This window comes from Panthera uncia (assembly GCF_023721935.1).
Source record: "Panthera uncia isolate 11264 chromosome B3 unlocalized genomic scaffold, Puncia_PCG_1.0 HiC_scaffold_1, whole genome shotgun sequence".
In the NCBI taxonomy this organism is placed as follows: Eukaryota; Metazoa; Chordata; class Mammalia; order Carnivora; family Felidae; genus Panthera; species Panthera uncia.
In genome coordinates, this window is record NW_026057582.1 from 82,827,385 (window position 1) to 82,888,332 (window position 60,948).

General features: G+C 49.4%; 3 protein-coding genes and 1 pseudogene across 4 annotated transcripts in view; 3 read left to right on the forward strand and 1 right to left on the reverse strand.

Moving 5' to 3' along the window:
- Positions 1 to 3,824, forward strand: part of DISP2 (dispatched RND transporter family member 2) — a 12,196-nt gene extending 8,372 nt beyond the window's left edge. The window contains exon 8 of the mRNA XM_049613318.1: positions 564 to 3,824. Within this exon, the coding sequence (XP_049469275.1) occupies positions 564 to 3,824 (3,261 nt within the window). The remainder of the gene's footprint in view (positions 1 to 563) is intronic.
- A 9,735-nt stretch (positions 3,825 to 13,559) lies between these two features.
- KNSTRN (kinetochore localized astrin (SPAG5) binding protein) lies at positions 13,560 to 25,525 on the forward strand. The gene is made up of 9 exons (XM_049613336.1): positions 13,560 to 13,939; positions 14,151 to 14,245; positions 17,373 to 17,502; positions 18,211 to 18,258; positions 19,649 to 19,754; positions 19,972 to 20,065; positions 23,093 to 23,154; positions 23,934 to 24,008; positions 24,731 to 25,525. Exons 1-9 carry the CDS (start codon positions 13,575 to 13,577, stop codon positions 24,860 to 24,862), a joined length of 1,107 nt encoding a protein of 368 aa, XP_049469293.1. The 5' UTR covers positions 13,560 to 13,574; the 3' UTR covers positions 24,863 to 25,525.
- On the reverse strand, positions 21,389 to 22,675 carry LOC125909848 (heterogeneous nuclear ribonucleoprotein A1-like; annotated as a pseudogene).
- A 7,185-nt stretch (positions 25,526 to 32,710) lies between the features above and the next one.
- IVD (isovaleryl-CoA dehydrogenase) lies at positions 32,711 to 45,167 on the forward strand. Of its 2 annotated transcripts, none has more exons than XM_049613345.1 (12): positions 32,711 to 32,978; positions 34,367 to 34,456; positions 34,702 to 34,753; positions 36,815 to 36,984; positions 37,435 to 37,528; positions 37,723 to 37,859; positions 39,103 to 39,199; positions 41,116 to 41,209; positions 41,707 to 41,788; positions 42,335 to 42,439; positions 42,515 to 42,587; positions 43,449 to 45,167. In XM_049613345.1, exons 1-12 carry the CDS (start codon positions 32,826 to 32,828, stop codon positions 43,592 to 43,594), a joined length of 1,293 nt encoding a protein of 430 aa, XP_049469302.1. In that variant the 5' UTR covers positions 32,711 to 32,825; the 3' UTR covers positions 43,595 to 45,167. The 2 variants fall into 2 exon arrangements, with proteins under 2 accessions (XP_049469302.1, XP_049469303.1); XM_049613346.1 differs by having other exon boundaries at positions 32,713 to 32,978; positions 43,289 to 43,542.
- The last annotated feature ends 15,781 nt before the right edge of the window (positions 45,168 to 60,948 follow it).

Sequence of the window (60,948 nt, forward strand, 5' to 3'; positions counted from 1 at the left end):
GGCCTCTGATTCCCCAGGCCAGTGCCCTCCCAAACTACACCAGCTGTTGTGATGTGTTGTGTCAACAGCAGGGGGGAGAGAAAAGGAGACATGGGGTCTGTAAAAGAAACAGCCCTGGCCCTAAGAGGGTTTAAGCAGACCTGTGGACAAAGGTGGGGGGCTAAGGCTTGGTGCTGACCCTGATCCTGGAATGTTTTGGCCTCACTTTTCCCATCATTTGCTTCCAGTTCCCTGGACCCTTGACCCCTCTGTGGCTGGCACTCCACTGGCACTCCTGGCTCAGGCAGTGAAGAGCTGGGGTGTGTGACCTGCAGGGGTCCTCAGGGCAGGACCTCTCAGGCTGAGGCCTCGGGCAGCATCCCTGAGGCTCCTCTTTGATGGAGTCAAGATGTAGTCCGGAGCCAAGTGCAGCTCTGAGACAAGCCACTTCTACTGGGCTGGGGAGATACCTCTCTGCCTCTGCCCTATAGCCTGAAAGGAGGTGAGGGGGCCTTGGATAGGGCTGGGGAAACCTGGGCCCCTGCGTTGCTCCTGAGCTCTCTCCCGCTGTGTGTGCTGTACAGATCCGCTCCCATACCCGCTTTGGGGCTCTGTGCCAGCGAACGGAAGCCAACAAGTGCTGTCCCAGCTGGTCCCTGGGCAACTATGTGGCCGTGCTCTCCAACCGCTCCTCCTGCCTGGACACGACCCAAGCGGATGCAGCCCGAACACTGGCCCTTCTGCGGGCCTGTGCCATCTACTACCACCGCGGTGCCCTGGTGCCCTCTTGTCTGGGCCCCGGGCAGGACAAGCCCCCGCACTGCGCCCAGGTTCCCACCAAGTGCTCTCGGAGCAGTGCCGTCTACCAACTCCTCCACTTTCTGCTGGACAGGGACTTCCTGAGCCCCCAGACTGCTGACTACCAGGTGCCCTCCCTCAAGTACAGCCTGCTCTTCCTGCCCACTCCAAAGGGTGCCTCTATGATGGGCATCTACCTGGACCGCCTAGCCACCCCCTGGGGGCTCTCTGACAACTACACATCCATCACTGGCATGGACCTGGGCCTCAAGCAGGAGCTGCTGAGGCACTACCTGGTCCAGGACACAGTGTATCCCTTGCTGGCCCTGGCTGCCATCTTCCTCAGCATCGCCCTCTACTTGCGCTCCCTCTTCCTCACACTCATGGTGCTGCTGGGGGTGCTGGGCTCCCTACTGGTTGCCTTCTTTCTTTACCGTGTGGCCTTCCGCATGGCCTACTTTCCCTTCGTCAATCTGGCAGCCTTCGTCCTGCTCAGCAGCGTCTGCGCCAACCACACCCTCATCTTCTTCGACCTGTGGCGCCTCAGCAAGAGCCAGCTGCCCTCTGGGGGGCTGGCACAGCGCGTGGGCCGCACCATGCACCATTTCGGCTACCTGCTGCTGGTCTCGGGCCTCACCACGGCCGCGGCCTTTTATGCCAGCTACCTGAGCCGTCTGCCGGCCGTACGCTGCTTCGCCCTCTACATGGGCACGTCCGTGCTGGCGCACCTGGCGCTCACGCTGGCCTGGCTGCCCTCCGCCGCCGTGCTCCACGAGCGCTACCTGGCCCGCGGCTGTGCGTCCCGGGCGCAGGGCCCGTGGGGCGGCAGTGCGCCCCGGCGGCTGGCGCTGGCGCTGCACCGGCGGCTCCGCGGCCTTCGGAGGGCGGCGGCCAGCACCTCGCGCCTGCTCTTCCAGCGCCTGCTGCCCTGTGGGGTCATCAAGTTCCGCTACATCTGGATCTGCTGGTTCGCCGCGCTGGCGGCAGGGGGCGCCTACATCGCCGGCGTTAGCCCCCGTCTGCGGCTGCCCACTCTGCCGCCGCCCCGCGGCCAGGTCTTCCGGCCTAGCCACCCCTTCGAGCGCTTCGACGCGGAGTACCGCCAGCAGTTCCTGTTTGAGCGGCTGCCTCAGGGCGAGGGCGGCCACATGCCTGTGGTTTTGGTGTGGGGCATCCTGCCCGTGGACACTGGCGACCCGCTGGACCCTCGCAGCAACAGCTCACTGGTGAGTGACCCTGCCTTCTCTGCCAGCGGTCCCGAGGCCCAGCGCTGGCTGCTGGCACTCTGCCACGAAGCTCGGAATCAGAGCTTCTTTGGTGTCCAGCCCGAGGGCTGGCCCACGCTGTGCTTCATGGAGGCCCTCCAGCGCTGGGTGGAGAGTCCTGCTTGTGCCCGCCTGGGGCCTGGCCTCTGCTGTGGCCACTCAGGCTTCCCTTGGGCACCCCAGCTTTTCCTGCACTGCCTCAAGATGATGGCTCTGGAGCAAGGCCCCAACAGCACCCGTGACCTAGGACCCCGCTTCAATAGCCAGGGCGGCTTGGCTGCCCTGGTTCTGCAGTTCCAGACTAACTTCCAGTACAGTACAGATTACAGCCAAGCACACCACTTCTATGCTGAAGTCAGCCACTGGCTGGCAGGGGAGCTGGGCAGAGCACCTCCCGGCCTCCACCGGGGTTGGTTTACCAGCCATCTGGAGCTGTACAGCCTGCAACACAGCCTGAGCACAGAACCTGCTGTGGTGCTGGGCCTGGCTCTGGCGCTGGCGTTTGCCACACTGCTGCTGGGCACCTGGAACGTTCCGCTTAGCCTGTTCTCCGTGGCAGCGGTGGCAGGCACCGTACTGCTCACCGTGGGGCTCCTGGTTCTACTCGAGTGGCAGCTCAACACTGCCGAAGCCCTCTTTCTCTCTGCTTCCGTGGGCCTCTCAGTAGACTTCACTGTCAACTACTGCATCTCCTATCACCTGTGCCCACACCCCGACCGCCTGAGCCGCGTGGCCTTCTCGCTGCGCCAGACCAGCTGTGCCACAGCTGTGGGGGCCGCGGCCCTGTTTGCGGCCGGTGTGCTCATGCTGCCTGCCACGGTGCTGCTCTATCGCAAGCTGGGCATTGTCCTCATGATGGTCAAGTGCGTCAGCTGTGGCTTTGCCAGCTTCTTCTTCCAATCTCTGTGCTGTTTCTTTGGACCAGAGAAGAACTGTGGGCAGATCCTCTGGCCTTGTGCCCACCTGCCATGGGATGCTGGGAATGGGGAGCCTAGTGGGGAAAAGGCAGGCCGCCCAAGATCAGGGCCAGTGGGAAAGGCACCCGGATCCTGCTCGGAACAATACGAGCTACAGCCCCTGGCACGGCGCCGGAGTCCCAGCTTTGACACCAGCACAGCCACTAGCAAACTGTCCCACCGGCCCTCGGTGCTCTCTGAGGATCTACAGCTGCATGATGGCCCCTGCTGCCCCCGGCCCCCACCGGCCCCTGCCTCCCCAAGAGAGCTGTTCTTGGACCACCAGGCAGTCTTCAGCCAGTGCCCGGCCCTGCAGACCTCCTCCCCCTATAAGCAGGCTGGCCCCAGCCCCAAAACCCAAGCCAGGCAGGACTCCCAAGGGCAGAAGGCTGAGCCCGTGCAGGCCTCACCAGAAGCCTCGGCCCACCCTCCCAAGCCCAAGGCCATGGAGCCTCCTGATTGCCTCTGCTCCTCAGCTAGCACCCTGGAGGGGCTCAGCGTCTCTGACGAGACCTGCCTAAGCACCTCCGAGCCCAGTGCCCGAGTGCCAGATTCTGTGGGTGCCTCCCCAGAGGACCTGGACGAAACAGAGCAAACGGTACCTGAGCGGGGCCAGCTGAATGAGAAGCGAGACACCCTATGGCTGGCACTGAGGGAGACCGTGTATGATCCGTCGCTGCCTGCCTCCCACCAGAGCAGCTCCTCCTGGAAGGGCCGTGGGGCACCAGGGGATGGCAGCCCTGTGGTGCTGCCCAACAGCCAGCCAGATCTGCCAGATGTTTGGCTACGCAGGCCCAGCACCCACACTTCAGGCTACAGTAGCTGAGGGAGGCCCAGGAAGGCAGGACTGGGGCACAGAGCCTGTCAGAGGTGACAGGAAGGGGGCAGCCCCAGACTGGAGCCTGATAGTGTCTGCCCGCATCAGCATGGAGAGGTCTCACCCTCCAGCTGTGGATTTTAAACCCTGCCAGATGTTTCAGCCTTGGTCCAGACTGCTACTTACTCCCCACATCTGGAGGATTCAGTGGAGAGGGTCTTTGGAGAGAAATGTCAAGCTCTCCTTGTAACTTGCTGAGGTCTCATTTGTCCCCATATGCCAACCAGGACCTCTGGAAGGGGGAGGGCCAGATGTGTAGCTCCAGGTATCAGGGCAAGGCTGACCCAGCCCCCAAGCCAAGTGGGACGAAGGGACTCAGTCCGTGGAATCCTGCCAGGGCACCTCACCAACCAGAAGAGCCCTAGGGAGCCTCAGCAGCCTCCAGGGCCTCACACCTTTCAGGGGCTCTTCAGCAGGACACTTCCTTCTCTTTGGAGAGCTTCTCTGGGCCGGAATTAAGCGACTCTTTCCTGAACAACCCTACCCCCTCACACTCCCCGGGCTGACCAGATATTTGCCAGGGCCTGGCAGAGACGGCTGCTGGGAATGAAGCAGGAGGAGGAGGGCTGGTCAGCCTCAGAGTGTCTCTCAGTTACAGGACGGTCCCTCGTGAGGAGCTGCTCTGGTACACGAAGCGTGCTCTCCCCTGTGAACAAACAATAAGAATCCTTTACATCCTGCATCTCTTAGTTTACAGAACACTTGCACACCCACTTTCTCCTTAGTCTCACCATGTCACTATGGGGAAGCCTGTGGTTAGCCAGGTCCTTCTGCCCCCGATTTATAGGTAAAGTCATTGAGAGTAAGTAAGCTTAAGCGATTGACCCACAGTCACAGAACTAGTACAGGGGGAAGCAACTTCCCTGGCTCACTCCCCCCTGAAAACTTCCACTCTCCTGGCTCCCTGCCCCAGGGACATTGGCTTGTGGCTAACTTGACCCTTCACCTCTAGCACCCTCTTACAACCTGCCTTCACAGGTGTCTCTAAGTGCAACACTCCCTTCCTTCCTCTCTTTAGACCTCTGTCTCCAGAGAGAGCTATACTCTGAGCTGGCTGCAAGTTGCTCCGCATCTGCCCAGTGCTTCCCTTCAGATCCACTGAGAACCTATCGGCTATGGGGCATCCTGGCTGATCTGCTTCCCAGGTTCAGGGGCATGCTTCTTCCATGGCCACAGTGTATGGAGAGCCCCTGTCAGGAGAGGCACTGAGAGTAGTAGAGGTTGAACGGAATTCAGTTAAGGCAGGACCCCAGGCCTGCCCCCTTTTGGGAGTGCGTGAGTCTAAAGCTATTCCCCACGTCAGGGTCCCCAGCTTCCTAAGGACATGTCGTTCTGGGGGTTCTCAGCAGACCAAAAGCTGACTCCTCCTCCCCAAAGCAGAGTCTCTCCGCAAGGTTTTTGAGCCCACGTGAGAGCGATGGCACTTGGAGCACATTTACTTGAACACCTACTCTCCTACGGTACTTCGGGGAGACGGAGGCATGGAAGGAAAATCGAACATCTGCCCTCAAGGAGCCCGCCCTCTAGCTGGGGAAACAGCTCACATAGACACACAGGAGCGATGGGTCACTGACAGCACCATGCAGGGCATGCTGAGGGCCAAATGCCTGTCACCATTAGTATCACTGGAGGTCAAGTACCCAGGACTGGGTAACCAGGAAGGCTTCCAGGAGGGAAACAACTCAAGCTGGGCTTCAGAAGTGCAAGTATCTCAGACTGGAAGGGACCTTAATGATCATTTATTCCAGCAGTTTTCTTTTCTTTTGTTTTTTTTTTTTTAAGTTTATTTATTTTTGAAAGAGAGAGAACACAAGGGGGGAGGGACAGAGAGAGAGGGAGACACAGAATCTGAAGCAGGCTCCAGGCTCTGAGCTGTCCGCACAGAGCCCCACGCAGGGCTCGAATCCACAGACTGCAAGACTGTGACCTGAGCTGAAGTCGGTCGCTTAACCGACTGAGCCTCCCAGGCGCCCTAATTCCAACAGTTTTCAAGCTCTGTAGCCTCAGGACCCTTTCTTCAAAGAATCCTTGTGTGAAAACACAGCATATAAAACATAACAAGCAGTGACTCTAGTGGGTTCTGGGTGGGGTATACAGAGCCAGCTGAGCTCCCCTTTTTACTGTGCCTCTCAGACAGGCCCTGGGGAACCCCTCAAGTTCCTGGCAGCTCCACAGAATGTAGCATGAAAACCACTGATCCAGGCCATCTTACAGATGAGTATCACAGACAGGAAGGGACTTTTCTAGGGCCAAACAGTCTGTGACCACGCTGGAGGCAAATCAAAGGGCATTTTTGGTTTTGTGTTTTCTTTATATCGTTGAGAACTACCTCCCACCCCAAGTAGCCCAGAAGGGGAGCAGGAACCCGAATGACAACAGGAGTTGTGGAAGAGAGAGAAGACCGTGGGCAGGAATTACGGGATATGTCGGCTCCTTTGCAAAATAAGAAAATCAAATCCACTTGACCCCTGACATCAGGAGGAGGAGGAGGCAGTGACTAGGACCTAACTTGGACCCGTCCCCCCGGGAGGTCTGCTGGGACCACTCTGTCTTCATGTCCAAGTGAAATTCCACCTGTCTGGCCTGTGGCTGTTCATCAGGGTCTTGGCTTCTCTACACCATGGACGTGTCCTCCTGTTGCCACACATCCAGGCCGAGAGAGCCCTGGTCTCATCTGGCACAATCAGCCAGGGGGAGGACAAGGTGAGCCCTTCCTCCTGAGCATAAGCAGAAGTCTGGCCTTGATTCAAAAGAGAGACCAGCATTTTAGTTGCTTCTGAGCAGCTCACCAAGGCTCTTCTGCCCTGTATTGTGGGAGGGCAGCAGGGATCCAGACCAAAAGAACCTGTTCCCCCACACCCTCTCTTGTGTCTTGCAAGAAGAGACATGGTGTCTAGGACTGGAGCTTCAAAGCTTTTTCTGACTCCGTTAGAATACGGAGGGGTGGGTGGGGCAGGCATCGAGGATTTGGGCACACCTGAGGACCCTACTCGGGGATTTCTGGGTCCCATTCTTGCAGGCCACAGCCACAAAACCCTACAGGAAGGCAGACAAGCCAGAGTAGTTAAGGTACCAACTGGATCTGTTCTTTCTACCGCCGGGCCCAAAAGACTGGAAGAACCCAGTGGTGACCTAAAACATCACCTTACACCTAGAGGGACCCATACCAACAGCAGGCAATCCACATTAGTGAGTAACCCAGCTTGCCTCTCCAGCCCCAACTGTGGAAAGCAAGATGTAAAGCATTTCCAATTTCCTTTGAGTTTCAGCAGACCTATTCACTTTATTAATATTATCAGTGGTTATAATGAGTATATGGCTTAGAAGCATGCTGTGAAGCAGAGGAAAACCAGTTAAAGCATTTATGTTTGCTCTGAAAAATTCAAGAAACGGTTTCTTAACACGGAGACACTCTAAAATAGAACTACGTTGATACCCATTTGGGATTTAAGGTCATTTCTCCTATTTGTGCTACAGATCCTTGAACTCACACTCAGAGTATGAGTATGCGTGCTGTATGTTTTTAAAATGTAACTTGGTATACTTTGTTACTATGGAAAAACCCATCCTTCCATGGCTCTGGTGCTTTGTTGACAATGTTAGAGATTGATCTGACCGGCAGAATCTTAGATTTTACTGGCACATGGCATAACTGATACCATGATATTTAGGCAATATCCCAACTTGAGCCCGATTCTGAAAGAGACATCTCACAAGAGATTTATAAGCCAAACTTCCTCAGCCCCCTCTAACTCGTTCCTTTCTTCTCCCAGTGCATGAAAGGGCTGGGAGGGGTCTCGGGAAAGAAGATTCATTTGGTTTACAACCTTCACCCGTTTGTCCAGAGAGTTTCTGATCTTTCCTTCCATGGTGGCCTTATCTCAGCCCTTGATAATACACGCAGGCAACAACAAGCTCTCTGACACCCATGCCATCCATCAAGATTTCATTTACTTGGGGAGAAAAAAGCAGGCATTCCTCACCCTTTCTACCCACACCCTTGTTCCCAGGGAAGACTATACCTCAAGGTCTGTAGGTGTTTATGCTTAGGAGAAGAAATTGTAACTCAGTTCAGTGGAAAGATGAGAAACAAAAGAAAGCCACCATGTGCTATGTGAATGGTTGGTTGTCCTAAAGCCACTCTGTGCTGAAAAGCCCTGGAAGGACCTTAAAGTTATACTCATTATCAGGTCTCTGTGTGATTATTCACATTATACCTCAACATAGGAAAAAGATCAGGATTTTACCAGATTCACAAATATCTAATAAGAGCTTCAGTACTGCTAAAGAAAATCATGCAGCTGGGCAGATTGGTGTAGATTTGAACTCGTGACCACCAGACTTCACTGGACCCTCAGCTCTGCCTACCTTGTTTCCATTCTAGTTACTGGTTTCCATTCTTTGTAATGACCATTTAACACTTTCTCTTGCTTCCTCCAACATCTGAGACAGAGAATTCTGGAGATCTGCAAAGGACCCCCTCGAGTATTCAGCATAGCACTACTCATTGTGTAAATGTGAGGAAACTACTTGAGACTAAGGAAAGAACCATTCAAAATGATTAGAGGGAACAGCAGCCAATAGTCATAGAGGACTGGAATAGTGCCTGTTCCCATCAGCCAGACTTGAAAACATCGTAATTTATGGAGCATTGGTTGGAGTTCTCAGAAGGGTCTTGCCTCAATAGTGGGGATTCAATTAGCCCTAGTTTATTTATTTTTTTATTAGCCCTAGTTTAAACACTGCTCACCCCATCTAATAATTGTTTCCCATCTAATAAATTTTAAAGCAAGACCTGAAGGGATGAAACTGTTTCTAAGTAATGTAACTGTATCCCAAAACAAACATCAAGAATATTCACATGAATACAAAAATAACCAGCCACCAAAACCAAAATTTACAGTGTGTGAGGCCTAATAAAAAAAAATTACTTATCACGCGAAGAAGCAGAAAAATATGACCCATAGTGAGGAGGAAAATCAATTGACACTGACCTAGAACTAACATCTATGTGAAAATCAGCAAAGACATTGTTATAGTTGTATTCCCTTTATTCATATAACTACGTAGAGACTTGGAATATGTTTTTAAAAATATACAAATTGAACTTCCACAGCTGTCTGAGATGAAAAAAATCACTGGATGGAATTAACAATAGTTTAGACACTGCAGAAAGAAGACTGGTGAACTTGAAGACATGGCAATAGTAATTGTCCAAAATGAAACACCAAAAGGAAAGATTTGTAGAAATGAACAAAGAGCAGGGGCACCTGGGTGGCTCAGTCAGTGAAGCATCCAACTCTTGATCTCACCTCAGGTCTTGATCCCAGGGTCATGAGTTCAAGCCCTGCACTGGGCTCTGTGCTGGGCGTGAAGCCTACTATTAAAAAAAAGAAAAAAAGAAATTAATAAAGAGCTACAAGGCATGTAATAGGAAGAAAGTTGGTCCTTTACAAATATCTAAAATTATGAAAAAATGTAGGCGTCAACTAAAAATGGGTGAGAGGGCACATTGGTTTTTGTTTTTGTTTTTGTTTTAATTATTTGTGGAGGTGGGTGAACAACAACAAAAAAGATTTTGAAAGTGCTGCTCCAGATTCCATCTTCCTTCCCCTTTTCTGTATGACTTTTCTCCTTTGATCATCCCCTCTCCCTCTGAAGCATCCTTCTCTTCCTGCCAGCCTGCTTGTTCCCATGGGCACATGTATCCACTAGTAGCTGCATCTTTGAAAAAACCCTTCCTTGACCCCCACAACCCACCTCCAGTTATTGCCCAATTGCTCTACTCCATTCACAGATTCTTTAATGTCTACACCTGCCATCCCTGCTTCCTCATCTCTCATGTACCCCTTAACCCACCTTGATGTGGCTTCGCTCAGATCTACCTCTCCACCAGAGTTCCTTTTGCTATACTTGCCAATGACTTCTTTACCAGTTATTCTCCATAGTTTGCCACTCCCTCCTTCGGCAGTTTAAGACTTCCTCCTCCTGGCTTCTAAAACACCACCCTCTTTTTGTTGTCTTGTCACCTCTGTGGCACCTCTTTATCAGGTTTCTTGGTTGGCACCTTATCATTGCCACTTCTAAATGCTGCTATCCCTATCCTTGGCCCTAAGGCTGTCTGTATACTCCTTCCCTTGGAGATCCCATTCAGCTTTTATTTTATTTTTTTAAATGTTTATTTATTTTTAAGAGACAGAGCGTGAGCGAGGGAGGGGCAGGGAGAGAGGGAGACACAGAATCTGAAGCAGGTTCCAGGCTCCAAGCTGTCAGCACAGAACCTGACTCGGGGTCAAACTCATGATCCTCCAGATAGTGACCTGACTGAAGTCAGACACTCAACCAACTGAGCCACCCAGGCACCCCCCTGGCTTCCCCCCTCCCCAAATATATCCATAAACCCATGACTCCTAAGAGTCTATCTCCAAGCCAGACTCTCCTCTGGGCTGAAAGCCTATTTCAAACTGCCTACTTGACAACTCCACTTGAGTGTCTGAGAGGCATTTCAAGTTTACCTTGTTCAAAAAAGCTCTCAATCTCCCAGGAACACAAAATAGTGACTCTATCCACAGTTATTCAAGCCTGGGAGTTATCCTTAAGATCTCCCTCTCCCCTGCCCCTCCTTCTCCCGTATCCAGTCCAACACGGAGTCCTGAAATCCTACCCTCCAAAAGCTGTCTTAAATGTGTCTGCTTCTTTTCCATCACTGTGGTGTCTGAATGGGGTCTCTGATTGGATGGGGGCCCCCAAATGTGGGGCCAGTGGCATGGGCAGTGAAAGTGATGAAGTTTAGGGTGATGGGGGGTTCGTGGGGTCCAGAGCCGTTGGCCAAGAAAGAGTTCTGGAAGATGTCTTTGGTGCAAAAAGGTGATTTTATTAAGGCACAGGACAGGACCCGTGGGCAGGAAGAGCTGCACTGGGGTCCTGACGGGTCACTCACTATATACCCTCAGGTCAGGATTAGAGTAAGTATCTAAGGAATTTTGGAAGCAAGGTTTCCAGCACCTTGAAGGACTAGCTGTTGCTAGGGAAATGCCATTTATTACCATTTAATAAAACCTCAGTCATGAGACCCTTCTGATGTATATCAGGGGGCCATGAGCTTGGAGTATGATTGCCAGCGTATATCTTGGGGCGTTGAGATAAAGGAAGTCGACTTACAGGGTCCTCTAGGTTGGGATAATGTTAAGCTAAGGTTCTCTTTGTTCCCAGCAAAGTGTCATCCTTGAGGCAGCTGAGCTCCTAGAGGGAGGTCACTCTGCCGATTTCAAGGACTTGACAGTGGGCTGTAGGCAGTAAGGGAATTTAATTTTTCATTTGCCTCAGTTTCCCACCTTACCATGGCAAGCACTTAAGCCCCTTTCCTTTGTTCTTGGGTAGCTGGGACTGTCCAAGGAACATCACACATATTCCACCTGGGGGGCAGGTGTGCTGGCCTGTATTTTACCCTCAACCTACCTCATGCTCCCTCATCAAAAGGATTCACCTGAGGCAGAACGAAGGCGATAGAAGGTGATGGAATACACCGCAAAGGAGCAGTGGGCAGGACAGCAGAGGGGCTGTCTGAAACAAGGCAGTGGGTGGGGGCTGTTTTTAAAGGCAGAAGGTGAGGAGGTGTATGGACTATGGAATTTTCCCTGCTTTGGTAACCGTGCCTAGTTGTAAGCAGCCCGTTGGGTAGTTAGGGCCTATGGATATTTTGAGGTGGGTGGCCTGACGGGCTGGTCAGGTGGTTGCTCTGGGCCCTTTCCACATTCTGTCTCTCAAGGCTGTTTGCCTAGAAGCGGTCTCTACAATCCTCACCGCTACCACCAGCCTTGCGGCCAGGCCACCATCATCTCTCATTTGAATGATTACAGTAGCCTCCCAGCCATCTCCCTAGTTTTGCCCTTGCCCCCCTTCAATCCATTCTCCATGAACTAGCCAGAGTGAGCTTTTTTTTTTTTAATTTTTTTTTTAACGTTTATTTATTTTTGAGACAGAGAGAGACAGAGCATGAACGGGGGAGGGGCAGAGAGAGAGGGAGACACAGAATCGGAAGCAGGCTCCAGGCTCTGAGCCATCAGCCCAGAGCCTGACGCAGGGCTCGAACTCACGGACCGCGAGATCGTGACCTGAGCTGAAGTCGGACGCTTAACCGACTGAGCCACCCAGGTGCCCCCAGAGTGAGCTTTTTAAAATATAAATTGAATAACACTCTACTGCTCTAATATTTCAATGACTTCCCATTACTCTTAAGGATCAAATCTAATCTCTTTACCTTTGGCCTGTAAAGCTTGCTATTTGGCTACTTATCTCTCCGGCTTTATCTGTACCACTTTCCTCCTCTGTGTCAGCCTTGCTTGCTCAATCCTGCTTTGGGACTTTGCATTTGTCCTCCCTTCTACCGACCCCACATTGTTCATCAGATTAACTCCCACTCATCTTTCATTAATCAAACATAAGTGTTTTCCCTCACTATTCGATTTCAATTGGGTTTCCCAGGCTTTTGCTGCCATAGCAGTGTAGAAAATGTTGAGGTTCGGAGCCAATGGCCAAGAAAGAATTCTTGAGACATCTTCAGTGCAAAAAGGTGGTTTTATTACAGCACAGGGACAGGACTTGTGGGCAGAAAGAGCTGCACTGAGATTGTGAGGCGTGGCCGATGATACACTTTCAAGTTGGGAGGGGTTAGGAATAGCACAAGCCTCCAAGGTATTTTGAAAACCTTGAAGGTTTCCAGGATCCTGAGGCTAGGAAAAGTTAATTTATTACTGTTTAGTAAAATCTCAGCCATAAGACCCTTCAGATGTATATCAGTGGGTCATATTCTTGGAGGATGATTGCTAACATACATTTGGGGGGGGGTAGAGATAAAAGAAGTTTCCAAAGGAATTTTTATATGTTAGAGTAGACGTACAGGATCCTGGAGGTTGGGTAATGTTAAGCTAAGATTGTCTTTTGCCCTTAGCAAAGTGTCATCAAAGCAGCTGAGTTCCTAGAGAAATGTCACTCTGCCTATTTCAAGAACTTGTCAATGGGCTATCGGCAGTGAGGAAATTTAACTTTTCATTTGCCTTTGTTTCCCACATCAATTGTACATTGTGCTTTTCCTTCATAGTTTTACTACAGTTGGTAAATATGTATTTATTTGGTTTTCTTCCCCCCACTTAATTGAGGTGTAACTAGTATTTGTGTGATTATTTGTTTATCATTTTCTATATTGTAAACTCCAGGAGGGCAGAGCCAGTCAGTCTGGGTATTTGTTGCCCCAACCCCATCTATCCTGTTAGAAGAACGGTCTGGCACACAGCAAATGTTCAATAAATATTTATTGAGCGAAATGAATGAGTGCTTTAAGAGCTTGAGTACCCTCCCCTATTCTCTAGGAGTAGCTCTGAATCTCTTCTTAAAATCTGGGTAAGTGTTGGGGTACCTGCCTGGTCCAGTTGGTAGAGAATATGGCTCTTGATCTCAGGGTCATGAGTTCAAGCCCCAGGTTGGGTGTAGAGCTTACTTTTTTTAAAAACGGGCGGGGAATCTCCATGTGTTATTAAAGTTAGGACTGAGGGCAAGTGCCTGAGGTATTTCTGTCCACAGATCCTCTTTAAACGTCAGCTACCACTCACCACTCTCTGCCTATCCAAATGCTCTGCGCTGTCCCAATCAGCATGCAATCTCCCTAACAATCATGGACCAAATAAAGAGAAGGATTGTGACATGGACTCTAAACGTGACCGCATTTGCGTCTCAAGCCAGGAATATGACGCCCACAGCTCATTGCTCCTTCCAGGCCCGCAGAGTGCACCACTTCCCTCCCCTGCCCAGACCTGGGGGCTCCAACACCCAAAGCCTAGGAGCCCAGGCTCCGGCCATTCTTTTGACCTGCCGTACAGCATGGCAGCCCCCAAAGGCGTGGCCCAGGGCACTGAGAGACGTACAACATGGCCGCCTACAGGGAGCACACCGCACGCCCTCCCGCCCGGCCACCGGAAGTTTCCATTTGAAAGCCAGGCGGCAGACCGGGTTGCTGGTGCGGCAGTTACTGCGGAGCAGCTTTTGAACCAGAGCGACGAGGGCTGCGAGTAGGAGCTACAGGCGCCTGGGTTCGGTTGTCCCGGGGCGAGAGACGGGGCTGGATGTCGGAGGCGGGCGGGATGGACTGGGAATGGAGAATTTTCTTTCTCCCGACTTCTTACCCGGGCCCGGACAGGCCAGGTCGCCCTCTCCCGGGGCCTTCCACCTGCTTGGGCCCCCTGGCCCACCGCAGGCTAACATTCGATTCGCACCTTCCAGGGCCCAGCCTTGCCGCCTCGTTACGATGACCAGCGTGGTTAAGACAGTGTACACCCTGCAGCCCCCCGCTGTGCAGAGCAGCGGCCTGCTGGCAGGTGGGTATCAACGCCGCCCTGCGGACTCGCGGAGGTGGTCTAGCCTAGGAGTATGAGGGCTTAGATCGGTGGCCGGGAAAGGGGGAGGGCATTCCATTGGCTCTGACAACCTGCTAACTCCCCCGAAACCTGGCTAAATTGCTGATTGTTCCACAATTTATTTCCTCAAGCTAGGAATCCCTTGTTAAGCAATTGCTCGTTTTGTTTCCAGAGTTGGGCTATCTGGCTGGACCCGATTTGTTACCTGGGAGAAGAGAGGAGAGTCTGATTCTTAGAGGCCCCAGGGTTCACCCACGTCTAGTTCACATTTGTAACTGCACAGTGTCTCTTATGTAGTATGTTCTCATCGTTTGTTGGGTGAAATGAGGGAGAGGGGCCAGGCCTAGCTGGAGTTTTCCACAACCTTGGGAGAAGAGAGGATTAAAAACAATTTTTGATTCCTTTGACATCCTGCTTTGTGTTACTGGGCTTGTGGTTGGAAGTCATCTCCTACAATCTGCAGTTGTCCAGTTGAGTAATCTGGAGAGCGTAGCATATAATAGACTTCAAACATCAGAACCTGTTGTGGGAGATTTTGAAACAGCTTTATTAAGACTCGTTTCCAGGAGACTGCCACTGGTGGGTGAGCAGTAACAGGATTGATCTGTGAGGTAAACAGGCTTGTCTCCAAAGGCTTAAAGGTTTTTGTTAGTCTCATGTGGCCTCAGAACACCTAAATGGTAACCTGGCTTCAGCAGGACTAGGAGTCTCTGGGGGAGCTGGAGCCTGGCCCCTTTACCCTGCCTTTCCCTTGTAGAACAGTGACCATCCTTGGGTGGAAAATGACGGGCTCTCCCCAGACAAGTTGGGAGTTTTCATCTCAGTTTTCTGTCCCTGTCCCAGCTTTATGATCATATATGACCAAAACAGTTTAACGTTTTAAGGCGATCTCCTAGGTTTTTTGTTTTGATTTTGGGCATCGACTCGTTTCTAAGTTTTAGTTTTCCAACTAGGTAACATACACATGTTAAAAATCCAAAGTTAGAAAACAATCTGCGGTGAAGAACGAGTCTCACTTCCTTGACACCAGCCACCCAGTTCCCCTCCTTAGCGCCTCTCATTTCAAGAAGACAGTCTTTGTTAAATCCTGCTAAATTTTTCCTACAATGCAGCCCTTAGGTTCTAGCAAGTACGGATTATTGGATCTGCTTCCAGTCAACGAAGAGTTGTTAATTTTGATCAATTTACTATTAAGACCCTTTCTCATGGGATATATTTGTTACCGTGTAGAACTTCATACCTGAAATAGGATGTTCCCCCAGGATTACCTTTTACTTCAGACAAAGACCTGGGGCACCTGGCTGGCTTACTTGGTAAAGCAAGTGACTCTTGAGCTCAGTTCTGAGTTCAAGCCCCACATTGGGCATGGAGCCTACTTTAAAAAATAAATAAAAACAAATAAATAAAAACATGCGTACTTCAGAGACTTCAAAAAGGACCTTTTTTTTTTCAACATATGAAGTTTATCGTCAAATTGGTTTCCATACAACACCCAGTGCTCATCCCAAAAGGTGCCCTCCTCAATACCCATCCTCCACCCTCCCCTCCCTCCCACCCCCCATCAGCCCTCAGTTTGTTCTCAGTTTTTAAGAGTCTCAAAAAGAACCATTTTAATCTTTGCTTTGTGGGCACGAGAATGGAATATAGGGTATAAGTGCCCAGTGAGTGTACCTATAAATGAAATCATTTGTCAGCCTGAGAAATCATATTTATTCCAAACTATTGTGCAGCTAAAGTCATCACAACAAAATCTGTGTCAAATACAGATACCAGTTTCCTAATGCCTGTGATCCAGTGCTTTGTACCTCGTTTCTTCAACTTGATTTGTTACAGCCCTTAATTTAGGTCAAGCTGAAGGAGCCATTTTACACTGAGCAAAGTGAAAGTTGGTTTAAATTAGAAAATCCGTGGGGGGAGAGGTGGAGAGGCAGCGTGTAACTCCAGAACATGTTACTTGAACTTGCTGTGGTCTATAAATGGTGACAAGACTGTGTGGTGGAGGGCTGGCATAGGGACTAGGGGGAAATGCTCCTCTCTGGGGCAGAAGCGTGTCATGGCAGGGCCACTTCTCAGGTTATCTGGCAGTACCCTAGCAAGATTGGAACAGAATGTCAACTAGGGAACCTCTACACTTAATGAATAAACAAAAGGGCTGAAGTAAAGGCAATCATCATGAAAAGGGGAAAGAAGGGGCACCTGGGTGGCTCAGTGCGTTAAGCGCCCGACTTTCAGCTCAAGACATGATCTCACGATTCATGAGTTCGAGCCCCATGTCAGGCTCTGTGCTGTGTGCTGACAGCTCGGAGCCTGGAGTCTGCTTAGGATGCTGTGTCCCCCTCTCTCTCTGCCCCCTGCCCCCCTCTTGCACATGCTTGCTCACTCCCTCCCTCCCTCTCTCTCTCAACAATAAATAAACATTAAGAAGTTAAAAAAAAAAAAAAGTGGCGGGCGGGGGAGAAGACTAGAGGAAATCATTCAGAAATGGTGTATGAAATATCATCAAGTGTGAAGTTCTGAAGTGTTCTATATGTTCCGCAAGCGGGTACCAAACCCCTGTTAATATGCTGGATACTCTCTAGGCGCTAGGGACACAAAGACATCTCAGAGTATTTAGGGAGACTGGTCAAAACAAGTGTGTGGCAGTTCAAAGAGAACCTCATAGCAGCTTGAGTGTAGTCTTGGGAGAGCAAACTGAATGCTTAGGAGCTTAACAAGGTGGTTCGATTCCACTGGAGATGGATGAAGGATTCAGCTGTGTTTTGCCCTGCTGACGGCCACACTGGCTCGCATTTGGCTCTTTGCTTGTATCAGCCTCCACTTTCACATCTGTGCCCTCTGGCCGTTCACTTTGCTGCACCATCAAGCTTTTGGCTGTCCTCAAACACATTGCACTGTCACATTCGAAGAGTTTTAGTTTCCATCCCCGATTATTCTCGAACTCTTATTCTTCTGAATTGATCTCCACGAGTTGTGGTTGGCCAGAATGAAAATCCAAGTGTCCGACGACCTGGAACAGAACTGTTTGTTATAGAGTCGCAGCTATTGGGTCATGGTGCTTGAGTCTTCACCCGCTTGCTTTCCTTTGCAGACACACAAACTCGAGCCCCTTCGAAGAGCCTCTTACCAGTGAAGTCCAAAGAAGTGGATGTTTCCAGGCTTCATTCAGGAGGTGCAGAGAACGATGTTACAAAAATCATCAAACCAAGACGAGAGAACGGGTGAGAGTCAGAGCATTGGTATCCAGTGAGAACCTCTTGCTAGAAATTACTCAGCATGAAGATTTAGAAAGTAGGGTTTTTGAAAGCAGTCAATCAGTTCTGAAGAGGCCCAGCAAGGGTTAAGATAAGAGGTACTCTTTCCTCTCTCACCACTTGCTCTGAGTGTGCAGACAGCAGTACTGTGGCCAAACACCAGCCCTAAGTGGTGGTCGGAGTGGGTGGGGCTGCTTGCTAGCCTAGGTTGCTGGTCTGAGCACAGTCCAGCCCAGGGAAGTGTGTGCCCCTCCCTCTTCTCAGTTCCCATAAAAGCAAGGTTGACATGAGATAATTACACCGTTTTGAGCAGCAGCAGGTCTGTCGGGTGGTCCAGGTGGTCAGGAGAGGAGCCCATTCCCTATTAATAGTCTGGGCTGAGACAAAAGTGCAAGGACCCTCAGAGCTTCTCAAGCGTCTGCTGTTTGCATTCTATGGAATCTCTGGTTCTTTCCTCAGAAAACCAAGCTCTTTGTTCTGCCTTGTTTACCACACATGTAACAATGCCACAAGTCTCTGATTTCTCTGTTGTTTCCTTTTTTAATTGAGGTATGTTAACACACATTATATTAGTTTCAGGTGTACAATATAATGATTAGGTATTTGTGTATGTTGCAAAATGATCACCACAATGAGACTAGTTAACATCCGGTTTCTTTGTTTTTGCTCCTCTAGGCAGGTGAAAGCTGCAGACACTGCCTTTAGGAGGAACATCAGAAAAAGGTGAGCATCGGGGTAAATGAAAGCTGGCCACTATTTTGGGGTGGTGGATCTCAGTCGCGTACCTCAGAATCGCTCATGGGTTCTTGTAATGTGTTATAGTCTGGGTGCCATCCCAGAAAGTTGAGTGGAACTTTCAGGGATGAAGCACAGCCAAGTTTGAGAACCACTGTCAGGGCAAGGATCAGTGATGCTACCACCTTGAGAACCAGACGAGCTTTCTGGGCTCCATGCCAGGACCACTGCTAATTGGAAATCAAACCCAGCTAGATAGCCCATCAATAGGAGCGTGAGCCTTCAGGATAGGAGGCACTGCATGTGGTTAGTGACTTTGAGATGGAGGTGATGGTGGTGGTGTTAGAATCCTGGGATCCATCTCTCTGTTTGAGGCTAGCTTGGATGTTTTGCAGTCCTGAAGACAGAAATAGTGCAAGCTGGAAAGTTTGTAGAAATAGGTTCTGATTCCAAATCTAATTCCAGATAGGTTCTAATTCCAAATCTATAATAGATTTGGGTATGTCTTAAAAGTTCTGAAGATAGGAGCACATGGCCAGCTTAGTTAGTAGAACAATGCGACTCTTGATCTCAGGGTTTTGAGTTCGAGCCCCATGTTGGGTGTGGAGATTACTTAAAAATAAAATCTTTAGGGCACCTGGGCGGCTCAGTCGGCTGAGCATCCGACTCTTGATTTTGGCTGAAGTCATGATCCCAGGGTCATGGGATCAAGCCCCACGTTGGGCTCTGTGCTGACTGTAGAGCCTGCTCAGGATTCTGTCTGTCTCACCCTCTGCCCTTCTCCCCCGCTTGTGCTCTCTCTCTCTAAAAAGTACAGGGAAGCCTGGGTGGCTCAGTCGGTTGGGCGTGACTCTTGATTTTGGCTTAGGTAATGATCTCATGGTTCTGAGATCAAGCCCAATGTTGGGCTCCGTGCTGATGGCATGGAGCCTGCTTGGGATTCTCTGTCTCCTTCTCTCTGCCCCTCCCCCATGCTCTCTCTGTCTCTCTCAAAATAAATAACCAAAAAAAAAGTAAATAATAAAACCTTAAAAAATTTATGAAGATAAAGTACTATTCAAGAAGGACTCTGAGGGCATCAAAAAGAGAGGTTGATATTGATCATAATGGCTAATATTTATTAGGTATTTACTGTGTATCTGTAGCTGTGCTAAGAATTATTACATGTATTCTCTCTCCTTTTTCACAATAATGTTATGAGATGTGGGTATTACCCTAATTCTAGAAATGAGGAAACCAAGCCTCAGAGAGGTTATGTAGCTTACTGAAGGTCATAAACTATTAGATAATGAAGCCAAGATTTGAACTCCTGTTTGTGTGCCCCTATAACCCATTTTAACCCCTCCACTGCTTCATACAAGCACAATTATCATTACAGCTACAAGCCACTGAGCAAGCAGAAATCAGAGGAAGAGCTCAAGGATAAGAACCAGCTCTTAGAGGCCGTCAACAAGCAGCTGCACCAGAAGTTGACTGAAACTCAGGTGAGAGACCCACCAGACCTCTGTCATCACTGCACTGGGGAATGCATGGAATCCCGAGGGACGGCCCCTTGGGTGGGAGCAAGCTTGCAATGCCCAGGTGCCCAAGGGCAGAAGGGGAAGACACCGTTTGTGGGCTGTGGCTGTCCAAGAGTAAGGGCAGCAAAACCACCCCCACAGAGTGGAACAGGCCTCATCTGTCTGCATGGCACCCCGATAGGGAGAACTGAAGGACCTGACCCAAAAGGTGGAGCTGCTGGAGAAGTTTCAGGATAACTGTTTGGCAATTTTGGAGAGCAAGGGCCTCAACCCAGGTAAGAGACGGTACACAGTTGCCTTCAGAGGAGTCAGTGCACCTGCCGCCTCCTGGGCTGATTGTGGACTGGCTGTCAGGAGTCCGGCATGGCATCAGCTGGTCCATTTAGTGCAGGGGTTGCTTAGCAAAACCCTGAAGATTTGGAGGAGTTTTTCTTTCTTTTTTTAAAGATTTTTTTCTTTTTGTTTTTAAGTCATCTCTACACCCAATGTGTGGCTTGAGCTTATAACCCAGACATCAAGAGTCATATCCTCTACCGACTGAGCCAGCCAGGCACCCCTGGAGAAGCTTTCCTTTGTTCCCTTGTGATGTTGACTTAAACCAACAGAATTTCAGATAGTTGTAGAGAGAGGATTATCTCTTATCTGAACACTTTGTGCCATTCATTTGATGCTAACAAGTATGACCTTGCAAATAGATCAGAAATATTTCATTTCTTTCTTTTTTTTAATTTAAAAACTTTTTTTTTACGTTTATTTATTTTTGAGAGAGAAACACACACACAGCGCAAGCAGGTGAGGGGCAGAGAGAGGGGGAGACCCAGAATCCAAATTAGGCTCTAGGCTCTGAGCTGTCAGCACAGAGCCCGACGTGGGCTTGAACTCACGAACATGAGAGGTCATGACCTGAGCTGAAGTCGGATGCTAACCAGCTGAGCCACCCAGGTGCCCCACATTTCTTTCAAGGCAGATAGCAAACAGGGTAAATTTCCCAGGTGGGAAAAGATAGAGGTGACACTATTTCAAGAGTTCCTAAACCTGGCTGATCAGCAGAATCACAATAGTTAAATGTGACTTTTTTTTTTAATATTTGTTTATTTTTGAAAGAGAGAGAGAAAGACAGGCAGACAGCACATGAGTGGGGGAGGGGCAGAGAGAGAGGGAGACAGAGAATCCCAAGCAAGAGCCAGGCTCCGAGCAGTCAGCACAGAGCCTGATGTGGGGCTCGAACTCAAGAACTGTGGAGATCATGACCCGAGCTGAAGTTGGACACTTAACCCACTGAACCACCCGGATGCCCCTTAAATGTGATTTCTATTCTGACCCTGTCCCTAGAAAGCAGAGTCTGTAGCAAAGAGGGGCATAGAAAAAGGAATTGCTGAAAGACTGTACTCAGACTGAGTTGAGGAGCCTGAGAATACCAGGTAAAGGGGCCCAGGCTTCTTTGAATTCAGGGACACTGGCTTTGAATGCTGCTGATTAACCTGTGCATTTTAGTATATATTCTTTATAATCACCATATATGTTTTTGTATAATTTTAATTTGCGATATATGTGCACTACTTTTACCAAAAATAATAATTTATTAAGGATGAAAAGATTTTTTTTTTTTTAAAAGACACATTTATTCAGCGTCGTGATCAGACTATTACATTTAGCAATCAACAGCATGGGTGCAAAAAAAAAATCTACATTAAAACCCTTTGTTGGAATGCTTTACACTTTCCACAGAACAAAAACTAAAATCACCTATGTTAAACAATTAGTCACAAATACAATCCTCGAGTTTTTGTCCATACACACGAGTATTGTCTAATAAATGTCTTCTTTGTAGCAGCTAGGCCCTGCCACCACTGTGCTTGGCTGAGTTCACAAATCTGTTGTAACCTGTAGCTTCCCTGTCACTTCTGTGGCTCTCCCCTCCTGTTAAGCTTTGTTTCCTGGCAGTAATTAAAACCTTCTGCCACTGCCATAGCTACTGCTGTTGCTGGAACCATCATAGCCACTTTGGTTTTGTGGTTTGGCAAAGTATTGGCCTCCACCACCGTAGGGGCCAGAGCTTCTGCCTCCAGAATTTGAAGACTGACTGTTGTAATTGCCAAAATCATTATAGCTTCCGCCACCTCCAAAGTTGCTTCCATCGATACCAAATCCGTTATAGCCATCCCCACTGCCACCATCCACCATCACCTCGACTGCCACCAAAGCCACCTCACCCACTGAAGTTTCCTCCACAGCCAAAGTTGTCATTCCCACCAAGAACACCTCCACGACCACCACCAAAGTTTCCAGAACCACTTCGACCTCTTTGGCTGGAGGAAGCACTAGCCATCTCTTACTTAGATGAAACTTTCCTTACTTTACGGTTGTGGCCATTCACAGTATGGTATTTTTTGAATGACGATCTTGTCTAGAGTCATGGTCATCAAATGTTACAAAAGCAAAGCCTCTCTCTTTTTGCCACTGCCTCGGTGAGTCATGATTTCAATCACTTCAGTTTTCCCGTACTGTTCAAAATAATCTCTTAGATGATGTTCTTCAGTGTCTTCTTTAATGCCACCGACAAAAATCTTTTCCACAGTTAAGTGGGGACCAGGTGTTTGAGAAGCTTCTCTCGAGACAGCCTCTTTGGTTCTACAGCTCTTCCATCCAACCTTGTGTGGCCTTGCAGTCATGGCTGCATCTGTCTCTTCCACAGTGGCCTACGTGACAAACCCAAAGCCTCTGGAGCGCTTGGTGTTTGGGTCTGTCATTGCCACACAGTCCGTGAGCATTCCCCATTGCTCAGAATGGCTCCTCAGACTCTCATCCATTGTCTCAAAGCTCAAACCTCTGATGAAAAGCTTCCATGGCTTTTTAGGCTCTTTGGGATACTCTGACTTAGACATGACAGCGGTGTGGAGCTGGGAGCTGTGGACAGCGGAGCAGAGGGGAGACTTTAAGGATGCTTAAAGGCAGCATCCACAGGCAGAAAGCCGGAAAAGCTTTTAAAAATAGTTTTTTGTATTGTCAATGAAACAGAAAAATCCAACCTTTGCATTTTCTCTAGACAGATTTTCTGCTGAGCTGAAGAGAAAGCAGATTGAACTTTTGACCATATCCAAAACTAGAACAGAGGGAGGTAAAATAAAGCTCGGAGGGTGGGTGTAGGTGACCCTGCCAAGGTGAAAACTCAGGAGACAGTCAGGGACCAGACACTCAGAGAAGTTTCCCTCATGAGTATTCCTATACTTGTCCATGGAGGGGTTTTTATTTCTGTTTAAGGTGCAGTTCCCTAAGCAAGCTGACTCTGTTGTTTGTATCAGTTTTAGGCAGTGAGACCCTGGCGTCACGGCAAGAAGCCACCACAGATCACACGGACTCTATGGTGAGGGCATGGGTGTGAGTATGTGGGGGCCAAGGGACCACGGGTCTCTGCACAGCTAAGAAAGTCTCTGCCATGTGCCCAGCAAACCCCAGGAAGCAGCCTTTGTTTTCCATGATAGTGGAAGAGAGCCGTGGATATGTACTCGAAAAGCATATTTTACTTGGAAGGCAATTTTGTGCTTACAGATATGAGTGAGCCTGAGTTGAAAATATGCTACTTTGAGACACATAATAGGATGAACCTGTAGAGAGAACTTTCTGGTTTTTCTGTTCTCCACTTTACCAAATTTCTCCCCTTACCCATTTACTGAGAACTGTATGATGGAAAGGTGCAGCCTGAATTAAAATCGGCTTCTCTTTGGTTCTCTCCCAAAGTAGGAAGGTAGTTGTTCCGGGTTAAGTCTTTTGAGCTTCTCTGACTTCTTCACCAGGAAGATCAGTGGTCATATTAGAATAATAGAATACTCGAGATGGAAGCCTTCCTCCAGTCCCACAGGCTAGTAGTCACCTCTCCGGTGGCTACTGTGTTTGGACCACATTGGCTGTGTAACATAGAGCACCCGGAAGTGGGGTGATCTGTCCATCCTGTGGATTGAGTTCCTCCGGGGTGCCCACTAGAGAGCCTGCCACAAGTGGGGCACTCAATAGATGACTGAGCTAAGGGAAGGCTTGTTAGCAATCATCTAACCAACTTTCATTTTATATAAAGAGATTAGTTTATATAAAGCAAGTTTTCACCTATCAATAAAGATTTGTTATCACACTGTACTTTCCTTTTAGTTGCTACTGGAAACTTTGCAAGATGAGCTGAAGCTTTTTAATGAAACAGCCAAAAAACAGATGGAGGAGCTACAGGTGAGAGACAGATGTCACCCCGAGTCAGGATTACCATTTCCTACCACAGTAGGTGGATCTGTGGAGGACTCTTTCTTATTTACCTATTTATTTATCTTTAACAAACCACTTTTTAATGATAATGGATTTACCGAAGAGTTACAAAGATAATACAGAGAATTCCATTCCCTTAATGTTAACACCATATATTATCGTAGTACATTTATCAACATTAAAAAACCAACATTGATGCGTTACTCTTAACTAAATCCTGAGACTTCATTTGTTTTCACCACTTTTTTTCAACCAATTTTCTCTTCTAACGACGCAGAAATGTTCACAGCTACAGGGCTTGAGGCAATGTGCAAACACTAGATGGCTCAAAGTTAGAGGTGGGGCTGTGCAAACTGTGCTCTGGAAACTTGGTATCTCAAGGAAACCTGGAATAGGAAACCCAGATTCTTGGGTCTGGACTTCTTTGGATTGGTTGGAAGAATCATGGGATAGTACACTGGAACCTAGAGGATTTCGTGGCCCCACTTTAGATATAGGAGAGAGACCATCCCTAAAATGAGCACAGATGTACAAATTTAAGGTAGAAAATACAATGTCTGTCAGTATTCTAATGGTCTTCCTCAATGGAAGAGAAGTATCATGTCCTGAGATGGTATTGTCTCCCATGTGAATCAAAGTTTTGTGGGTGTTTGTCTTGTTTGTTTCTTTTTGAATGTCTTTCCATGCAGGCCTTAAAAGTAAAGTTGAAGATGAAAGAAGAAGAGCGGGCCCGGTTCCTAGAGCAGCAGACATTATGTAACAGTCAAGTGCATGATTTTACAACAGCCCTTGAGGAAATGGAGCAGCTATTGGAAATGTGATGAAAAGCAGACCAGCTGGCTCCCTCTTGGGGTTAAACTCTCAAAGGAAGCCACTTAGGACATCTGCTTCTTGGCCATGACCTTCTAGGACTCACCATCCCCAGAATGAAAACAGTTTCTGCAGTAGGATTAAGGACAGTTGATGCCGGAATGGCGGTTCCTCCTTAAACAAGTGTTCCCAGCCTTTCAGATTGGTTGGCTCTCCTGAACCTCACATGTACGTAACTGAGGCCTACAAAGAGGGGGTGCCTGGAAGCTTGGATCAACCTTCTACGCAACAAAGCGGCAAGCCATTAGAATCAGACCAAATCAGTCATAGTCAGAGGATCCCAAAGGTAACATTCAGATGTGTAGGAAGAAAGCCTTAATTGTACAGAGGAGCACAGATGCTCCACAGGAGACATCACTGAGAAGCCATGCTAGACTTTCTAACTTGGAACACATTCTGTCTCATCCCGGTTGGGCTCTATACCTCATTGTAAATCATTGAACTTGAAGTTACTTAAGATGGCTTAATAAATGGGGGTGAAGTTATAGATAGCAATAACACCTACCTGAAACCGTACACCTTGGAGCTTTTAATCTAAATCACTTCCGTTTTTGGGGTTTGGTTTTGGTGATTTTTACGAAGTGCTACTTTTAAAATAAATATTTCTATAACTGTCCGGACTACACACTGAGAAATGGAAATAGCCTTTTAATTTAAGTATGCCCACTGAACACTCTTGGGCTAATCTAGTTAACACAGTCAAGACACTGATTTAACCCAGAATATTTTTCTTCTACTTAAGTGCCCTGTGGCTAGCCCTGCCGTCTTCCAGGAGCAGTAGCCTTCTGAGGGTGTGCCCTTTTAGAGCAGTGGGTGCCAGACTCCATCCACCAGGCATGTGTCACTAGCTGCCTGTGTCTTCCCTATATTCTTAAGCACGGTCACGGACTGCTGTTTGCACAGCCAGTCCTGGACCTGGCCCCGTGGATCCTTAGTCAGCTGAAGTCCGTGGCAGGCTTCCCTGCTGGCTTACTAAAGGCACAGCTATTTTCATTTCTTAGTTGATCGAGGCAGACTTTGGCTTTGGCTGTCTTCCTTTTTTTTTTTTTTTTTAATGTGTATTTACTTTTCTTTAATGTTAATTTCATTTTTGAGATAGAGCGTGAGTAGGGGAGGGACAGAGAGAGGGAGAGCAAGAATTGAAGCAGGCTCCAGGCTCTGAGCTGTTAGCACAGAGTCCTACGCGGGGCTCGAACCCATGAACCATGAGATCATGACCTGAGTGAAGTCAAACACTTAACCAACTGAGCCGCCCACGCCTCCCAGCTATCTTCCATTTTTTTTCCTGCATCTCCCAGTTTCTTCACCAAACTCCCATCTACTCTTGAGCATTGAGTCTGCCACCCAATCAAAGCAAGTAACACCCCCACCCTAACTTTCAGGGATGGCTAAATTTCTTTGCCTTCATACAAAAACATTCACACAGTTGGTTATGTCCCAAAAATTATGAAGGGGAAACCCAGTTACATAATTCTCACCAGTGATAAGGACTGAATATTCTACCCATTTTCAAAATGTTGACAGTTTAAAAGATTGTTTATCCCAATAATTTGAAATTGGCATTTCTGGCCAAAAAAAAAAAGTTCTACTTCTTGGAAGGAGAGGAGGGGAAACTCAGCTGTGGGATCCTTACCTCCTTGTCAGCCCTCCCTAGTTAACACCTAGGAATGTAACTCAGTGGCTGTTACTCATCTTTCCCAGCACAGAAACCCCATTTACTCGTAGCTTGGGCTCCCAAGGGGCTTTCACCTCACTGTTCTTTGCACTCCCAAATGGCGTTTCTGCACTCTTGCCTTTGCCCGTTCCCTCCAACCTCTGCTCCATCTGCCTTTTGTACATGTGGAGGTGTTCTGGGTGTTTGATCTGGAGCCTGGATGAATTCATATATGTTATATTAACTCAGCAAATTGTGATCTATACCCTCCACTTTGCTGGATGCTATAGGAAACTTTAATTCAGCATGGCATTCTTAACCTCAAAGATGCTTGTAATCTATTTGGTAAGACAACGTGCTGGTGACATGTAAGTTAAATAACAAGCAGCAATACTTTACTAACAGGGTTGTGTGATAGAGTTGTGTACTCTAATAATTAACCCTGGGCTAATTTGGTGGAAGAAGGCTTGATGGAGGAGGTAGAATAAAGATTGAAGGAAGAGTAACATTTGGAGAGGCTAGCTAGGAAGTTAAGGACCTTCCAGGTTGGTGAACACGTGGAGGTCTGGGGAGAGTAGCAAGCTCAGGCCATGGGAGCCTCACTTCCTTTCCCCACTCTTTGCTCTATGCCCTATGCATCTCTTCTGCCTGGCTGTTCCTGAGTTCCAGCCTTGTGTGGTAACCCAATCATCTAGTAAATAAAATGTTTCTCTGAGTCTGTGAGCTGCTTTAGCAAATTAAACCTGGGGAGGGGGTATCATTGGAACTTCAGGGGGAAAGAGTCATGAAATGTCCAGATGAATCTTGGAGAAATGAGTATGGGAAACTAGGCTTGTTCAGAGGGTTCAAGATGAGAGGGGATTATGTCTGACCCTTAAGTGAGCACTTGTAATATGCCATCCATGGTGTTTTTACATGTTCCTCATCGTACTTCTTAGGTAGTCTTCATTACCATCACAAGGTAAACACTATTACCTCCTTTTACAGCCAGGGAAATAGGCACTGAGAAGTTAGGTTGGTTTGCCCAAGGTCAAACAGCAAGCAAATACTGGAGAAAGATTTGAGCCAGGGAATAGTGGGGGCAGGGACGTACATGGTGTTAGTAGAAGTCATGAAGATCCTTAAATGCCAGGCTAAGAGGTGTGGATTTTTGTCATCTAGGCTAGAAGTTTCCAAACTTTCCCTCGTGTCTTAGTAATATTTATGACACCTGAAGAAATACTTAATGGTTCTATTTTAAGTAGTAAGATCCATCAACTTAGTAGGTATTTGAAAAAATAATGCACATAAATCTAAGAGAAAAATTTCATTGCTTTTTTTAGTTTATTTATTTATTTACTTAAGCAATCTCTACACCCATTGTGGGGCTTGAACTCGTGACCCCAGGAGCAAGAGTCACCTGCTCTTCCCACTGAGCCAGCCAGGTGCCCTGTGTTTCATTTTTAACTAACTATAATTACTAATGCAATCATCAGTGCAAAATGAACAAACTTTTAAGAATCTCTAAAAGCAAGGAGTTTTATTAGAGCCCAAGTAAGAACAGCTGCCCAGACATCATGCTTTTCACAGGGAAGGTGCTCCAGAGAATGAACAGTTTTTACATTGAACAGTTTTTGCGTTGTTAAATTTTTTTTGCATTTGGTAAAAGCTCAAAAGGTAATAGCTTAACATACAGGTATGAATCATGAGTTTTATGAGTTTAATGAGTTTACTGTCAAGGAGCACAGAGAGTAGGAATATTGATTGATATCTTAAGAACAAGATATTTTTCCTTTAGGGCTTCAGATGTACAATGTATGCTTGGTTGGCCATAAATCAGGCTTATATGAAGGTTTATATGAAGTTTATGTACATGCTGATTTATAAATCTAAAATGTCTTTCCTTATGTTTCAGGCTTTTAGAAAAGCTTCTTCTCTCACCAGAACGTTAGGCACTGCTTAACTTCTCAAACCGTGGAATCAAGTTGGACACTACCACCTTCATTCCCTGTTTGACACTGAAAGGAACCTAAATGACCTAATGTTGAAACTGACCTACTTCAAGCTAGTAGTAACTATATTTTCTAATAGATGTCAAGTATCACTGTGATTCACCCCAAAGCTTAAAATATCCATGGTATCCCTCTGAGTTTGCTGCCCATGGGTACCTTGGCTCACATTCTGGAAACCACAAATCTAGGCAATATGAATCCCTGAGAAATTTTCAGCAGGCAGTCATCGTACTATTTTAGAAAAATGAATCCAGCATTGGTGTTAAAGATGGATGGTGGGATTGAGACAGGAGTGTCAAGGACATCAGGAAAACAGAAATGAAATGTGTTAGGGCCATGACAGCAAAGGTGTAAGGGAAGATTTGAAACACAAGAAAGCTACACGAAACACAGATGACCCTTGAACAAGGCAGAGGTAAAGGACACTGACCCCTCTCCCATGGGTGCAGCTGAAAATCTATATCACTTAAAAAAAATCTTAGAATTTTTATTAGGTGAGATGTATTTATTTTAAGTAATCTCTACGCCCAACATAGGGCTCGAATTTACAAGCTTGAGATCGAGAGTCACATGCCCTACCACCTGAGCTAGCCAGGCACCTTGAAAATCTGCATAGAGCTTTTGACTCCCCAAAAACTTTATCAATAACCTCTTGGCCTAACCAATAACATAGTTGGTCAACACCCATTTTTTATGTTTTATGTATCAATACTGTATATTTAAGGTAAGCTTGAGAAAAGAAAATGTTATTAAGAAAGTCATAGGAGAAAATACATTTACAGTACCATACTGTGTTGAAAATCAATATATAAGTGGACCCATGCAATTTCAAACCCATGTTCTTCAGGGGCCAACTCTAATGTATGGCACAAATTGTGGGGGGAAGAAATGTACATACTTAAGAGGTTTTCAGCAGGGGTGACAGTAAGAATTCTTTATAAAATAAGAATGTGAAAACTTCAGTTTACAACCCATCCCTAGCCAGATGGGTATGTGTTGGAATCCCAGCCCAGGCACTAAAAAGTGGTCTTTGCAAATTACTTCTCTTAGTCTCATTTCTTTTTTTTTTTTTTAAGTTTAATTTTTTAAAAAATTTTTTTCAGGTTTCTTTTTTTTTTTTTTCAATATAATTTATTGTCAAATTAGTTTCCATACGACACCCAGTGCTCATCCCAACAAGTGCCCTTCTCAGTGCCCATCACCCACTTTCCCCTCTTCCCCACCCCCCATCAACCCTCAGTTTGTTCTCAGTATCCAAGAGTCTCTTATGATTTGCCTCCCTTCTTCTCTGTAACTTTTTTTTTCCCCTTCCCCTCCCCCATGGTCTGTTAAGTTTTTCAAGATCCACATATGAGTGAAAACACATGGTATCTGTCTTTCTCTGACTGTCTTAGTCTCATCTCTTATCAGTAGAGATAATACCTGTCTTGCTGGATTGTATTTCCCACACCTAACCTAACAAAGATTATATCAAAGTTCAAAATTTATCTTCAAATGATTCCCTTAATAATCTTGCTCTCAACTTCCACTATAGTGCTGGCTCTCAGTCTCTATCCTTGGTGCACGCTTTTACCATGCCTTTGTAACCCTCAGATATTCAACTTCCTCTCCAATAGACACTCCCAACTTTCATCCCTTCTGGCTACTGTCCATCTTCTGTTCACAGGCAAATTTCTTTTCTTTTCTTTTCTTTTTTTTTTTTTTTTTTTAAGATTTTATATTTGGGACACCTGGCTGGCTCAGTTGGTAAAGCACATGACTCTTGGTCTCTGGGTTATGAGGTCAAGCCCCATGTTGGGTGTGGAGATTACTAGAAAATAATGGTTTTTAATGTTTATTTTTGAATGAGAGAGAAAGACAGTGTGAGCAGGGGAGGAGCAGAGAGAGAGGGAGATGCAGAACCCAAAGCAGGCTCCAGGCTCCACCTGTCACAGTATAGAGCCCAACGCAGGGCTCAAACCCACCAACCACAAGATCATGACCTGAGCCAAAGTTGGATGCTTAACTGACTGGGTCACCCAGCACCCCATTTTTGTTGTTGTTGTTGTTTTAAAGATTAAAAATTTTGGGGGCGCCTGGGTGGCGCAGTCGGTTAAGCGTCCGACTTCAGCCAGGTCACGATCTCGCGGTCCGTGAGTTCGAGCCCCGCGTCAGGCTCTGGGCCGATGGCTCGGAGCCTGGAGCCTGTTTCCGATTCTGTGTCTCCCTCTCTCTCTGCCCCTCCCCCGTTCATGCTCTGTCTCTCTCTGTCCCAAAAATAAATAAAAAAAAAAAAAACGTTGAAAAAAAAAAATTAAAAAAAAAAAAGATTAAAAATTTTTAACATCGGCCTGGAGCCTGCTAGGGATTCTCTTTCTGCCCCTCTGAATCGTGTGCATGCGCGTACACACCATTTCTCTCTCTCAAAAAAAAAAAAAAAAAAAAAAAAAAAGGAAAAAAAGAAAGAATTCTACTCCTGGAGAAATTGAAACTGCGATTAAGTCTTGATCTGCTGTCCTGGGGCAAGTGACTCCACCTTGGGCCTATGGCTTCCTTGTCAACACTCCCAACAGCCTTGCAGTGGTGGTATTGGTGGTGTTTTCATTTTCATGAAAGGTGGTATTGTTTTCATTTCATTTCATCTTCATCCCAGAACTCAGGGTGCTAAACTACTTGAAGATGAACTGTTCAGGGCATTGGTCCACCACGTTGGTGGAGGAAAACAGCAAAGGGGCGGGGGGGTGGGGGATAGAGGCTTAATTCCATCAGCTCTCCTCTTCCCCTGTTAAATAACAAAAATTCAACTGAGTAAATTTTAAAGATCTAATTGGCTTTATTAAATGTCTCATGACAAGGGCAGTATCCCATCTAGCAAATAGAAAGGAGCTCCATAGAGTTGTAGAAAAGGAAAGGATTTGGGGTACCTGTGTGGCTCAGTTAAAGCCTCCGACTTTTGCTCAGGTCATATCTCACAGTTCACAAGTTTGAGCTCCGCATCGGGATCCGTGCTGACAGCTCAGAGCCTGGTGGGATTCTGTGTCTCCCTCTCTCTGCTCCTCCCCTGCTTGCATTCTGTCTCCTTCAAAAATAAATAAACATTAAATAATTAAAGAAAAGGAAAGGTTTTTTAAAGTAGCAATGGAATAGGAAAAGGAAATTATTAGCAAAGAACGATTGTTTCAGGAAAGGTCTATCCTAAGGGGAAAACGAGGGGCCTATCAATAAATTGTCTAGAAAATTTCAACACTAGGATTTTCAACACTAGGAAGTTCCCATGATTGGGTGGTTAAAGGTTACATTCTTGGGGAGGTGAAACTGCCTAGTTTAGGCAGTCATGGTTTAGTGACTTAGAGCCTTAAGTGGCTCCACTATGGCTTTGGGTTTTCTTTTTAATACTTGTAATACACTACTCTTCCTTTTCTGTATCCTCACCCCCAACCCTGTTTTTAAAAAGTCCTGATTGCTGGTTTGTTTTTTGGGTTTTTTGTTTTTTGGTTTGTTTTTTGTTTTTTGTTTCCTTCTTTCTTTTGAGAGAAAGAGAGTGTGTGTGTGAGCCGGGGAGGGGCACAGAGAGAGGGAAAGAGAGAAAGAATCTCAAGCAGGCTCCGCACTTCCAGCACAAAGCTCAAAGCAGGGCTCAACTCACAAACCATGAGATCATGACCTGAGCCAAAATCCAGAGTCCCACGCTTAACCGACTAAGCCACACAGGTGCCCCCAATTGCTGTTCTTAAATAATTTAGAAGACAGCAACTCTTTCCCACGAAACTCCAAAATTGAAAAACCCTGTGACGTAATAAAACAACATTTATTGACTTCTGACAGTGTGCACACTGGAGCCAACACTTCTTAGCCATCCCATGGCTTTAACGATTTATTTCCAAGCACTGGGCATCCCAGGCTGTTTTAACACTTCCTTTCCTGCAGAGGAACTACAGACTGCTACTTCAACGCGGAGTAGTGAGGCACTACTCCACTCAGAAAACGCCTTTCTTGCTCTTCTACTAAAAAAAAGTCCCAACCTAGGAGTGACTTCATCATAGCGGTTCCGGCGCCCCCACCACCAACCCCACCACGGCGTAGTTAGGTGGAAGGTCACCGCTGATTGGCTCGTGTTGTGGCCAAGGCCAGCTTGGCGTTCCAGCAGGCAGCAGAGGGTGATAGGCTGCTGGGGACCCACCCCTCGCCGATTGGGCGGGGGCAGCGAAGCCCGGGATTGGTGGAGCCTGCGGGGCGGGCTCTGCGCCCCTGCCTCTGGCGCTCTGCCTCAGCTTCCAGTGCAAGGGCGAGATGGCGACCGCAGCTTGGCTTCTGGGACGGCGCGTCGCGAATTGGAGGCTGCGGACTCCGCTGGCGCCGCTCGCCAGCGTCGTGTCACAGCGGGCCCACTCCCTCTTGCCCGTGGACGATGCGATCAATGGGCTAAGCGAGGAGCAGAAGCAGGTAGGGAGCCCGATCCCCTTCCGGGCCCCAAGGCCTGCTGGCCAGGCCGCATCGCCCTGCTCCGTGGTCGCCTCGACGTTCTCTGCCCGGCGCCCACCCTGCTGCCGCAGTGGGAGCGCGAGAGCGGGCGCTGGTCTCAACCTCACTTCTGTGGAGGCAGCAAAGCCTAGCTTTCGAGTTAGATAAGGAGTCAGAGAAAAGAAGGCTGCTGGGAGACTGATGGTGTTTTGGAGGAGGATTGGCAGAGCCACTCGAGTGTGACGGAAAGATCCTTAATCTGTCTAAAGTCCACTTACATCTGAACACTGCCTTAAGACTGTGGTTCTCAAGCCTCGTTAATCGTCATCATCAGGGAATCTTTGTCCAGTACACACCTTAGGGGCTTTGAAATGCAGAGTGTAATCTGCTGTAATTCTTCAGCCTACTGGGTCAGAGCACAACGGCCAAACTGTAACTTGAAAGGTCCTTACAGAGGGAGCTGAACTAGAGCCTTCCTGGAAGAAAGTGACTTTATTTGGATGCTGGCACAGAATTCCCCAGGAACCTGATTCTCCTGTTAAGCAAGTGCCTGAGCTTCTAGAAACGCCAGCTAGCAACCGTTTGGGTTTGCAGTCAGTAAACAGAGCTTTGAATCACCTCAGGCAGGAAGGGGTTCAATCCTGGCTCTCAAACGTTTCTGCCAATAGTTTCTAATCTCTTTGGGTATCCTTTTTGTCAAAGGCTCAGGGGCAGAAAGCCTGGCATGTGCCAGAAACTGAAGAGGGTGGGCTGGAGCACAGTGAGTGGGGGTGAGGAAGGTACTGGAGAAGGCTGGAAGAGTCAGGAGGGGTCAGCTCATGCAGGGCCTTAATAGGCCTGAGTAAAGAGCCTTCTAGGTATAATGAAAAGGCATGGAGTGATCTTATTTAGGGGAGTGACATTTTAAAAATACTCAAGCTGTCTGGGTCACCTGGGTGGCTCAGTTGGTTAAGCATCCGACTTCTGCTCAGGTTGTGATCTCACAGTTGGTGAGTTCAAGGCCCATGTCGGGCTCTGTGTTGACAGCTAGGAGCCCACAGCCTGCTTTGGATTCTGTGTCTCCCTCTCTCTCTGCCTCTCCCCCGCTTGCACTCTCTCTCTCGCTCTCTCAAAAATAAATAAACATTAAAAAAATTTATTTTTTAACTGTTTAAAAAAATACTCAAGCTGTCTAAGCTGAGGACCTTAAAAGACATAAAGATCATCTCTGGGAAAGTATAAACTAGTATGCCCTCTAAGTTTCAATCTGATGCTGTTTGGTGGGTTGTTTGTAGCCTGTTTTCCTGAATGTGTCCTCGATAGTGAAGATGCTGTTCTTAGTGGCAATAGTGTAGTGTTTCAGTGGCATCTGTCCACCTCTTTCCTTCTAGCTTCGTCAGACCATGGCTAAGTTTCTTCAGGAGCACCTAGCCCCCCAGGCCCAGGAGATTGATCAGAGCAATGAGTTCAAGAACCTTCGAGTGAGTCATGATGCCCACGCCAGAGGGTGGGGGGGTGCAGAGCGACAAGGGGGCAGCTTGGGGGCTGGGCTAGTCTGGGCTGGGAATCGAACCGCTACCTGGAAGAGCTCACACAGTCTTGTGGTAAATGTGCTCCCAAAGAATGCAGCCCCTATCTGTGAAGCGTCTGGGTCTCATTCCAGATGTGCCAGACACCTGAGACTGGCTGCCTTCTCACAGCTCACTGCACTCCTTTCTGTTGGCAGGAGTTTTGGAAGCAGCTGGGAAACCTGGGGGTCTTAGGCATCACTGCCCCTGGTGAGTATAGTTTCCTTCCCTAATGAGAACTCACATGCCCTTTTGCACTGTTCCCAAAAGAAACAGGAGAGGAGGGGAAAGATCATGCTGAAAGAAACTCAGGGGCAGAAACTTCCTCTTGGACCTGAGAAAGCACCCACAGAAGACTATCAGCCCAGAGAAGAGTCCACTCTATTCCTTTAGGCAGTGACATCTGGAAGGCAAAGAGATGAGGCCAGTGCAGTGATGGATGAGGATCAGACTCTTGAACTCTGCATGCTTACTAAGCTCCCCCAGGTGATTTGGGGAGTTTAGAAAACTCCATTATCACGCAACTGTCTTGCATGTCTTACTGTCTCCTCTACTCCCTAAGTTCTACTCTACCAGGAGCATCTAGGCAGGACCACTCAGGACAGGGGTGTCCCTGTGGGGACTGCCTATGTCTTGTGCCCACAGCTGACCCTGGAGCTTATTTTGAGAGCCTCCCCGTGAAGTGGCCAGATGATGTCTTTAATAGGCTCTCCCTGGCCTGCCCATTGTCCCCTATGGGTCTTACTACTTGTTTCCAGGAGGAGAGGGCACAGAGCTGACGGGCTTCGGTTTGGATGTTGGCCTCTGAAGGAGAGGCCCAGTGGGGCTTGCAGTACCCAGTGAAGAAATAAGCCTGTGGTCTTACCTGCCAAGGCCTGGACAGCCCACGCTGCTTCAGCTTGTACTTATATTGGACCAGAGGCAGAACACAGTTCTTACATCCCCCTCTTGCTGCTTGGAGACAATTCCTGGGATTTGAGCTGATTTAAGAGTAATGACAAAATGGAAGACTTAAAAATTTAGACCCATCCTAATGCAAAATGGTAGGAGCAGGGCACCTGGGTGGCTCTGTCAGTTAAGAGCAGGACTCTTGATCTCAGGGCCGTTGAGTTCAAGCCCCGCATTAGACTTTGTGCTGGGTGTGAAGCCTACTTAAAAAGTAAAATGGTAGAGGGGAAGGCCACTGGAAACTCCCAAACAAGACTTCCTTCCACTGTGTCTTGGGGGTTTAAGAGCCCCCCCCCCCCCAAGAAAGCCAGTTCTGGTGAGCTCTGGTTTCCACCTTGTTGTCCTGGTGGCTCTGTCCAGTGTCACCCACCTGTGGTCTTTCCTTCCCAGACTGAAGAGAATTGGGCTAATCTTTCCCGGAGCCTAGGATGAGCCTGACTCCTTGGTCAGAGTAAACGTGTGCAAAGAGTCTTTTATTTTTTTCTTAAGATCTTATTTTATTATTTAAAGTCATCTCTATACCTTGTCGTGGGACTCGAACTCATAACCCCAAGATCAAGAGCCGCATGCTCCACTGACTGAGCCAGCCGGGCACTCCTGTGTGCAAAGAGTCTTACCAAGATTTACCCAAAGAGCAAGGCTGGGGGTGGGAGGGTGGTAGCACCAGATGGTCCAAACCTGTCGATTTGGGATCAGTTGCCAAGGAAAAGCCACGTTTTCTGGTGAGGAGTTCTGAAATTCACTAGCTGTGGCTCTCGTGCTCCCGGATACTAGTTTTGCTTTTTTGTTTTGTTTTAACTTTTTTGAGATAGAATTGACCTGTAACATTGTGTGAGCTTAAGGTGTTCAATATATCGATTTGATAATCCTGCTTTATTAAGTCTAAACACCTGTGCTATGAAATCTCACCTTCCTCGGGCCTTTTGCACATGGCATTCTTTGCTTGGGACCTATTCTTAGTGCTCTGACCCTCCCTCTCTGTGTTTCTTGGTTAACTCCAGGTCCTCTTCCATTTATTCATCTGCCCTTCCAAGTAGCGGGTGCTCAGGCTCTCTTGTCTTCATCAAGTGGTCTATCTGGGATAATGCAGGCATTGCAATGACTATTTCCTGAACCACGCCTCAGCTGACCAGAGGCAGCAGACAAAACCAGTTCTGTGAGCTTGTAAATCAGAGCGCACGGCATCAGCCTGTCAACCTTGCTAGGGGTAACTGGGAATGGGTGCTGCAGAGTATGTTCTTTGCTGCCAATAATCATTCCTGTGAACATCCCAATTTAATCTGGGCTACCTTTTCCACTCTACTGCATCACCTCCACTCCCAGCTCAGTATGGCGGCTCTGGCCTGGGCTACCTGGAACAAGTTCTGGTGATGGAGGAGATATCTCGAGCTTCTGGAGCAGTGGGGCTCAGTTACGGCGCTCACTCCAACCTCTGCGTCAACCAAATTGTGCGCAATGGAAATGAGGCCCAGAAGGAAAAGTACCTCCCCAAGGTGAGGAAATGGGAATGGAGAAACACGCCAGTGTCACAGGGCCACCACCAACACTGAGGCACCCTCCCCTGTCGGCAAGGGCCGGTCAGACTTGCTCCCTACAGTGTGCTGCCCTCAACCGGGTACAGTGAGGAAAGGGTCAGGGATTTGCTTTAAAATAATTCGGTAAGAAGAATTAAAACTAGGACCAGAAGTCCTGAGTCGGTCCCTGGACAACATTTGCAGAGCATTCTAAGGAATGCAAGACCAGGACTTGCTTCCCTTGTGAAGGGAATGGGAAAGCAGAGATATTTTCAGTTTTGTAGACGGTGGGCTTCTCTTCTAGGACTTTACCAATACCTGGTCTGAGATGCGTTTGAAGGGGTGTCATGTGCACAGGTGAAAGCAGGACAAGTGAGCTCCTGTAGGGCACTTCTGAGTCATAACCAGCCCTTGCGGTTTCCCTTGCAGCTGATCAGCGGCGAGTACATAGGAGCCCTGGCCATGAGTGAGCCCAACGCTGGCTCTGATGTTGTCTCCATGAAGCTAAAAGCAGAAAAGAAAGGTGAGGCACCTCTTGGGAGCTTCTGGAGTGGGAGCTGAAATGGACAGAGAGACAGACCTCCTCAGGGTGAGGGAGTAGTAACCAGGGGTGGCCCCTGCTGGGTTTCCAGAACTGTTTCCCAGCAGCAGGTCTATGAACTGAGTGGTGAGACAGGCCACCATGGCTTGAGCAAGTAGCTAACTTCCTGTCCTTAGGCGATCACTACATCCTGAATGGCAACAAGTTCTGGATCACCAATGGCCCCGACGCTGACATCCTTATTGTCTATGCTAAGACTGATCTGGCTGCTGTGCCAGCCTCTCGAGGCATCACGGCCTTTATCGTGGAGAAGGTGAGTGGAGGACAGTGCATGACGGGAGGCTTTTGTCTCCTGACGGTGGTACCAGAGATGGCTCCCTTCAGCTGGTGGCAGACACAACCAGCATGTGCTCTGCCAAGGCTCCCTGAGGCGGGGGTGAGGCACAAGAGCTGACAGAAAGGAGGGTGGCCAAAGTGGAGCCCAGGATGGGTCAAGTCAAAGAATGGTGGAGCCTTCCGTAGAGCTAGGCCACACAAAGCAGTCCAGGAAGATGAAGACTGAAAGGCAACTGGCTTTGACAACGAGGATGTCATTGGTGGCCTTGGGGAGAGCAGCTCTGGAGACCACAGCATGAATGAGAATGCAGGTGGGGGGGTGACCGAAGACTGCGGCAAAGCAGGGGGGAGCTAGAGCTGGAGTTGGAATGAAAAGATGGGCATTTGAGTTTGTTTTGAAGATTGGGAGAGAACTGAGCAAATTATTTGGTAGAGAGAAAGGAAAAGAGGAGAGGGAGACATTGAAGTGTGTGGGAGCAGGTGAGCAAGGCCCAACTGTGAGCCAGGAGAAAGAGGTAAGGCCGGGTTACAGGTGATGGTGGAGGAGCCATCTGCCTCATGACCTCAAGGTGTGAGGGCTGGGAACCACAGGAGTGGGGGATTGGGGAGAGAATCCCATGAATGAGTATCATAAAGGTTTGCAATACCCTCCACAGAGAAGGGGCTGACCAGGTTTGAAGAATAGGAAAAGTGAGGGTCCAAAGGGCTGGCTGAGGTTGGAAATCTCAAGGTCCTGTGGCACCACTCCTGTCAGCCTGTCCATCTGACACTCTCTGCTAGTCACTTGGGCAATGCACTCGGAATCTGATTAGCCAGGCCAAAGCACATAGATGGCTGAATTGATCCTGGGTGGGACTCGGGTACAGAGGCAAAGGAATTGAGTGGGCTGCAGAGAGGGTCTTGGAAGTGCTCTCCCCTGAGGAAAGGAAACAAAGGCAGCAAAGGTCAAGGAGCACCCAGGGAGTGAGTGTTTCACTGAGAAAGAACCGCTCTGGTGAGAAGTGGGGAGAATGCACCTAGCAGCAGGGGTGGGGGGGTGTTAGGGCCAGAGCGTCAAGGAGTAGAGCAGTCATACAGAGTGGGGGCCCTGAGAGTAGGATGCAGTGTGTTGTACAAATTCAGGGACTGGATGGGAAGGCAGGTGTTTCCCAGGAGTCTGCCTTTTACTAGCCTTCCTTGGGGACTGGTCTGTAATCAGGCCACCTTTTATTCCTATAAAGGGTATGCCTGGCTTCAGCACCTCCAAGAAGCTGGACAAGCTGGGGATGAGGGGCTCTAACACCTGCGAGCTAATCTTTGAAGACTGCAAGGTTCCCGGTGAGTCTCGAATGGACAAACCCCTGTCCTGACCCTTTCATAAACCGAGAAAGCCCATCTCTGGGTAAGAGAAGCTCACCATTGTCAGCTTACCGATGACATGCGTCTAGGCAATGGGCCTCCCACTGCTCCACTTGCCCATTGGCCTGTCCCTGTGGGACTCGGGCTGCCGGGCAACCGTCCTTCTGGCCAGAGCTGTGTGCCTGACCATGGCTGCAATGAAGGGTGCTTCTTCCTCTATGGATCACACACTGTGCAGGGTGGGATTCCAGTGTCTGGAACAGACAGGTAAGATGTGCCCTCACTCTCTAATGTCCTTCAGACATCCTCGTTTGTGTGTGTCCCTGAACAGTTCCTGTGAGGTAGGCATGAACGATGCTAACAACCATTCAAATAAACTGATGGAAGCCAGACTCAGTGAAAACCTGGCATTTCGAGTATTTCCACCCCTGAAGTGTAACTGAAAACATGACACATCATGGGAGAGCCAGCATACCCATCATGTGCTAATGAGACATGATTAATGGGCATAGATTCGATGGCCAGCTAGGTGTGCTCTGTGCCTCAGCCATAGACCATCCCTTTCCCCGGTGACCCAGGACCCCAGAAAAGGATGCTTTGGTTACAAGGAGCTCTAGGGAGCAGGGGTAATCAGTACAGATCCTTCTGTGTCGGTAGGAAACAACCACCATCATCAGGCAGGTCAGTGGTGTCCATGCTGTTCTCTGTTTCCTGTTCACACCTCCCAAGGCCATCCAGTGTCCTGGCTTCCAGGGTGGAGAGGCGTTCAGCATTTTCTGTATTGTATTGTATGGTACTGTATTATAAGTAGGCTCCACACCCAACATGGGGCTTGAACTCATGACCCTGAGATCAACAGCCACACACTCTACTGACTGAGCCAGCCAGTAGCAGCCCCTAGCAGTTTCTGTAACTAGCACTGAATGACCCATCTCTTGGACAAAGACTCTTCCATAGATCACTTTTGTCAGGGTGAGAGGGGATGGTACTGGAGCAGAGCAGACTCAACCTGGGGGACACTAATTCTCGCCTTTATGGGCATGGATAAAAAGAACTAGGGAGAGGTTCCATGGCAATTGAGGAAGAGAAGGGGAAGATCTAAGGATGGGGACTTTGTGTCTGGTCTTGTGGATGGTGTGTGTGTGTGTGTGTGTGTGTGTGTGTGTGTGTGCGTGCGCACGCACGCGCATGTGCCTGATGGGTTGGCGGTGTGGGGGGAGAGTCCCTCTAGCAAGCTCTACTTCTGACTGGAAGTGGTAAACTTCATTCTTTTCTCTCACTCAGAACCCTACTTGAGGTCAGGTGACATTTTAGTGCCTGTGTGAAAGCTAGGTACCAAACCTAACAGCTTTTATAAAAGCGAGGAGTCTGGGATCGCCTGGGTGGCTTCACTCCATTAAGCGTCCGACTTTGGCTCAGGTCATGATCTCACGGTTCGTGGGTTCAAGCCCCACATTGGGCTCTGTGCTGACAGCTCAGAGCCTGGAGCCTGCTTCAGATTCTGTGTCTCCCTCTCTCTCTGCCCCTACCCCACTCATGCTCTGTCTCTCTCAAGAATAAATAAACATTAGGGGCGCCTGGGTGGCGCAGTCGGTTAAGCGTCCGACTTCAGCCAGGTCACGATCTCGCGGTCCGTGAGTTCGAGCCCCGCGTCAGGCTCTGGGCTGATGGCTCGGAGCCTGGAGCCTGTTTCCGATTCTGTGTCTCCCTCTCTCTCTGCCCCTCCCCCGTTCATGCTCTGTCTCTCTCTGTCCCAAAAATAAAAATAAAAAACGTTGAAAAAAAAAATTAAAAAAAAAAAAAAAGAATAAATAAACATTAAAAAATTTTTTTTTTTTTTTAATGAGGAGGCTGTGAATAGCCTTCTTCCCTCTGACCAGCATTTTTCCTGGCAGCTGCCAACATCCTGGGCCATCTAGGTAAGGGCGTCTACGTGCTGATGAGTGGGCTGGACCTGGAACGGCTGGTGCTGGCTGGTGGGCCCCTTGGGTGAGTATGAGGCTTGGCAGAGCTGGGCTTTTGGCAGGCGGTACCATCGCCGACTTCCCTTTGGGGGCCAATGGGAGCCGCCTCCTGGAAGATGCACCTTCTTTCCTGGAGATGAAATGAACAAACGTCCTCCTCCCATATTTAATTTCTTCACAATGAAGGTAAATATTATTATATGAGAGACAAAGGGCCTAAGGGACTATCCTGCTTAATTAATCAGGCTGGAACAGGATGCCCAGGCTCTACGGCCTGCCTGCACAGAGGTCCTGCCACTCTATCTGGTGTCAGGGAAAGGGGTCTAAGGCCTGGGCAGTCAGGGCAGTGACTGAACAGGGATGATAAGAGTCCTCATGCTCCTTTTCTCCTCCCTGGGACTCCAGTTCCTTGTCTTACCAAGCTATATCACCCCAAGCCTTCCCACGTTGGCATTTTGCCACCCCAGGTGGCAATGGGGATACAGCAAGGCACCTCCCCAGTGTCTTTCTCTTTCCTGGCAGGCTCATGCAGGCTGTCCTCGACCACACCATTCCCTACCTGCACATGAGGGAAGCCTTTGGCCAGAAGATTGGCCACTTCCAGGTGAATGGAAATGCTTGTGCTGAAATGTACTTTTTTCATTGGGCTCAAATTTTCTTTAATAAATGAGTAAGAGTCTCATTTATTACTGTCTCTTGCCACCAACATGAGTCTGAATGCTTGGAATGCAGGCCTCGGCATGCTCCCTGGCTTTGGAACTTGTCGGGAGGGTGATCACAGGTCCCCTCACTTCCTATTTGAGATCAATGAGCTAGACGTCGTAAGGCTGCAAGGTGAAGCGTGCAGATTGTAGGCAGGCAGGGGGAGAGGGAGCAGCATTTCTAGTCACACCTCCTGGTCTGAAGCCACCATGGGATGTTAATGTGGGTTGCCGTAGGTGGAGGGCCATTTCAGTGTGCAGAGTCCATAGCGACGGCAGCTCTCTGGCCATCCCTGTTGTCCTAGGCAAGTGCTGTCTCTCTCTGTGCCCTGGTATCCCCGTGCCTGGCTATCAGGTCACTACTGCTGACCTGCTTGTGGCAACTAGGGGGAGCGTCTGAGAGGAATGTGGCTCCAGCATGTTGACTTGTGACCTTCCTTTGTCCCCAGCTGATGCAGGGGAAGATGGCCGACATGTACACCCGCCTCATGGCGTGTCGGCAGTACGTCTACAATGTTGCCAAGGCCTGTGATCAGGGCCACTGCACTCCCAAGGTAAGGGCCGGCCGTTGGGACTCCCTCCTGCGGGGCCCTGGCAGGGCCCCGCTGACCCAGAGCCTCCTCCCATAGGACTGCGCAGGGGTGGTTCTTTACTCGGCTGAGTGCGCCACACAGGTAGCTCTGGATGGCATTCAGTGTTTTGGTGAGTGGCCCCCACTCCCTACTCCCAACCACAGAAAGAGGCTTCCTCTTCACTCACTCTGTGCTTTGGCTGACTGCAGTGAAGCTGGTACCCTTAGGCTCCCGCCCCAGGTACTAGGAGGACATCTTAAAACAAATGGGGAAAAGTGCTAGAGGTCACAAGCTGTTCCTACTTTCAGCAATGCCCCTTCTCCTCCTTCTGGCCTGGTCCTGTGAACCGTAGGAAATGGGGAGGGAGATAAGCCTCCGGGGCTAGATGGCCTTGTTTCACTGCTGCACAGTAGTTAAGAGTACACACCTGAGCCAGAAGACTTAGGTTTGAACCCTTGCTCTACCACTGCCCGGTTTTGTGACTCATGCAAATTACTTAACTTCCCTGGCTGGACCTGGCACCCAGTAAGTACTCCGCAGTAACTTTTTGCCCCCCTTCCCAGGTCTGCCAGTGGCTCTCCCGACCTTTGCCTGGTATCCTCAGCACTCTGGATGCCCTTCCAGCCCCGTGCATCCATACCCACCCACCCCTTCCCCCCCCACCCCACCCCGCAGCCGGGTACTCCCCACATTCTCACCAGTGTTAGCTGCTTCTCTTCAATCGGTCTGTCCTCCTCTGGCGTGTTTCTATAAACTTGGCTTTCTATTAGCTTTCCTCACTGCCCATCACCCTTTATTGTCCTTTCTTCTCTGCCCAAACCCTGGCTGCAGGTGCCAATGGCTACATCAATGACTTTCCCATGGGCCGCTTTCTGCGAGATGCCAAACTGTATGAGATTGGGGGTGGGACCAGTGAGGTGAGGCGACTGATCATCGGCAGAGCCTTCAACGCAGACTTCCACTAATCCCGACCCTTCACCCCTTTTCCCAGCACCTCGAGGCCTTTCTTTGGAAGCAGAGATACAGCGGCTCTCCTGCTGCTCAGCTGCCAAGTGCTCAGGCCTCAGAGCTGGGCCAGCCAGCCAGGCCAGACACGGCAAGATGTGGGCAGGCATGGGGTGGAAGGGGCATTTGTAGCCACACTTTCTGGTCTGAAGATTCTGTGGGACATTAATGAAGGCCATGGCCAGTGGAGGGCCTAACTGAAAAGTGTTCAGTGGTTTAAAATGGACTCAGCAGGAAGCCTTCTGGCTCTTCCAGGGCTTGTCGGGAAGGCTTTGGTGACTCTCTAACTTCCGGGCCCTACATTCCCCTGGGTGGGCACTTGGGGGCAGGCAGGCAGCCACCCCTTTTTTCAGCTACACTTCTAGCAGGGAGCCCAGGACACAAGAAGCATTGCTCTTCTCCATGTATTTGAATCTGGTAGCCTCTTCTTTCTGGGGGGAAAAAACCTGCCAAAACCTAGCCTCTGTTTCTGCTGATTTTTAGAGGCATCCACTCCCAGCAGCTGCTCTGTTCCCCCGGGGCTCCATTTGTTAGGGCTGAGATCACGCCATGTTGGGGTGGAGCTTGGGGAATAGGCATCTCAGAACACCTGTGCTACCTGGACTCCACCATGGGTCAGAGGTCAGTGTGCTTGGGAGGGATCAGCTCAGCACGGGTCTCTGTGGCAGCACCTCTGAGCCCTTGAGCACTGCTCTGTCCAGTCCTGGCCGGATGACAGCCCACAGCAAGCATGGTTGGCGGCTCAACTCCAGCCAAGGCTGCCTGTGTACATTTCTCTGGACACCCTATGGCTATTTCTGTTACAACAGAACAGTGGCTGCTGCCATTTTGTATTAAACATACTGAGAAGCAAACCCATCTGCTTCTAAACTGATGTTTTGGGGGAAAAGCAATCTACTTGCTACTGCCTCCTGTCTGCCTCTAGCCCTATGTCCTTGGCGAAGGGCTAGTCCGGGTGCTACCCTCCTGCCCTTCAGCCTGCTCACTGGTGATGTGGGACAAAGAGGTGGCTTCCGCCTTTAGGACAGAAGAGGTTTTAACCTCCCTTTCCCAGATCGCCCAGAGAGGTTAACAGTCTTGGAGCTAGAAGGAAGCTTATAAGTTTCTGGACACCATCTCCATGGTATTTAAGAAGATCAAGACAATTTGATTTTCTCAAGGTCAGAACTGAAGCTAGAATCCAGATAAGCAGAAATGAGAATGCCAGCCTGTCCCCCCCCCCCCCAAGCTACAGTCAAGAGTGGAATGGGCTTGGGTTGTTCCACGCTATCTAAATTCCTTAAAAGAACTCGTTTTCTTGGCTTTCAGCCCAGGGGTGCCTTTCTGACTTTTGGTCCTGGCCTGTAGCCAAGTGCTGTTCCAGCCTGATGCTTGAGACAGGTGGAGTTAGCGCCTTACCAACCCCAGCCCAGTTCCATCCTAAGCAGGGGGAGACCCAGGGCTTGGGGCACTGTCCTCTTACGTCCCCACCCTGCCCGTTGTTGTGTTGGAGATGAATGTGGCCAGAACACTGGTCTTGCTGGGTTTAAAGTGTAGCTGGAACAGTCTAGAGACCTTCAGAATGTGACAAAATGGAATGTTTCCTCGTCTGTGTGGGTTAAGGAGCCCTGCCACCAACGTGGGGAGAATGTGATTGTTCTCCTGATGCTCTATGTGAATTAGAAAAGAAGTGTTTTAAAATAAAGGCAAAAATAAATAAATAAAAGGGTGCAGCCTGAGTCGTGAATGGAAGAGCAGGGGGCACTTCCACTTTGGTTCTGGTGGGAGTTTGAGGTTCACGTGCGTTCTGTAACCGTAAAGCCAGCTGCCAGCACTATTCCTTCCTAGGGCTGCTGCTAATTCCACTCCAATTTTAGGCAGGTCACACTATCAGCCCAGCTCCCCTGTTGCCTACCCTCCCATTCTTTGTTTTCCTACTGTTTGTCCTGTGGGATGGCAACAGAAACTGAGAATGGTTCTCCAAGTGTTGTCTGGAGACACTGTTCATCAGAATTTGGCAACCTGTAAAATGCAGATTCCTTGATCAACCCCAGACTCAAGCACATCTCCAGGAGCAATTCTGAGGCTTGGGCAACCTTTTAAAATAACTGACCTGGGGCGTAGAGGACACTTCCCCAGAGGCCTGAATCCTCATTCTAATATCATCTAGTAATAGTTGCTTGCCTATGTAGCACTCTTATGTCCCCTTTTGACATATCAGCTCCTTGGTCTTCGCCACAACCCAGGGCAGAAGACAATGTCGCACAGGGCCACCTTCCGGAAGACGGAGAAGGTGAGTGGCCCATGGGCACCGAACACGGTGGTGAGCTAGCCACGCCCAGGAGCGAAGTGGCGCCAGAGCGGGTGTCAACGCCTTGCGAGACTTGGGGAGGGGAACCCTCTTTTTGATTTGGCAGCAGACGCCCAGTCTGCGCCCCGCCAGGCAGAGCCAGGAACTAGACCCCAGGTGGCCGTTGATCGCGACCCCCTCGGCTAGGGCAGGTCTCGGGGCTTCCCTGTACCCACTTCGCGGAGGGACAACGTTTCGGAGAGCGAGAGCGCGCTGCCGGGACTCGTAGACTCGGGCTGGGGCGCGGCTCTGCAGGGCCTGCGTGGAACTCGCCTGACCTCTGCTGGACGGCCGCGGGATTACAGGCGCGCTGTCGGGCCTTGGGCCGGGTGCTTCGGACTAGCGGCTCCCAGTCTGATTTCAGGATGCAAAGGACTCAGCGACGTTTTTTTGGGTGTTTTTTGTTGTTGTTGTTTTGGCAAATGAGGACATGATGGGGAGCGGAGGAGAAGCTGGATATCTACCTTGTATAGTTGCATGCCAAAAAAAACCCACTTTTAGCAACTAGAGGGATGTAAACTCAGAACAAAAGCCAGTGCTTTCTTTTTCCTTTTAAAATTTTGTATATATTTTATGTTAATGAGCTTTAAAACATGATAGTTTAACAGGTTTATTATATTTTTTAATCTCACGGTGCCTAAGTGGCTCAGTCGGAGCTCAGCTGGTTAAGTCTCTGACTCTTGATTTCTGCTCAGGTCACCATCTCCCAGTTTGTAAGTCAAGCCCCTCCCTGGGCTCTGTGCTGACAGCATAGAGCCTGCTTTGAGATTCTCTCTCTCTCTCTCTCTCTCTCTCTCCCCCTCCCCAATTTGCACTTTCTCTCTCTCTCTCCCAAAATAAATAAATAAACTTAAAAAAAAAATCCTCCTCTGTTCCCTACCCCTCTTCTCAGGATGAAATCACTCTTGAATTTTTTAGGAGATTTCTCTTGGTAATTCACTTTATGCCTCTCAGTGATATGCTTCTTTACTGATTTAATTGCAAACACTTCTAAGGATAGTTATTCAAAGTGCATATATTTAATTTATCAGAAGCTCATTACAGGGGTGCTTGGGTGGCTCAGTTGGTTGAGTGTCTGACTCTTGATTTCAGCTCAGGTCTTGATCTTGGGTGTTTTGTGTTTGGTTGGTTTTAGTGAGAGCAGAGTTTATTGAAGATATAGAGAGACTAGATACAGATAGAATGTCTTGGAGACTTAGAAAGGAAAGGAGAGAGTCTGATCTCAGAGTTCAAGTCCCATGTTGGGCACCATGCTGGGTTTGAAGCTTACTTTAAAAAAAAAAAAAGTTCTAAGAAGCTCATTACCTGCCCTGTTTTCCTCACTTCCTTGGGCCAGTCCTGTCCACAAGCCAGCATTTGGGAACCCTGGGATCAAATGGTGCACAGTCCCATTCACATTCCTTGCCATCCTCTGCCCACATTTAGTGCTCCTTAGTACCCCGGGCCCAGAGCTAGTTCTGGGTTGGAGCCTTCTTTTCCCTCTGCTCCACCTGGTTGCTTGGCAGGGAGCTGGTGTCTTCTACACCCACCACCCACCTATTCTCAGACAGAGCTAGCCTACCTAGATATTTCTTGGATCCAAAACAACCTGACAACTTGCCTGTCTTCTTCCAATCCATGCCCCTCAACCCTTCCTCTATATTGAGCTGGAGTGAATTCTCCAGCTCCCCCGTAATCCTTCGATGGCTCTCAGCACCTATAAAATTTAAGGTTTTGCAAAGCAAATATGACTCTGATCCCCCTCGGCTGTCCCCACCAGCTGCTTCTCTCCCCATCCTTGCTGAGTGCTTGTGTTTCGGTTGCAAATAGTCCTCAGGCGCTGTTCCTTCCCCCTGTGGCTTTGCCCTAGCTGGTCCCCCTGCAAAAGATGTCCTTCCGGCCCTTCGCCTTGCTCTTGTTTTCCTCATCCCTAAAGTCTCAGTTCAGGGTCTGAATGTTTAGGAAGACCTCTCTACTCCAACCTTCCCCACTCCTCCATCTCTGTCTCACCTATCCTAAGCAGGGGGGTCCTTCCTGCTTCTCCCTGGGCAGAGCTGCAACAGTGGCCTTGCCCCACTGTTGCATTTACCTTGTATGTGTGTTTCCTGTGCATTAGGCTAAGAACTTAAGGGCCAGGATTATGATTTAACTGCCTTTTATATGTCCACTGTCCAGCGCTGTTCCTGGTACATAATAGGTGCTCAACAAATGTTTATTGAAAGAGTAGATAAGTAGTCATGTGACACTTAACTCACGTTTTCTGGTACCATGTTATTTGTATACATGATTACCTCTGAGTATATACTGTAAGGTCTTTGAGGTCAAAGACCATTTCTCACTTATCTGAACCTTCCCAACAGCACCCAGTGCTCACAGTAAGCGCTCAGTGGCTATGTTCATGCTGAATGAGTGAAGTAACAGGTGGGCCAGAGCCCTGGCCTAATCCCCAGAGTTGGCAGAAAGAGCAGAGCCAGCCGGCCTCGCCTGGCCCTGCTTTCCCCAGGCCTTCTCACCCCGGAGTAGCCAGGGCCCAGCTGGAGAGGGGAGGCCCTCACCCCCCATATTCCTCTGACCCACTGGGAAACAGAAAAGAACTGAGATGAGGGACCCTGGCCCCTCCTCTGGCAGCTGAGGACAAGAATGCGGATTGATGGGGAAAAGGGGCAGAGTTGAGCAATACCATCCTTTTTTTTTCTTTTTGTGTACAATGTATGATATATACAGAAGAGTATGTAACATGCATAACTGCAGTGTAAAGAAGAAGAATAAACTCCTGTGCACCCAGCAGCCAGGTCAACAAATATTCCAAGTACCTTAGAAGCCCGTGTGCCCCTCCCTGACACATTCTCCCCAAAGGAGCCCCCATCCTGAGCTTAGTGACAATCCTCTCCTCCCATTTTGTTCTGTTTTGTTTCGTTTTATGGTTTCCTACCTCTCTGCATATCCCTAAATCCTATTGTCTAGATTGCCTGTTTTTGTTTTTGTTCTTAACTTTCTATAACCGGACTCAGCCTAAATATATTCTGTGTCGTGCTTCCTTGGCTTGTCACTGTATAGTTTTTATTTTTATTTTTTTTTTTAACGTTTATTTATTATTGAGAGACAGAGTGACACAGAGCATGAGCAGGGGAGGGGCCGAGAGATGGAGAGACGTAGAATCCGAAGCAGGCCTCAGGCTCTGAGCTGTCAGCACAGAGCCCGACACGGGGCTCGAACTCACAAACCACGAGATCGTGACCTGAGCCAAAGTCGGAGGCTTAACTGACAGAGCCACCCAGGTGCCCCTCACTGTATAGTTTTTAAAGATTCATTCATGTTAATGAGTGGAGATGTAATTTGGTCAAGGTTTTTTCTTGTATAGCGTTCCATTGTGTGAAAATACTACAAGTTAATTATCCATTCTAGTGGTGATGGACATTTGGGTTGTTTCCAGTTTGAGGCTAGTCTAAAACATTCTGTATGTGTCTTCTGGTTCATGTGTGCGAGTCTCTCTAGGTACATTTCCAGGAATGGAATTTCTCTGTTGTAGGGTATACGTGTGATCAGCTTCATGAGGTAATTCCAAACCGTCTTCCAACGTTGTTGTATGCCTATGTTTTTTAGATGGATGCCACCAGAGGTGACCCAGGGCAGAGGTGGCATGCCAGCCAGGGCCAACCCTCCATGAGCTTATTTTCCGCAAGGGAAAGAAGTCGGCAAAAGAGTGTGTAGATCCCTGCTTCCCCGCCCAGGCCCATAAACCACATGGTCCACAAACCTTTATAAACAAACTAAGAGCCATGCAGCAGCTAGGGCCTGGGAGGGACCACTGAGGTAGCGCAGACCAGCCTCAGAGACACTTATGTTTCTGCTTACTCTACCAAGCCATCTGACACGGCTTTTCCCTGGAAGACATGGCAGAGTAAGGGCCAGACAGGCAGGTGGGAGTTTTCTTGAAGAGACGAACTATATTCCGGGCCTGGGTATGTCTCAGGCCCTTATAGCACAAGCAGTATCTTCCCTCCTCCCCTCCTGCCAGGGGAGGGCAGTGGATCAGTGGAGGAAGTACAGGGGGCTGCCCTTGCCGGCAGCAGAAGGAGGTTCGAAGAAGGAAAGATCAGGGCTATGCCTGGAGCCACAGAGATGGACGCCTCTCCATCCAGACACATCTGTGCCCTCGTGCCCATCTAGGGCCAAACATGGATGTGCACACACACACACACACACACACACACGCATGCAGCCATACACACCAAGAGACAGGCTGTTAGACACGCCATAGGAGCAGAGGCAAGGAGCATGAGCTTGCAGCTGCCCTCGGGAGATAAGCAGAGCATGGGGGCCGCCTGCCGGGCCTGCCTTGAGAGTCCCCACGGTGCATCCAATGATGCATCCGCCGGGGCTCCCAACACGCAGATTCTGCAAAGCTGAGTGTTTTCAGGACAACCCGGGGGGCCCCACCCCAAATACTTGTTCTATTGATGGGAATGGGGTAGCAAAGTCTCTAGTCCGTATTGGAGTCCTGTCTGACGCTGCCAGGCTGGGTAGGGTTGGCTATGCGGTAGGTCCCTTTATTTGTTGAAGTAAAATTGTTTAATTAAACTTATTGTGAGGTGAATTAAGATTTAAAATAGGGGAAGGGGAGGGGCACCTGAGTGGCTCAGTTGGTTAAGCGTCCAACTTCGGCTCAGTTCATGATCTCACAGTTCGTGGGTTCGAGCCCCACATCAGGCTCTGTGCTGACAACCCAGAGCCTGGATCCTGCTTCAGATTCTGTGTCTCCCTCCCTCTGTCTCTGTCCCTCCCCTGCTCATGTGCTCTCTCTCTCAAAAATAAATAAAACATTAAAAAAAATTTTTTAATAGGAGAAGGGGGGCACCTGGCTGGCTTAGTCAGTAGAGCATGTGACTCTTGATCTTGGGGTTGTGAGTTTGAGCACCATGTTGGGTGTAGGGATTACTTAAAAATAAAATCTTAAAGAAAAATAAATAAAACAGGGGAAGGAGGAATCTGAAAGAACAGGCTGTATGGAGGTGAAACTTGCTGTCTTTCATCATTGGCCTACAGCCTGCCCGGTCCTTCTTGCTTTCCAGACTCCTGCTGTTGGCCCAAAGTGGAAGGGTGGGGTCGTGGCCACCGCAAGATTGCTAATTAAGGCTGAAGGCCTGTGAATTTTGTGTGACTGCAGTTGCTTCAGAGAGCAGGGATCTGCTCCTGGGCTGACACCACTTCCAACACCCAGAGCTGGCAACAGTTCAGACCCAGCAAGGGCCAGCCACTTTCACCACCTCTCTCCCTGCTCCCACCTCCCAGGCACCCCTGGGCAGACTATACCCCATGGTTCTGCAAGGCTGAGAAGGAGGGGATGGGAAGCAGGTTGGCCTTTGGTATCTCCATCTCTCAGGGTGCCAACCCCTCCCTGGGACGCTGCCTGGCTCCAGAGTGAAGTAAGGTGAAGTCTCACTGGAAAGCAAGCGGGGCCTTCCTTAGTCTTCTGTGCTGGCTTCCCAGGGGCTTGGAACCCTGCCACACACCCCCACCTCACCCTGCCCCATGCCCCATTCCCCGACCCTTAGGGGCCTATCGGAGAGCTTTGTGCTACGGTTTTTCTGCTCTCTCTACCTGATCACCCATACCTCCCAGGGGGCTGGAGCCTCTTGTCCTGGACTCCTGAGCCCTGGAGTAAGCCGTGGAACAGGGGGGCAAGAGCCCCTGGAGTGTGGAGCTTGTTGCCAGTAGTTAACAAGACGATCTGTAAGTGAGGCTGTTAGCCCTCCTCAAGAAGGGGCAGACAGAGAAACACTGGCTTCTCAGTGGTAGCTCTGGGGCATCTCCCTTTCTAATGGCTACCCTACCCTTTCCCATATTCTGCATTCCATAAACTTCTATGTCCCTTCTGCTCCAAGGCTGGAAGCCCCAAGTGGCCACTCCTATGGACTCAACCATCTTATGCTTCCCCACAAGGTCCTCTGATAAGCCCCTTTCCTCCACCCACCCCACCCCCAGCCTGCTCCTCTCACCAGAAACAATCATGCAACTCATTTCCATGCTGCCTCCTAGAAACTTCATCTCTCTGAAGTTCAGAGTCTGAGGGTTACCTGGGCCCACCACCCAGCCCTCAATCAATGGATGGACCTCCTGCCCCCATGCAGCCTCCTGCCCCCTCCAACCACACCAATGCCCAGCTCAGTTAAGAATAACTGTCATTTACTGAGGGGCCACTGTGTGCCAGCAGAGTAACAATTGTGGGGCCAGAGGAGCTTACAATCTAGTTGAGGAGGTAGACATAAAACAGATCATTTCTATCACCCCAATCAATTTCAGTGTTCTCCATTAAGACCCAGCGCTGAGCATTGCTCACCCAAACATTACCTGTCTCTGGCTTGGTGCTGTATTCCCAGCATTAAGCCTGGCTAAATAGAGGTGCCCACCCAATAAATGCTTGCATAATGAATGCCAGCCCTGGGGGCTGCTGGAAGGGAGCACCTCTTTCCTATAGACCTCCACTGAGCTTATCTAAATGAAATCAGACTTTTTAAAAATGTTTATTTATTTTATTTTTTGAGAGAGAGTAAGCAGGGGAGGGGCAGAGAGAGAAGGAGAGAGAATCCCAAGCAGGTTCCATGCTGTCAGCGCAGAGCACAGACTCACAAACCGTGAGATCATGACCTGAGCTCAAATCAAAAGTCAGACACTTAACCGACTGAACCAGCCAGGTGCCCCTAAATGAAATCAGATTTCAGTAAAACATAAAGGGCCGATTTGCAGTGCGGAGGGACAGAAGCGGGCAGAGGAAATCCCAAGGCTTTGCCTTGAACTAAATTCTCCAATCTTTTTAGTAGCAGCTGAAAGAGCAGGGTTTTGGGGCCACAGACTCTAGCTTCTTGGAGAAGCCATCTGGACTGCCAAAGCCAGAACTGTGACTTTTATGTGTTTAGGTTTCAGAGTCTGCTCTGTGGGAAATGTAACTATTGTAATTCGGTCACTGAATTAATCCAGTCAGCAAATTTTATAGTAAAAATATACACAAATCACAAAACTCACAAACGGCGAAGACTCAGAGGTCAAGGTAACATCATAATTAGTCCTGAAAACAGCCTGGAAGGAGTGGGCTGGGAGGAGTGAGTTTAAGAGCAGCAGGCAGGGCCTGGTACACAGTGTGCTTACAGGAGGTAATTTTCTAAGCTGATACAAAATTCTAAAACACTAATTTCTAAGCTGATACAAAATTCTACCCCTGTGGCCACCTGGCAAAGCAGTCCGATGTCAGAGCCACTGTGGCACAGGCAAAGGCTTCATTTCTCTGACAGTCATTTAATCATTCGCCATTCCGTAACTGTTCCTGAGAAACTACCATGTGCAGGTACCTTACCAGGCGGTGGGGAAGCAGCGGGACCCAATGCAGGCGGGTCCCCCCCCCAGCCTCGTCGAAGAGACAGATCTCACCCAGGAACTACTCACTTGCTCAGCCTGGCTTGAGAGAGAGGGAGCATCTCAGGTACAGGAGTGTGATTTGGGGCTGGGATCATGGAGCCTCCCCACTGGGGCAGCCTCAGGTGTGAGTCCCAGATTCAGATCTTTAGCCCGACAGCCAGCAGGAGCCTCAGAAGGGCTGAAGCGGCAGAATGATATGATACAGCCTGTTTCGGAAAGATCTTCTGGTTGCCGCATGGAAAACAGACATGGTTCCGGGGCGGGGGGGAGGTGACGTCCATGACAGGGTGGCAGTTCCTGGAGTGTGGAGAAGGAGGTAGTGGAAGTGGTAAATGACAGTCAGGCTGTGGTGATGGATTAGCTATGGGTGGTGGCTGGCAAGGGAAAGGGAGGCGCCAAAGAAGACTAGAATATTCCAGGCTTTGGAAATTTGGTGGGAGGTGGTGCCTTTACCCCAAAATCAACTCACTAAGAGAGCACTGGGTTTGCCTGTAACTGGAAGTTGGTTGAAGTGTACCTGACGTTCCCGAAAGACCACATTGTTACTTCAGTGTCAAAATGAGTGCAGAGGGCAGAGAAAGGGTACTTTTGATGAGGCTGTGCAAAAGGAATATTCCTCTTATAAAGAAATATGACAATACGCTCACAACATTTTGCCCCCAGTCTAACAGATGAATATTACTCACAGCAACTTCATGTATAAAATCCAAATGAGTTGCTAACAGACGTTTGGAAAACAGAAGAATAGAGAATTGTTTGGGGGAAGCTCATTTGGGAACAAGTGACAGAGGAACAATTAAAAGTGACAAGGCTGGGATCTGAACCCTGTCTCCATTACTTATTAACTGTGATTCTGGACAAGTTGTGGAACTTTTTCTAAGCCTCAGTTTCCTCATCAGTAAAATGGAATAATAACAGAACCTATTTCCTAAGACTGGTTGGGTTTAAATGAGCGCAAAGAAAGAACTTAACACAATGCCTGGCTCATGAAATCTCTCTAGGAATGTTACATATCATCACAGAACACACTCCAGCAGAGAGACACAAGCAAAAAGGGTAATTGCTGACTTCCCCCGTATACTTCTTAAGAAAGAAGAGTTGCCCATATAACTGTGAATTTCACAAACCCCCTTGTAAGATTTTTAAAAATAGAACCATATTCACGAATCAGGGAAAACTATTTGTCAGATCTCATGCCTGAGTCTTGGTGTCACCTGCCCAGCTATTTGTCGTCTGACTCAGTCTTGCTTGAGTCATAGACTCTTTGTCAAGTTCTTCAGTTCCAGAGGGTCCACTGCTGGGTGGAGGAGAAGCTTTCCAAGGTCAGAAGCAATGTTACTGGCATCACCTCCCAGGTCCCACTGGTGCCTGAACCCTGCTGAGCTTGAGTAGGGCCATAGTTGGTTAGCGCAGTACTTGTGGCTCAGACTGTAGTTCGGAGACCTCTCCAGGGAGTGTCTCTGCTGGGCAGGCTGGTCCTGGCTCTTACGGGTTCACTGAGGTTGAGAGAAGATAGCAAAACAGCCATAGGTGATTCACCCTCTGCTCTTGGCCTCGGAAGACTAGAGAGGTTGGTGGCTCTGGCTGAAAGCCTAGAGGAGATGGGGCCACTTCACCTTGGGGACTGTGATTGGGGATACCAAGGGAAATCTTTCCAAATGCTGAGGAAGATGGCTGGGGTCACAGAGACAGCCCTGGTGTTGGGAGGGTGTCATGGAAGAGTCCTAGGAAGGGAGGCTGGTTCCTCCTTCAGACCCAGCAAAGGAAGGCATCCAGCCTGGCTGAAGCCACAGTCTGACATACTGCGTGCGGCTGGGTGGACAGAACACAGCCATGGGCGTGACATAGTAGGGACTCCACATGGGACACAGGGTGCAAACAGGAGGTACAGGACCAGATTCCAATAGAGTAACAGGGCAGACTGCAGGAATGGCCCGATAGAGGCGTGATGAAGTAGGTTCATAACTGCTAGTGTTTGGGGGCATTTGCTATGGGTCGGGCACTGTTCTGAGAGCTTTGCATGTTTTAGGAGGCTGCAGAGCCAGGACTTCCACTCAGGAAGTCTGGCTAAAGAGTTTTTATTCTTAACCACTACACTATGTGAAATGTAGAAAGAGTAAAGGTTTTAGATCAACAAAGGGTTAGACCTTTGTTTAACCTTTATGCTAACTGCTGTACTTAAAGAAGCAAAGGTTCGGAGCCACTCCAAACCCTTGTGATCTTGAGGAGTTGGTTAGATTCTCCAGGTCTCAGTTTTCTCATTCACTGTAAATGTGAGAATAATATTTACCCGATAGGGTTTTTGAGGATTAAAGAGAGAAACGGGTGTTAAGTGCCTGCCCATGCCTTCTGTAAGACCCCTGGCTTTGCAGGCTCTCAAGTCACTGCCCGTTCCAGATCTGGGTTTCCTCCTCATCCCAGGAGTCTGCAGGTCTGGGTTCAAGGAACCAGTGGGTGCACCCCTCCACTCCTAGTCCACAGCCCGTGGGATTCCTCAAGGGAGGGGTCTCCCTTAAAATATTCCCATTTGATATCTGAGCAGACAAGTGCCATGACAGCAGTGACCCTGGGGAAGATGAGGTCCCAAGCAACCTACACCCAGACCATCTCAGACATTCATGCTTCTTGGAACGGCTTTCCCTTCTCCCTTAATGTATTTAGTCAGTTACTATTTACTAATCGTTTCCTATTCAGTTCGTCAAACATTAAGCACCTACTACTTGCAAGACATTATACCACACTCTTGTGAGTAGTCATTTAGAGAAGCCCCAAAATTCTGAACCATGTTGAATTTACCTTTTCATCTCCAGCCTGAGTCTATGGCTTCTGCACCTGGGAAAATAATAAAGGTGCTATTAGAGATGACCTGTGAGAATGTAGCAAGGCTTTCCAAGTAGGTCTAAGGGAAGTAGACACCCCTAAAGGCCTAGACCATAACACCCATCTGTGTTGCTGTGGGTGCAATGAAAACCTTCAGGGGTCAGGCAAGTCTTACAAGTGCCTGAATAAGACCATGCGGGGCCGTGGCAATCTTAAGCATGCTTGTCCCAGGAAGATGGCATTTGCTATTTGGCACTGGCCTATTGTTGCAAGTGGAAATGTGGGCCAAAGGTAGCCAGATTTTCTGATTTTTCGAGAGAAACTGGAATTTTTTATTTACATTTTTAAATTTTTTAAATTAAAATTTTTTACTGTAAATCTCAAAAAACTTCAGCATTGGCTCCTCATTTTAATCTCTTTGAAAGCCCTGTGGGATAAGAATTTGTCAAACTGGGGCACCTGGCTGGCTTAGTCGGGAGAGCATGCAACTCTTGATCTTGGGGTTGTGAGTTCGAGCCACACATTGAGTGTAGAGATTACTTAAATAAATGAATAATTTTTTTAAAAAGAACTGTCAAACAGAATGTGTCTTCCTGCTGAGTTCTGTTCAAAGATTGCCAGTGTGGGATTCCTGAGTGGGTCTATGGAAGGAGAGAAGTAGAGGGTTGTGTATCCTGAGGCTAGGTAGGTTCTGAGGGACCTAAAATGCTATCCTTCCTCGGGTCCGGAGATGTGCTAGACACATAGGAAGCCATAGAGAAAGATGAAGCGATAGTGGTACCCTCCAGGGGTCTACAGTCTCATCACAGAGACCCAGGCAAAGCAGCAGATCGTTTGGAAGACAGTATAGAACGCTCCCCCCCACCCCAGGAATTCAGCGTGGACCCCCTGGAAATTCGGGGAGCAAGGTGTACCAGAGCTTCAGGAGACCTTTACAGAAAGCCAGGCTTGAGAGTCAGAGGCAGAGTCCAGGCAGCTCCAGGAACAAATATGAATAGGTCTGACCTATGCTAGAAAGCCAAAGAAAAGCCCCAGAGAGTTTGCTTCCAGATGTTGTAGAAAAAGGCTCTCTGGAAAGGGCAGGGCTATAGTATGAGATTTTGCTGACACGCCCACACCCCGTCCTATTCACTGGCAATCCCAACTGTGGTTGAAGGGAAACAGGAAAGCAAGCAGGGCAATGTTCTCCAGGCTCACAGAAGGCAGTGCTATGCAGTGGGGCCAGGGAGTCTGACCCTGACCTGAGTCAGGCAGGCTGGGGTTTGAGTCTGCCTGTGTGACCTGGGACAGAGACACTAACTGCTCTAAGCCTCTGTTTCCAAATCTGTGAAATGGCAACAGTAATCATGCCTGCGTTTTGGGATCCGGGTGAGGACAGGACCAGCTCTTGAAAGTCAAATGCTCAGCCTTATGCCAGCCCCAGGGCACCACTGAGGACATCTGCCAGAGTCTCTATGTGGTTTTAATAACTTAAAAAAAAATTTTTTTAACGTTTATTCATTTTTTGATAGAGACAGAGCACGAGTGGTGGAGGGGCAGAGAGAGAGGGAGACACGGAATCTGAAGCAGGTTCCAGGCTCTGAACTGACAGCACAGAGCCTGACGCGGGGCTCAAACTCATGGACTGTGAGATCATGACCTGAGCTGAAGTTGGATGCCTAACCGACTGAGCCACTCAGGTGCCCCTCTATGTGGTTTTTATCACCAATGTCCACTACCTGAGAATTCTAGTCCCAAGTGAGGTGCACAAAGAGCACCTGGAGGGGAAAGTTGGTCCCCGTGTTTGTCGTCTTCTTTCCTGTCGCTGCTCCAGGAAATAGCATTGATTTTGGGAGGGCAGAACTCCCTAGAAGGAGTGAGGGAGGAGAAGGAGGTATCCCCCACATCCCTTCCCAGCGGGGAGAGAGAAAGTACAGCCCCTGCATGGTCAGAGGAGCAGTGCTTGGAGAGGACACTTCTCCGAAGATGGACCCTTTGCCGCCCAACCCGCACCTGAGAGGGAGGGCACAGACCTAAAGTTAAACGTCCTTCTGGGAAGCAGGTACTGAGTGGAAACCGAGGCTCAACATTCTCCCCTCATGAGCCACATTCCGCTGCTCCCCCAACCGGCCTCCCCAGATCCTAGTCACACACAAATCTGACCAGGACCTTCTTTCCCTTAAAATTCCCCAGTGCCCCCCAGTGCCTTTGGAATGAAGCTCCCTGACAAGGTTTACCAAGCCCGGGTGGCCCCTGCCCCTATTTCACAGCTCTGTGCCTTTGCTAAAGCCGGTACCCCACCTGGGGCTTCCTCAACTTTCACCCTACCAATGGCAGGTGGGGGTGAAGTATGCCTGCTCCTTCAAAAAGAGAGCGCACAGTTTAGCTCTTTCTCGAACGTTCTCGCACTTCACCCCAGCCCCACACCAGGTGCAGACCATGGCACCCTTCCCTTTGCTTCCTCAGCAGCCATTACGTGTTGCTGTCATGAAGTTGTGTTAATCACGCTGTTCTGTCTGCTTGTCTTTCGACCCACGACACATTCCAGCCTCCGACGGGAAGCTTCTTGAGAGCAGGAACAGTCTTATTTCTCTCGGTAACCCAAGGGCTTGCCTTTTTGTCAGGGGCATTCTGGCCCCTCCGTAAGGGTGGATAGTCGGGCGGGGGGCTCGGGCCAGTGGGCGGCTGGATGGAACTAGAGCAGTGGACCGGGGCTGCTTTTTTAGAACCCGCAGGGGTAGGGGTGGGGGTAGGGTGAGGTTAGCATTTCACCCACCTCAGTAGGCTCCTGCCGAAGCCAGCCCACCCGGCCCGATCCCGCCCTCGGAGCCCGTGCCCACCCAGCCAGGTGATCTCGAACCTTCTCCCTCTCACACCCCAACAACAAACAACCCTCGCGCTCTCCCTCCGGAGAAAGGAGGTGGAGCCTGACCTCAGCCGGAGGCTGCAGCAGCTGCCGGAGGGGGGGGGGTGGAGTGGGGGGAGGCCTCCGAGCCCCAGCCCCGGAGCGGGGGGAGCCTCTCCTCAAGGGAGTGGCAGGCGCGGGGGCCTTGGCGAGTTCCCAAGCGCCCGGGGAAGCCCTCCCTTGGCAGCCTCGACCCTCCACGGGCGAAGGGAGGAGGGGCAGAAGAGGTGGCCTCAATGAGTGCCTGCTTCCGACTCTGTCCCTCGGTGGGTCTGGAGTGCCCTCGGACTCTCCTTCCCCCATTCACACCCACCCTTCCTCGAACCCTGCAGTCCCAAGGGCTGGGTGAGACAAGGTGCCGAGTAAGCAGGAGGGAGAGGCTGCAGCTCGGCTGGGCTCCCAGCAGCCGAGGTGTGCCCATCCCCCACCCCTTGGTTGGTGGGGGGAGGGCTCAAGGGGGTGAGACGGACCCCAGGGGCAAGCGTTAGGGCAGGAAATAACCTGAAATGGGGTGCAGTCTGCAGTTGTTGGGGCTGTGGTAGAGGCAACTTGGATACGGGGCAGAGAGGGCACCCCAAGGGTGAGACCAGGGGCCCCAAAGAGGGCAGGAGTCAGGAATTGGAAGAGAGGAAAGGAGAATGCAGCCTTTTCGGGGACAGGAAGCCTGCAAAGACTTCCCCTGCCAGCAATTTGGAGGCTTGCACTGGACAGATGGGGGTTTTGGACACAGCACCATGGACATGTGTTCCCCAAAGTTTGAGTGCATGTAGCCCCCCTTGTTCCATCTTACCAGAGACTGTGCCCACACAGGCCCCCACCTCACCTTGAACCCCCCACCCCCAACCCCACCCCAGGCTGTGGCAGTGAGTGCCATTAGAGGAGAGAGAGGTCCTGCTCTCTGCTGGGCACTCAACAGCTGGCTCCCTGTCGGCAGGAGGGGGTCTTGACCCTCCAGTTCAGAGTCACAGGGAGAGCACTTCTGCCTCCCCATCTCTAGGGAAAGGGGCCCCAGCAGGTAAAGACCAAACAGACGCCTGCACTTGGATTTGCTTGGGGGCAAATAATTTCAGGAGATCCCTTTAAGGAGAGGGTTCCGATCCCTTTAAGAGGGAGTGGGTCAGATAAAAGGACTATAAAAGTCCAGCTTTCTTTATTCCCCGACCCCCGGGGGGTTCCTATGATGGGGGAGGGGGCAAGTGCTGCAGCCAAATTTAATTGGTGCCCCGGTGTCCCTGCCCCCAGAAGCCGTGCCCTCCACTTAGTCCGTTGGGGATGAGGGGCCAGGTGGCTCAGTAAGTGTTCCTGGGACCTAGAGTTTAGGCACTTTATGGTGGAGGGGAGCAGCTGCCCCACTCCCAGGAGAGATGGGACTAGAGCGTGGAACAGAGGAAGGGGAATGTGGGTACTGCCATCACTGCAAGGACTGCACTGCCCTGCTGGGGTGCCCTGCCCGATGCCAGGTAGCTGGAGCCGAGGACAGGCAGTCTGCAGGGACTGCGGCGGGCAGTGGGGGAGGTGCCCGGCGGCTGGACTGGAGATGACGGAGCAGCCAGTCTGTCCCGGCTGTCAGTCTGGTCGTGCACAGTGGGGGAGGGGTATGCAGCGTGTTTTCTCTCAGCCCTGGATGTTTTCCTCTCTGCATCTCCCTCTCTCTGCTCTCCTGCTCTGAGGCAGTTAACCCTTCCAGATGGGTCTTGGAGGCGTCTGGGTAGAGAGAGCCCCCTGCCTGGAGGCATGGAGGGGTGGTCCAGGAGACCTGATGGATCCATTCCTGTCCCCAGGCCAAGTGGCAAGTCCTTTTCAATTGGGGGATACCTGGGTGTGCTGGGGTGAAGAAAGGTGATGGGGCCCAGGCATTGGCACCACTGCCTTGGTGGAGTGGGGTGGGAGCACTCACTCAGCAAAGGTTAGAGGAGCTGAAGGGTTAGAAGAGGAAGAGGTGGAGGCCTTTCCAGGTGTGGAAGGACTCTGGACTGGGAAGGAAAGAGGCCCAGGCAAAGAGGTCCTAGCAAGTGGGGTAAAGGAGGAGAGGAGAGGCCAAAAGCTTCCATGGGGGACAAG

Coding starts and splice junctions, on each gene's coding strand:
- KNSTRN (XM_049613336.1), top strand. CDS start 13,575: ATGGACTCTAAACGTGACCGCATTTGCGTCTCAAGCCAGGAATATGAC. Junction 17,503..18,210: donor AAACCAAGACGAGAGAACGG/GTGAGAGTCAGA, acceptor TTGCTCCTCTAG/GCAGGTGAAAGCTGCAGACA. Junction 23,155..23,933: donor CAGATCACACGGACTCTATG/GTGAGGGCATGG, acceptor CTTTCCTTTTAG/TTGCTACTGGAAACTTTGCA.
- IVD (XM_049613345.1), top strand. CDS start 32,826: ATGGCGACCGCAGCTTGGCTTCTGGGACGGCGCGTCGCGAATTGGAGG. Junction 32,979..34,366: donor TAAGCGAGGAGCAGAAGCAG/GTAGGGAGCCCG, acceptor CTTTCCTTCTAG/CTTCGTCAGACCATGGCTAA. Junction 34,754..36,814: donor CTTAGGCATCACTGCCCCTG/GTGAGTATAGTT, acceptor CTCCACTCCCAG/CTCAGTATGGCGGCTCTGGC.